The sequence below is a fragment of the Mercenaria mercenaria genome, chromosome 18 (assembly GCF_021730395.1).
Source record: "Mercenaria mercenaria strain notata chromosome 18, MADL_Memer_1, whole genome shotgun sequence".
NCBI classification, from domain to species: Eukaryota; Metazoa; Mollusca; class Bivalvia; order Venerida; family Veneridae; genus Mercenaria; species Mercenaria mercenaria.
The window spans coordinates 47,274,160-47,346,248 of NC_069378.1; the positions used below are offsets into that span (position 1 = coordinate 47,274,160).

The 72,089-nt window shown below is 33.6% G+C and overlaps 2 long non-coding RNA genes across 2 annotated transcripts; one reads left to right on the forward strand and one right to left on the reverse strand.

Moving 5' to 3' along the window:
- Window positions 1–23,028: 23,028 nt before the first annotated feature.
- On the forward strand, window positions 23,029–27,704 carry LOC128550434 (uncharacterized). The gene is made up of 3 exons (XR_008368283.1): window positions 23,029–25,399; window positions 25,950–25,999; window positions 27,261–27,704. It is a non-coding gene; the product is annotated as an uncharacterized LOC128550434 (long non-coding RNA).
- A 20,980-nt stretch (window positions 27,705–48,684) lies between these two features.
- On the reverse strand, window positions 48,685–54,406 carry LOC123524679 (uncharacterized). Its single transcript, XR_008368282.1, has 2 exons — window positions 54,217–54,406; window positions 48,685–51,979 (listed from the first exon to the last, which is right to left on the reverse strand). It is a non-coding gene; the product is annotated as an uncharacterized LOC123524679 (long non-coding RNA).
- Window positions 54,407–72,089: the final 17,683 nt, after the last annotated feature.

Consider the following 72,089-nt stretch of genomic DNA (forward strand, 5'->3'; position numbering starts at 1 on the left):
ACACACTTGATCTGGTGGCCGTTATAATCATAATAGCGGTTTAAAAGCTAAGCCTAATATTTATAAATGGAATATCCGTATCATTTTTATATAGAAATCATTTCTCTGGAATACACTATTTTGTTATTCATACCAAGTAATATTTAAAAGGTATTTGCAAGGCAGAGTTATGGAAAAACCTATTGACCTTTGATCCCCAAGTGTAACTTTGACCTAAGAGCTTGTGTCCTTGGTGTTGCGCATTACACGTCGTCACATTTAGGAATATTTGTACCAAGTATTATTACCTTCCCTTGATGAATAACAGAGTTATGGACCGGACACGGAATTGCGGATTGGTGAAAAGCGCAACCCTATTATCCCGAAACTGGTTTTAAGGGACTAATAAAATGGATATGAGTTCAATCGAAAAGCATAAGAAAAGTTCTTTTCTAAAACTATACTATAATGTTATTTCTTTCATTGTCTTATATTATTAAATGGAAAAATTAGGACACAATATTGTGAAAACATACAAATATAATACGAACTGTAACAGTATATAATTTAAAAGTATAATAACATAGGTCTTATCTTGTCTGTTCTAATGAATTAATTCAATAAAAAGAAATACACTTCTAAAGAGTACCGTTCAGATAAAAGTTCTGAAATCACATGACCGATATATCGATAACACATTTAGCAGTCAAATAAAATAAACGTCTTTTGAGCTACTGATCGCATTTTGCTTTGGCCGTGTCTGGTACAGCTCGAGAGAATGCAATTTCTGTTCAGGCAAAACGCTTGCGAATGACAGGTCAGTTATTTCCTAAGTATTGTATTGGACATTCAGAGGTCATGTATTTGTAGGTGAGCGGATATGTTCCAGGCCGATTTGGCAGAAGTTGGCTTTATATAATTATTTACGTATATTTATAAGAACTGTGTACCTTGTTAATATTTTATTTTGTCAGTTTTTTTTTCTTTTGTTTTCTTTTTACAAAAGTAAAGAGTATGTCTGAGCGACAAGCTTATTTTAAAGTTTATTAGATTGCTTGTTAATAAGACATATCGGGTATGCGTACAAAACCACAGATATACCAGGAAGATAAAAAAATACTGGAATTAATACATTATGTAAATGATTGCAAATTTAATTTTAGATTTCATTTTGATTTTTATACCCCCACAAAACGAAGTTTTTTTGTTTTTTTTGGGGGGTGGGGGGGGGGGGGGGGGGGGGGGGGGGGGGTAGGTATGTAGGAGTGAGCTTTGCGGTCGGTCGGTGACCCTGAACAGTTTGACTTTGAGGTATGTAGGTCAAAGGGCAAGGTCACAGTGACTCGGAACAGTTAAACGGTTTCCAGATGATAACTTGAGAACGCTTGTGTCTAGGATCTTAAATTTTTGTACACTGGTGTAACATGATTAAATACAAGTCATGTTCGACTTTGAGGTTAGTAGGTCAAAGGTCAAGGTCACAATAACACGAAAAACGAAAAACCGTTTCCGGCTGATAACTTGAAAACGTTTGGGCCTAGGATCATGAAAATTGATAGCGAGGTTGGTTATGACCAGCAGATGACTCCTAATGATTTAAGGTCAGCAGGTCACAGTTCAAGGTCACAGTGACCCGGAACACTTAAACGGTTTTCGGACAATAACTTCACAACGGTTTGGACTAGGGTCACGAAATTTAATAGGGAGGCTGGTCATGACCAGCAGATGACCCGTAATTATTTTGGGTTCCAAAAGTCAAATATCATTTAAACCTTTTCCGGACAATAACCTGAGAACGCTTGGGCCGAGGATCATGAACCTTCATAGGGAGGTTGATCATGACCAGCAGATGACCTCTATTGATATTAGGTCAAAGGTCAAGCAAGTTCAGCTTTGACATTGGCTTAGTTCTGTGACAAGAAGCCATATTGTGGGGGTATAATTCGTCACTCCTGTGACAACTCTGTTTTTTTTTCAAAAAAGTCAGTATTTCAGTAGCACTTAGTTCACGGCAATGGTGATAAAACCTGATAAATATGGATTTGAATATGGCAAAAATTTAGCAAGAATTGAACGTACGTATTTTACAATTATTTTAATTTAAGTTATGCAGTGTTAAAACTAGAAAAATGCTCTCTAAAAGGATAGCGGATTGCATTTAAAATAATTTTTTTTTATCGCCCTCCTTAGATTGAATGCAGTTTACACAGCTAAAAAATATATATGGTTTACATGTTTGTTTCCAGTTTTAGTCTGATTGCAGATTAAGAAAACAGAAAAAAAAACCGGTTAAACAATTCATATTCTAATATGGCTTACAATGCTTTAATAATCACAACGATGTTATGTTGACGTCACGTCAACGTGAAATATAGCGCCATGTACGAATCAAGAAATAATGCTTTCAAATGTCATGAAATATTTTACTTAATAACATGTTTTAAACGAAATGTCATATTGCACAAATGTGTTGATTAATTTACATACATTCTGAGTTAGTTGTTCGTTTTGCTGAATATTTAGGAATAATTTTCACCCGAACTGAACTCTGCCGCAAGACGTATTCCGGCCCTGGCTGTATAAACAAAGACCTACCTACTATTGACGCCATGCTTGTTCCATCATATCTTATTAAAAAATTTACAATAAAAAGCATATTAGAATCGAAATAATTTATAGCAAAACAATTATACACTCGGGCGGTTATACGTCCGAAATAATTTCACTCGGACTTCGCAGGTAAACAGGTAAAAATAATTCAAATGAAATTTCCTCCTGGATAGTTTTGCTGACTCGGAATCATACGAAGTGTAAAAGTAACCATGGTTTAACGGTAGCATACATTTCCAATACTGTTCATGGACAGGCTCAATTGAATCGGATCTGCAACATTTTCATGTTAAAGTGTCGGGCGACCTATGTGTTTCCGCGTTTCCTATCCTATCCTTTCATTTTTCTTCTTTGAATTGGACGTCAATAATTTCTAAAAAATGGCTCAAAGAAATATTCCTTCAGTCATAAAATATAGTATCGGTACTCAGAATTTGTTGATACTCGGAATTTTTCTTTTCCTACCTGTGATTTGGTCTATTTGAGCTGATCTATGCAGCCATCGACAAAATAACGGGTGTTTTGAAATGCAATGTCAAGCGTTTAATCTGTATTAACGTCTTAACTAAATAATGATGATGTTCAAACTCGAGATTTCATTTTTTTTCGAGCAACATGTAAAAACAACTGACTTATATTCAAATTCTTTGTCACATTAAAGAGGATTTAGTGTTTTGTAATTTCGCATAACACTGCATGCTGTAACACCACGTCTTCATTTTGCCGTCTTCTTAATAAATATTTATCCGATCTAATTGAGAATGCCAAGACATCAGTATATCAATGACAAAATTATCTCTGGAAATATGAGTTTTAAGAAAATTAAGTTGATTACCTTTCCATTTTGTCTTTTAATACTTACAACTACAAAACCGCGAAAGATGTTTTATAGAAAATCACCATAGTGATCCTTTAGACTGTGACCGAGAAAAGGGTCCGTAGCAGCTGAGATGGGCATGCACATGTTTGAAGAATGTTTACTATTACTGTGTTTAACTGTGTTTTGACACTTTTTAGAATCATTCAATTCAAGCGTAAATTTAGTAAACGGTGTATCTATACTTACTCGGGTTGATTTGGACTAATTTTACTAGAGATGGTACCTACCAAAAACAATCTAGGGGGAACAACTCTGAATTGACCAATAAACTCAAGCCAACATAAAACATTGGTCAAAAAAAAAGAAAGAAAAATCAGATAGGTCTTTTTTCCAAAGTTGATCAGGCAGACAAACTATGACCTACATTTGTTTAAATCTCTTTGTATTCAATATACATTCACACTTTTCTCATGGCTTACACAGACAGTTATTTTATAAGCTGTAGCGAGGCCCTGATAGAAAGTGCAGTGCATGATGTAAAATAATGCATAAATTCCTTTAAAGAAATTTTACGACATTAAGAAACGTTATTAAGTTTTGATCTTTTCGCCAAAGTCGTTTATTGTTCTCAATGATGATACATTGTTTTTCACAAAATTTAAATATTAAAATGTAAAATATATATATACCCAACAATGAAAAATAACAAAAAAGTGAAATTGGTTTTACGTTTGTGTAACAAAGTAGCTAGACGGCGTATATTAATCACTTCAATGAATCATTTTGAAAGTGCGTCTTATGCTTTAGTCATTTTGAAGCTTTTCTCTAACTATTCAAGAGTACTTTGCTGCAAAAAAGTCATTGTTTGAAAAAAATACGTTTAAAAGTAATGGTTGTAAGTACAATATTTTAAGGTAGCTGATAGGTAATGCCTCTCTGCAATGTATTTTGAGCAATTCAACATTCTCTGGATGGAACTATTACGATCATTGCTTTCCATGAAAAACGAATAAATGCTGAAAAAGCATATGGCGATTACTTTATTTGATGATTTCCGTTACAGTTGAACTACCTTAAACAAACTAAAAGGTGTTTTGTTTATTGTTGTAAACAAAGTAAGAGGGTATCTACAGATATCAACATAAACTTACAACTTTAACTGTTTACACAACTTGAAAAAAAAAATTATTTGGGCCCAGCATTTGCAATGATATCAACAATTATCACCTGAATTGAGTGCATTCAAAAGTGGAAAATACTGATGGTAAAAAAGTGTAGGGGTTTGTTTACATTATAAAAAACTTTAACAAATTCTTTCAGGTAAATTTTTTGTATGGTTTTGGTAAGCTTATAACAAAGAGCATGTCATTCTCTTTCACTCAGATTTTTTTCAAGAATTTTAGACTCTTGTCTAGTCTTAGAATTTGATTTTATTAAATGACAAAGGAAGTTCAGTATAGGCTCTTTCAAAGTGTTGAAAATAGACTAACTTACACTATACTCTATTGAATTTATTTAGCTGTGGAAACTTTTGATATAGACTATAATAAGGGAAATCCAATAATCAATGAAAAACGGTCAATAAAAGAGCTGTCCATTTTGCTTCAGATATTTTGAGAAAGTCAATTTTTAAATATCAAATATTTCAGAATCTATTTTTACACGGAGAAGGGGAAAACCATAAATATATTTAGAAAATTAGTGCACTAAGCAGTCATTTCACACTGAAAAAAGTCTGTAAAGAAGAATTTGATTTTTTAAGTACATCTCTACTTATACTATTACTCATTTTCTGATGCGCTAATTAAATATCTAAACATTCTTCTGGCATTGTTTACCTCTTTTAAAATCTACCATGTAACATCTAGTGTTTTCATGGCATGTTTACTTTACTTCTAATGCTATACTTAAAAAATTAAAGCCGAGTATGTTCTATTATCAATGAAATGTTACGGTTTAGTTCCGGCTTGCTTTTGCAACCCCCACAGTATTTTTATATCTTACTTGTCTTGTACGTATGTGTCTGCGCTGCAGTGGTTTACGTTGTAGGGTAACTATGATTAAGGAACGTGCCATCCCCTTTTAAATATTCGCCCTTGTTTTACTTTTCACTTTCACACCCACCCTTTATTTTTGTCTACCCATATCCCTTCCTTTCCCATGCCTTTTGTTATATTCTACATACAATTAAAATGTACTTGGATTTTTGAAGCAACCCGTCTGTAATATTTTTCGTTACGGCTGTGTTTTTGTTTGGGACATACTTTCCGTGGCTCTTTAGCTCTTTACGGTGCTCTGTGCTTCCGTGAAATCTACCCTTACCTTTTATCATTTTGACGGGGTCATGATAGTTCGTTTTTGTTTTAAAACAACAGAAAGATTTTTTTGCGAATGTTATTGAGATTTTTTTACTTTACAGTTGCAAATATATTGGGAAGCTGTGAACAAGATATAGCATAGTATTAACTAAATGAGACTCTCTCTATATGAAAGTTGTGTATCAGTACATGTACTTCACAGGTTATTTTGAATATCAGCATAAAACAGCTGCTGACTAGCCTTTAAATAAAGCTACATGTAACTATGTATTGATTTAAGCTTGGAATACTCGATTTTCTTTCCTGTTATGTTTCGTCTTAATGATGATGTCTTTTGTTTTCCATTTCAGTACGGGTGGAAGGTGAGTCGTCTTATAGATTACACATTCTGATAGGAAAGATATTATTTAGTGATCAGTTGCATACGTTAAATATGTGTGTTCGGATTACTGCTTACTAAAAGAATCGTACAATCATGTTTCTTGCAATGCTCTGCTAAGCATACACGGAAGTAAAGGTCAGTTATATAAAGTATTTCATGAAAAAAATCTTTGAAACTGATCGCATATAATATGTTTTGTTTGTCGTACAATATACATAATGTAATGTACACTCAATAGCCACAAATAATGTGTAGGTAGTAAGACACTTTTTCTTCAGGGGTAAGTTTCCTTATTGCAAATAAAGTTTTGTATTATTTGCATGATAAGCTAAGATACGTTTTCTGGTAGTAAATTTTATACAGTTGATCTGCTAGTTTGTTTGGAAATCTTCCCAGGGTATACATTTTTCTACATTAGTATTGGACCGATTTCAAACGCAACACGCTCATAGCTCAAAATAACTCATATCGTAGTATTGGGGTTTGATACAAATGTTGTAAGAACGTTGCATTTTATGTACCTCATACTTGACAAAAATAATTATGAAGAAAGGCATATTCTCATAAAAGTATGCTTTATAACACACACTTGTTCCACTCCGTAAAACCTGTAGATTAAGATCACAATTGTATGATATGTAGAAACCGCCAGGAAGTTAATTTGCAAGAAATAATGTGTTTTTTTTACTTCACGACAGCTGGTGTTAAGTGATGAGTGGCTGCCGTAAAAAGTCGCCACGACTTTATCTCAGTATTGTTATATTTTCTGTTGATTCGGAATCATTGATTTCAACCCATTCACATAAGAAGACTGAATACTGCCTAAGCCAGTGCTAGGGGGCGTGGGCAGTGTTGTATTGTTCATTACTGCTCTGTCATAAACAGACTAAATCAAACCGAGTCTGCAATTTTCGTTGTTTGCCTTGTTCTCTGTGCTTCCGAGGGATCTACTTTTCAGATTACATTTATGTGTATAATTCAGCTTAGCGCAATGTGCTCATTTTTATAGTTATAGGCAAGCTAGCTGCACTGCTATCGCACATGAACAATTATATATAAATTTGAAGGTTTAAACCTAACAGAGGTGACAGGAAAGTTATTTCAAAGTCAACGTCCTTTAACCACCCAGTCATGCACTGCTCTAAATTTTCCCCCAATAATATAAGTTAACACCATAAAATGCACAATATTGTTTTCAGTAATTATAATAAAGTGGAATTGTATGCATTTTTCAAGCACAAATCAAGCTTAAATCGATGTGTATGTAAAAAAGATGGAGGAAATTATAGCTTTTAACCCAACATACCACACTCTTCCTTTTACCAGTACGAAATAATATGTTTCCTAATATGACTTTTCTTATTTTGACTGGGGCAGTCTTTTTAAAAATCGTCAAACTGCAAGGCGATGGCGTTTATCAAATCGTCCCCGCCTGGGGATCAAACTCCGTAGATATGCGCTTTCCCTAAGCGGGCGGGAATGTATAATGTCTGGGATCAGAATAAATAAAGTTATCGTTTATATGTATATTTTGTTTTGTTTTTGAAGCACACAAACTATTTATATCTCCAAAATATATGATTTTATTATTAAATGTACAGAAAAACCATTGTTTAATTGAATATGAATTTGATCATATTATTATATGGTACAAACGAAAAATCGTCAATTGAATGTGATGGATTATTGAAATGCGCTGCAACGTAACTTGTGAATGGTGAAGCATCAGATGAAGTTCGAGTAACGTCCGGAGTCCCATAGGGCTCTGTTCTAGCCCCCCTTCTATACTTACTCTACATAAATGACCTGCCTGAAAATCTGATTTCACAGGTCCGTGTATTCGCCGATGACACTGCTGTCTATTTAACTGTAAATAGTCCTTCCCAAGAAAACATCTTCAAGCAAGACTTGAATAGGTTACAATCATGGAAAGTAAGTGGGACATGGAGTTTAAAGTGGAATTATTTGCATTTTTCAAGTAAAGATCAAGCTTAAATAGATATGTATGTAAAAAGAGTGAAGGAAACTATAGCTTTTAACCCAACATACCAAACTCTTCCTGTTACCAGTACGAAATAATAAATTTCCAAATATGACTTTTCTTATTTTGACTGGGGCAGTCTTTTTAAAAAGAACATCAAACTGCAAGCATGAGTTGCTTCCCTTCTACTTCAGAAATTTCTATTTTCAGGTAAGGGAAAGCATTGCGCAGAAGATTGAAAAAAAATATCTATTACTTTATCCGTCCGATTTCTTTATTTTTAAAGCATCAACTTCAAATACTAATGCGGCATTATCGTTAATTTAACACATCTAATTGCACAGCAAACGAAAAATGCTTTTAAGAAATACTCACCCAAAACACACTATGTGCAGTTTAAGATGCGCATAATGCCACTATAATAATTATGTATCTTGTAAGTATTTCCCTGTTTCTTTTAAAGTAAAGTTTCAGAGCAAGATATTGTGTATACCACAACTGCAGTTGATTTATTTAGCTCATGTTCATTCTACATTTCTTGATATATCTACAACCTTTTGTAGTTTTCTCCTGTTTTCTCAAACCAAAATGAATAATACTTGTAATAACACACACATTTGTCCTTGTTGTAAAATGCAATCAATTAACTTATAACTTAATTATTTTTTAGAAAATATGGTGTAAAGAAGCAAATACATATTTTAGGTTTTTACCTCCCTTTATTCTGTCTATGTCTCCTTGTATGGTAATTATTACCCTACAGACAGTATGGCAGATTTAAACATATTTTATTCAGAAATATTTAATTTGTTCATGTCTTACCAGTGTTTTGAAGAAGTTGCAAATTTTACTTAATTTATAAAGTTACAATCATTTTATCTCCTTTCAGCACAATAAAAAATAACTCCATCTAAAATACAAAACATAGAAATTAATGTTTCATTTGAACGTGTTTAACACACTCTAAAAGGGAGGTCCTAGTTAGGTGTCTGCGCAAAATGTTTTTTTATTTTATTTATACTTTGTGGTAATATACCTACATGTATTAAGTTTCAGTAACAAGTGTTACTGTTACCAGATTTGACTTACTTAAATATTTATAGATATTCACATTTAAAGTGGGTGGGGTAATCTGACATGTGACCAGCCAGGAACACAATTTCTGTTATTTTTTTTTTTTTTTAAATGGTTCAAACTTTTTACCTGAAACATTCATGATAAAATGACTATGCAATGGACATTCACACAACATGTTGCATTTTAAATTGTATTGAATACTTTTTTCAGCACAGAGCCACAAAGTGGTATAATCAAATTAACTGATTTTCAATGGACGAAATTCACCAAAAAGCTAAAACATTTTTTATTAGTTGAGATATTAAGGTGTTATATTCAGCAGATATTGTAAACTAAATAAACATAAAAATGACAGTGTATCAGTATACTGTGATTAATATTGGAAGAGTAAAAGTGGGTGGGGTAAATAAATATTCGAAGCAACACTACAAAAATTGTGCAGTTGTTACGAATTAGGCCTCCGAGTGCCTACTAATATCTTAATTGTGCCCCCATGAGTGGTGGGGGCATATAGATTTGCTCTTGTCTGTGCGTTCGTCCGTCAATCCGTCCGTCCGTCCGTGCGCCCGTCCGAAGTTCGTGACGCGCCTAGCTCAAAAAGTATTTAATATAAATTGATGAATCCTTGCAAGAGTCTTTATCATGATATGAACTTGTGCACCTTCTATTTTTCGTCTGGCTCCGCCGCCGAATTTTAGAGTTACTGTCCCTGAAATAGTAAAAAATGCACATTTTCACCTTGTGACACACCTAGCTCAAAAAGTATTTGATACAAATTGAGGAAATCTTGCATGAGTCTTTATAATGATATGAACTTGCGTATCTCTTACGTTTTGTCTGGCTCCGCCCCCTATTTCTGTTATGGCCCCTGAAATAGTAAAAAATGCACATTTTCACCTTGTGACACGCCTAGCTCAAAAAGTATTTGATGTAGATTCATGAAACATTGTATTAGTCTTAATCATGATATGAACTTGCGCATCTCCTATAATTAATCTGGGTCCGCGCCCTATTTCTAGCGTTATGGCCCCTGAAATAGTCAAAAATGCACATTTTCACCTTGTGGCACACCTAGCTCAAAAAGTGTTTGATGAGTGTTTATCATGATATGAACTTGCGCACCTACTATTTTTTATCTTGGTTTGCCACCTATTTCCAGAGTTATTGCCCCTGAAATAGTAACAAAATGCACATTTTTACCTAATTATATGCTTTACTCAGAAGTATTCTCGATGCCTTACTCAGAAGTATTTAAATGTAAATTCAGGAAACATTGCTTGAGTCTTTATCATAATGTGATCTTTGTACACATGGCATTCTTCTTGAGAATTTTAGCATTTATTACAGTGTTATGGCCCTTGAAATAGCCAAAATAATGGATTTTTTGTTTGTGATGCTCATAGCTCAAAATGTATATTGTATTAAATAAAGAATCCTTTTCATATTTTCATATTAAGACTGCAAACATTTGAATTATTTCCTCTTATTTGTGACAAATGTACCATGCGTGGGGGTGGGGGGGGGGGGGGGGGGGAGTGCGGAGTGCGGGGCACACCCTACAGACACATTCTAGTTTTATTAAATACAGACTTGGTCGATAAGTTTTAACAAAACAAATCACTTTAATAAAACTTTATACATATGTGCCATGGAAAAATCAATGCAGAAAATTTAATGTTAATTTGAACAATAGCTTTCCTCAAAATATACTCCCTCAGGTTAAATACTTTGACATTTCAAGGTTAATTTAGTTTGACTACATGTCATGTTCCAGGTCCATGCTTTTTCCATGACACACATGTATAAAGTGGGAATTTCTTTGTTAAAATTTATCAATCAATGCTGTATTTAATAAAATTAAGATAGTAATAGACAATCTGAGGCCATTTCGTAACAATTGCACTAATTTTGTAGTGTTGCTTCGAATATTTATTTACCCCTCCCAGTTTTTCCCAGTTTGAGAGTGTACCACTCTTCCAATATTAATCAGAGTGTACTGATATACTGTCATTTTAATGTTTATTTAGTTTACAATATCTGCTGAAAATAACACCTTAATATCTCAACTAATGAAAAAGGTTTTAGCTTTTTGGTAAAGATCGTCCATTGAAAATTAGTAAATTTGAAAGTCGGTAAATTTGATTAGACCACTTTGTGGCTCTGTGCTGAAAAAAGTATTCAGTACAATTTAAAATGCAACATGTTGTGTGAATGTCCATTGCTTAGTTATTTTATCATGAAATTTTCAGGTAAAACGTTTGAACCATTTTTAAAAAATAACAGAAATTGTGTTCCTGGCTGGTCACATGTCAGATTACCCCACTCACTTTAAATGTAAATATCTATAAAAGTAATTCAAAATTGGGAACAGTAACACTTGTTAATGAAACTTAATACATGTAGGTATATTACCACAAAGTATAAATAAAATCAAAAATCAGACACCTAACTGGGACCCCCACCCCCTTTATTTAAACTACAAAATGCATGTAGAACATATTACTGCAGCTAATCAGAAAAACAAAACATGGTGGCTATTATGAAATAAACATTTAAATACTGAAAGCCAAGAAACATAAATTCGATTCTTTAGATTTATGCCCTCATGACTGTCATCAAAGTATTTGATAGATGGTTGATGTATTCTCCATATTAGCATAAAAATGATTATATACATTATACTAAGTTAAAGAGATGAAGTAACACTATTGCCAAAGGGTATAGACGCTGAGAAAGAATAAGCAGTAGAAATACTTTTGAATGTCATGGGCATGTTCAGCTCCATTAAAGTTCAAAGGTGGATTCTAGTTGTTTATAGATCAGTAAATATACAGATTTGTCTACAAAAGCATATTTGGCGCAAGTACCAGATCCTGATTCATTTTCAACACCAGGGCACATGAGCTTCAGGTCGGTTTATGCAGCTTGCCGACTGGCAGCCGTGTTGGAAATAAGCATTCTATTCCAGAACCGTTAAAAACATCTATATTTTTTGGATAAATTGCCCACAAGTGCTAGCTAGAATGCTTCGATATAAATATTGACTATTACCCGTAAACACAAAGTGTGTTAAATGTTCCATACCTATTTAACAATTATTCGACACTTAAGGTGAAATGCGCCTATTTTGAAATTATCGGGTTTCGTTTCGAAATTTTGATTAATATAAAATTCAGCATATTCCTCATAGACTGGGGATTTTACTTTTTTGATATTTCTGTAACTTTTTTCTCTGCAAACCTTCAAAAACAACCATTGACGTCCATTTTTGACTAACCGCGATTACACGTCCGTCAAACGATTTTTGTAAATCGTTCTGTTCATTCTACAAAAATCGATTTGCTTGCTACTCATAATATTTTCATTTAAAAATGTCTTTAAAATGGTGTGATAGGTATTTCAACAACAACATGTATTATGTATAGTTTTTTTTATCTCATCAACGTTTCGGCTAACGCCTTCATCAGGATAATACACATACAAATATAAACAACGGACGTGACGTGAAACTGATAACGTAACGTCAAATGGCGGAAAAACGTTAATCAAAATATCAAAATGCAAATACATATAATTATATACATATAATTAGTACAAGGTACTATCCCGGATATGAAAATACCAAAAATTTCCTATAGTAAGATTATATAAAAAAGCGGCGATAGGAAAAAACGGAATAGTACCCAGAGTATATGTGTAAATGCACAACTGCACATGCATAATATTCATGAATTTAATCTATTGTAAATAGCAGTTTTGAATTTAATCCTTCCGGACTTTTTGTTTTTAGTTTATGGATCCAGAAAGTTTCTTTACAGAGACGGTCAATATTATTTTTCACAATATCAATCGGCATAAATGAGAAGTCATTCATACAATGATTATTTGCATTAAAGTGTGTAGCAACATTGGAAGAGAATGCAGAGTCAATGAAATTACATATATCAAATTTGTGGCTGTTCATACGTTTGGAAACAGGTTGCATAGTTTGTCCAACATACTGCATGTTGCACTTTTTGCATGTTATTAAGTACACTACGTTTTTAGTTTGACAGTTCATGTTGTGACGTAAATTGAATGTCTCCTTTGTAACGTGACTCGTAAATGATGTCCCAGTATTAATACGCGGGCAATGTGAACAACGGTTTCTTTTACAACTTTCAGATGCGCAAATGTTCGTACTGTTAGTCGTAAACTCTGAGCTTATCAAAAAGTCTTGCAAATTCTTAGGCCGATTATACGCTACAGTAGGTTTGTACGTATTATGCACAAAATTAACACCTTTGTTATTTGATATCTTTAAAAGATCCCAGTATTTATTAATTGAACGGCCAATATTTGGTAACGACGGATTATATACCACTGTGAATGGGAGTACAGTTTTCTTGTCTCTGGTTGAGGAATTTAGTGCGTCACTTTGTGTCATATGTGATACTTTTTCAAAAGCTGCATCTATCACAGATTTAGGATAATTTCTGTCTAAAAAGAAGTCACGTAATTCATGAAGTGACGAATTAAATGAATCGTCGTCCGATATAATTCTCCTATAACGTTTGGCCTGGCTGTATGGAATTCCGTCCTTGCACATTTTCGGATGACATGAAGTGTAGTCGAGATACTGATGGTTGCTTGTTTCTTTCACATAAATATCTGTTTCAATTTGAAGCGAATCGCTTTTCGATACTTGAACATCCAAGAAGGAAACGGATTTATTCGATATGGTGTGAGTAAACTTAATATTCGGGTGGAAACTATTTATTTCATTGATGAATGAATGCAGCTCGTCAAGCGAATGATCCCATATCATAAACACATCATCAAGAAACCTTAACCACAGTGTTGGTTTGATGTCCCGAGTTTGGAAGAAGTCATGTTCAAACTTGTCCATGAACAGGGAAGCATAGGTTGGTGCCATAGAACTACCCATGGCCGTGCCCATCCTTTGGAGGTAATAATTGTCGCCAAATTAAAAGTAGTTATTTTCGAGTACAAGTTTCAGCAAATGTGAAATTTCTTCTGTCGATAATTTGCTGTTATGTTGTCCTGTTGTAGAAAATACTTGCAGGCGTCAATACCGTCATCATGTGGAATGTTAGTATAAAGAGATGATACATCTAGTGTTACAAAATATGTGTTTTTACTTTTACTTTTCATATTTTTCACTTTATTAATAATTATTTATTTAAAATGGTGTATAATTTATGGAGATCATTTTAACGTAAACGTCGATATTTACGTTAAAGTGACGTCAGAGCGACAAATATGACGTTGTGTTTCGAATAAAAATTTTGCTTCAATCTTGTCTCATGTAAAATTCAAACGATAGAATTTGAGAAAAAAACTAACATGATGATGAAAATTTTATTTTCTATCGATTGAAGAACAAAATAATAGGGTCACCGAATTCATTTTCGCGTAAAATTACATTACTCTACCTCTACCCCCAAATCACAAGATAGCGCAATTGAGTATTTTTTCCAGTATATTCTCTTTTCTTCCATAAATCTACTATTTTATTTTTTTAAGTACAATTAAATCATAATACTCTTTAAAACTCTGCTGTCTCAGATTTTAATGTTTAGATTATATTCAATCATTCAGAAAATGCGACAAAATCGACACCGCATTACCGTGCCCTGAGTTACATTACCCTATACCTATCCCAGATTTAAAAAATAATGCGTAATTCAATGGATTTTCTTGTGTCTTGGGATAAAGACAAACACATTTTGAGTTCTTTACAACTGTGCAATAATTTCATTTGACATTAAGATTGAAATGATTTATTTCGCAAGTTAATGGTAATACATGAACAGTCCTGTATCGATGCACATTTACAAAAATAAATAAGAAAACGATAGAATATAAATAAATCTTTTATCTGAATTATCTCAACCTTTTAATTTTAACAATTACATGTACAGAATTCCATCACAAGCCACTATTTCCGTTACGTATTACCTGAGCGTAAAACTGGATACATAAAGAAATGAAATTTTATACATGTAATAGCATAGAGACAAACAAATAGAATACAACTTTAGAAAATTTAAGGTAATTTATATCATCATGTTTGAATAAACTTTATTAATTTATTTAACTTTACTACAAATTTTACGTTTGGGAAATATTTCGATTGTTTGGAGAGTAGTCGGACACACCGATTTCGGAGAGTGGTCGGACATCCCGATTTCAAATGAAGTGCATCCTCTGTGAATACCTCAGGGGAAACAGTATATTTGTTATACGGAGGGGCTGTTGCTCTGAAAAGGTTGATTTATTTAGTAACTTGGCCAGAACAGAAACACCATCCTTTGCTAAGAGGTTTTAGCTCTCCAGATAAGTGTGAAAGAAGGTTATCGTTGTATTCATAGACACGTAATAGAAACATATTCCGTATGTAATTCTTTTTTCTAACAGTAGAAACCTATCAAACACCACAAATATGGGTAAACATTCTACTAAAACTGATAAATATTCCACGAAAAAAATGTTTGTTTTGGGTTTAGCGCTGTTTTCTATGTTACGGCGAGAAATAACCTAGCCAGTGTTTCTGGATTCTGTATTCTCAACAAGTTACTTCCGACTTCACCACATAAATCAGAGTTGGAGGACGAATGATTTCTGACACGTGCCTCCTATCAAGTCGTCATGCCCTACCTGAGGATCGAACTCACGATTCATAGATCTGCGCTCCTTCTATTCAGCTCAGCGGATGAGGTAAAAGAAAGAAAGAAAGTAGCGGTTGTGACTGAGACTCTCTGTAATACAACAGCGATTGATTGTTAAACATGTGTAATTCTACGTTGCCATTATCTATATGTGCGACTCAAGAATCGTAACTTTGTACGGAGGACTGGAGGCTCAAACTTGCAAACCCTGCTTTCGTATTTACGAGATATTAGGATTTGTACGGGCACGTGTATATGTGTAAGGTTTCACTTTTTATTAGCCCACCATCATCAGATGGTGGGCTATTCAAATCACTCTGCGTCCATGGTCCGTCGTCCTTCCGCCCGTCCGTCCGTCCGTCATTCCGTCCTTCCGTTAACAATTTCTCTTTATCGCATCTCCTCAGAAACTACCAGGGGGATTTTGACCAAACTATGTCAGAATGATGTATTTGTACCCTAGTTGCGTCCCTCTGAAAATCAGGTTCAACAAATTTTTCGTAAGTTATGGCCCTTTGTTTATTTCTATAATTTACATAGATTTATATAGGGAAAAACTTTGAAAATGTTCTTGCCCAAAACAACAGAGCCTAGGGCTTTGATATTTGGTATGAAGCATCATCTAGTGGTCCTCTACCAAGATAATTCAAATTATTTCCTTGGGGTCTAATATGGTCCCGCCTCGGGGGCCACATGGTTTATATAGACTTATATAGGGAAAAACTTTGAAAAACCTCTTGTCAAAAACCACAGGGCATATGGCTTTGATATTTTGTATGTGACATCATCTAGTGGTCTTCTACTAAGACTTTTCAAAAAATCCCCCTAGGGTCAAATATGGCCCCGCCCCGGGGGTCACATGGTTTACATAGACTTATATAGGGAACAACTTTGAAAATCTTCTTGTCCAAACCACAAAGCCTAGGGATTTGATATTTGTAATGTAGCATCGTCTAGTGGTTCTCTACCAAATTTGTTAAAATTATCCCCCTAGGGTCAAATATGGCCCCGCCCTGGGGGTCAAAAGGTTCATATAGACTTATATAGGGAAAAGTTTTTAAAAACTTCTTTTCAATAACCTACAACATTCAAATTTGGACCACATGTATGGTTTTGAGTGGCAAGATGAACCTTGACATGAGTTGACCTTGATTTTGACGTAGTGACCTACTTTCACATTTCTGTAGCTACAACCTTCAAATTTGGACCACATGCATAGTTTTGTGCACTGAAATAAACTTTGACCTTGACATTGACCTAGTGACCTACTTTCACATTTTTGAAGGTACAGGCTTCAAATTTGGACCACATGCATAATTTCGTGTTCCGAAATTAAATTTGACCTTGCTTTTGACCCAGCGAACTACTTTCACATTTCTCAAGCTACGGCCTTCAAATTTGGACCACATGCACGGTTTTATATACCGAAACAAACTTTGACCTTTACATCGACCTATTGACCTACTTTCACATTTTTGAAGGTACAGGCTTAAAATTTGGACCACATGCATAGTTCTGTATTCCGAAATAAAATTTGACCTTGATTTTGACCTAGTGATCTACTTTCACATTTCTCAAGCTACAGCCTTCAAATTTGGACCACATGCAAGGTTTTGTGTACCGAAACAAACTTTGACCTTTACATTGACCTAGTGACCTAGTTTCACATTTCTCAAGCTACAGCCTTTATATTTGGACCACATGCAAGGTTTTGTGTACCGAAACAAACTTTGACCTTTACATTGACCTAGTGACCTACTTTCACATTTTTGAAGGTACAGGCTTCAAATTTGAACCACATGCATTGTTTGTGTTCCAAAATAAAATTTGACCTTGATTTTGACCTAGTGACCTGCTTTTACATTTCTCAAGCTACAGCCTTCAAATTTGGACCACTTGCATAGTTTTGTGTACCGAAATGAACTTTGACCTAAAAATTGACCTAGTGACCTACTTTCACATTTCTGTAGCTACAGGCTTCAAATTTAAACCACATGAATAGGATTGTGTACCGAAACAAACTTTGACCTTGACATTAACCTAGTGACCTACTTTCACATTTTTGAAGGAACAGGCTTCAAATTTGGACCACATGCATAGATTTGTGTTCTGAAGTAAGAGATTGACCTAGTGACCATCTTTCAAATTTCTCAAACTACAGTCTTCAAACTTGATGCACATGCATAGTTTTGTGTACAAAGAACTTTGTCCTTGAAATTGATCTAGTGACCTACTTTCACATTTCTTAAGCTATAGCTTTCGAATTTAGACCACATGCACAGTGTTGTGTACGGAAATGAAAATTGACCTTGAGCTAGTCAATAAGTCTTGAAATTTGGAACACACAAAAATGGCACATTGGTGGGCGCCAAGATCATTCTGTGATCTCTTGTTTTAATAAGCGTCTTAGATGTCCAAATTCAGAATGTAACGATATTCAACATTCATTGGAAGTTTATAAGAATACACTTACGCGTATATGTAACTTAGGGATAGTATCTCTTATATCATGATTACGGAAATTATAGAAGTTATGATTTATTTGAAATAGCGCCTGTGGTATAATATATCAAAAGAATAAAAAATAAACTCTGACCTTTAAAACCGAATTCTGCTGTCGCAGGCCCTATATATGAACATTTGCGTAGAGCAGGTAATTTAGCAGGCAAGCCCGTGGCAACTAAACTTATGGTCATCTTTTGGGATTTGCGTGCGTGCGTGCGTGCATGCGTGCGTGCTTTCGTGCGTGCTTAGGGAGTGTTGGTGATAATAAAAGGAAAAACAAGATTTAAACAACGTTTACTACCGTGACGGGGCGGCTAAGTCAATAGTCATACGCCTGAAATAACAAACTTTAAAATATTTGAACTTGTATAATATTGATCTATGATATCTTACAATAATTATGTTTCAAGTATGAAACTCCGAACTATATATATAACTGCATATGCATATTTTCTTTTCATTTTAGCAGTGTATTACAACGGAAAACTTATTTATTGGTATTTTGAATAAGAAAAAAATGAAAAAATAATCATTATAATAAAGAAATATATTTAAAGCGATTTTTAAAAATAACATGATCAGTATTTTACGCAAAGTTGTCGCATTGGCATATGTAAAAAATTCTGCATTGAAACCATTTCGCACCGGTCGCCAGTTTTACAGTTATAAAGACCTCTTTTGTAAAAGAAAAACCCCATTCTCACGTACCAAGATTCTTTTCACATCTGTAGTGAGCCTCTTATGAATGAGAGTGTAAAATATTTAGATTTTAATAGAGATATATCAGAAAAACACGTAAACTAAGCTATGTGGTGATTTGGGGGTAGGGGTAGCGTAATGTAATTTTACGCGAAAATGAATTCGGTGACCCCATAATTTTATTCCATAAATCGACAGAAAATAAGTTTTTCATCATCATGTTAGTTTTTTGTCAAGTTCTATCGTTTGGATTTTACATGAGACAAGATTGAAACAAAAAATTTATTCAAAACTCAACGTCATATATGTCGCCCTAACGTCACTTAAACGTAAATGTCGAGTTTTACGTTAAATTGATATCCATAAATTATACACCATTTTCAAGACATTTTTGAATTAAAATATGATGATTAGCAAGCAAATCGATTTTTGTAGAATGAACAGAACGATATACGAAAATCGTCTGATGGACGTGAAATTGCGGTTCATCAAAAATGGACGTCAATGGTCGTTTTTGAAGGTTTGCAGAGAAAAAAGTTACAGAAATATCAAAAAAGTAAAATCCGCAGTCTACGAGGAATATGCTGAATTTTATATTAATCAAAATTTCGAAACGAAACCCGATAACTTCAAATTAGGCGCATTCCACCTTAACTAAAAAAATGTTGTAAAAGGAACCCTGCAAAACCTTCTTTGAAGAGTAAAGGAGATCATATACGAGAAACAGTAGTTGTGCCATGAAAAGTGTTATGCATATATATATTTCTAGTACTTACTGTCATTTAGAATTCTTAAGAAAACCTTTTGCGATAAATATGTTAGCATATTTAATTTACTACTGTACATGCTGTTTAAAGTACCAAAAACATATGAAACTAAAATAACAGTTTTAAATTGAGTGTGTATATTTGTTCTCAAAAAATGATAAGGTGAGTACAATAAGCCTCTGAAATTTTGTCAGGCGCGATAATCATATTTAAAAAAAATTATTGTATTTTAAGTTGATACTAGTAATCTTAATTCTCGATTACGAAACTAGTTCTTACAACTTTGATTAATTGCTCTCAACACCCATTCCTGACGGAATAAATCTCCAGTTTAGACTTTTTAGTTATGTTGTAAAATTAAAAATGCAATAGGTAGTTTAAAATAAACGCAAACGCATCACAAACTGCTGTACCTCATAGAAAAATGATAGAATTTTGTGATTTTACAAGTTATTCTATTTTTCTGAGACTCGGGGCAAACCTAAATTATAATTATGGTCCAGTATACCTGAGTGCACCTCACTAAATGATTATATTTTCACTCTGCACTTGTCGATTTTTATAATTTATATTTTATTGTGTTCCCAATAAATTGCTCTATAATGTGCCGAAAATCACATCTAAAAATAACCAGCGGTTACGGAACTACATACGGAGTAACATTAATATTGAACGCCACTCCTACAACAATATCAATGTAAAACAAATCCAGATAGTCTGCCGTAACAAAATTTATTTATATACAATTTTATCAACGTTTCTTAGACACAGTTCACAGTGGTCCATTGAATAGCGTACATGCTTCACATACAAGAGGTCGGGAGTTCGAACACCGCTGGAGGCTTTTGTTTTTCCATTTCCATTTCATTTTTGTTTCTGTTTGTCTTATTTTACTTTTTTTATATATATTTATCACAAATCTTGCAAATATTTGAGCAGAAATCATTATTGTGCTTAGTTAAGCAATGTTCTGCCTGTAAGTTTTGAACAAAAGTTTTGGGGGTTCAAATTCAAAGGCATGGAAAATCATATGTTGCTTTTCTCCCTTCCCTTCCCTAGTCTTTCTCGTGCATAGCGACTACTTTCTCAAAAAATCAATTAATTTATAGAACTAAAGTTACACTTGGAAAAAAATGTTGGCTATTAACTTGAGAGGCCCAAGCTTAGATCCATATAGAGCTAAGAAATTACCTTTAATCACATTCAAAATGTTTCTAGACTGTTAGGAGTTTGCTAACTAAATTGGATTTCCTAAATTTCGACAAACAGTGTTTGTGCTCCGGATACAATTCTGGTCAAGAACTTATTAGATTGAATTTGAAATAAGATATTTACATGTAAATGGTTGTCATTCTCCTAACCATAGCTAATTAGTGGGACAAAAGTTGTTCTTAAAGAGTGTCATTTGACAATAACGACATTTAAAAAGAATTGCAATAGTCTGTGATTAGGATAACATGATTATGCAAGTCCCGGTATCTATACTACAAAAGTTTAGAACAAAACAGAACAGAACAGATATTTTATTATAGACTTGTACGAAGTATAGCTGAAATATTCTAATAATGATTAATTCTCCTAATCTCTGAGCTGTAGTAAACGTTCTTCTTTTTATTTAGAATATAAATTTTGACAAACTGAGAAATAACTTTAATGTATTCTAAGAATCATGAAATAACTGATATTACATTCAGGAATTATGGATTATCATTAAACTTAATAGAGCATTAAACTTCATAAAAAAAATCTATCTGTAATATCAGGTATTTTCATTAATTTAAAGAGAATTCCTATAGTTTTTTTCCTTTCATAGAATTTTTTTAAATTCACATATATGATAGGAAAATTTGTGCTGAAAACAATGAACAGATAAAAACAATAGGTTACCAGGCTTGTTTTTGTGAAAAATTGTTTTGAACACACCCGCTGTTGCTGAAATTGCCAGCGATTTTTCAACATTTTCATAATTTTCTGCTTTTTTATAAATACCAACCAAAATATTCATCAAGACAGCACAATACGGTTTTTTTCTTTTTACAGATTTTATTATATACTTATTTGATATCATAGTCATATTTGTACTACTCTATCCTTACAATAATGTGTACAAATGAAAAAAACATATTGTTCCATATTTACTTTTGTGCACTTTTTTCAATGAAAAATACACATAGTGAAGAATATGTTTTTAAATTTTGAAAAAACTCTTTCATAGAATTTTTTCCTGTTTTTCTTGTGTATAGGTAATTGTATTGTGAGCATAAAAATGGCTAAAAATGTATAGGTCACCAGGCTAAATTTTATGTTAAGACCGCTAAAATACAACACCTGTTCGGACGGAAATGGCGCGAACCTGGCCAAATTAATTACATGTATGTTTGCTAAAAGTTAAAAAAATGTTTTAAAAATTCTTAATTCTTTCTATAATTGAATACTAAATAATCTGAAAGGTGATATTGTCTTATCAGTACTAAGTCAATTATGTTACATTATATGAACAACACTGTCTTTGTTCTAAAATGCAATGTGAAAACAAAACCACAAAATTAGCAAGATACCTGTCAGGCATGATACTTGTCAGTACAACATAAACCAGTATCAACATTTGATTACTGATAAAACTTATCAAAAATGTTATTTTATTCAAGATTCCTCATATTTAAGATTATCTGTAACATGTTTCAACAAATACTGACTTCAGTTCAGTTTTCCATAGAAAGTGTCGGCTGCGCAGAAATATGCGCATAAAAAACTATAGGAATTCCCTTTAAATAACACAAATTCTTAATTTTTCATAGGGCACTGATTTTGATTTATCAAGAGAACTCTGTCATTCAGACAACGCCTACAAGGTTAAATTCATATTGGTTTCTTATTAACTGCCATGTCCATTTTCTCTTCAAAAAGATAAGTTTTGAAAGAAAATTCTAAATTTGCTATAAAGCATGAATAGTGTCACGTCTGACTTGATGTTGCACCAACATTATTCCAATGCGCTGATGCCATGAGGTTGATCATGATGTTACGCAGGGTTATTGTGTTTAAAAAAAAAAAAAACTATATGCAACACATGAACTGAAAAGAAACTTTGCATTCCTGGATTCAAACATTTGTATTATAAGAGTAGCAATTTACAGCAATGCATAATCGTTGAGGTTAATAACGCTGAATGTAGGTATGTACAAAAGTGGGTATACTGGACAGGTTTAAATATGCGAATTTCAGTATAATCTTTAACTCAAGAACACTATTTTCCATTGTCAGTCTCTTGACACATTTGAAAAATTATTAGCTCTCGTTCATTTAAACCAAACATTTTTAGACATTTGCCTTTGTTCATATTTTTCATAACAAGTCTTAGAGCAAAATCGTCATGCTTATTACTGTCAAAACTGAAAGCCTAATTTCATATTATTTTATATAGCCGAATACTTAAAATTCAAACAATTGCTACAGATTTTAGAAAGTGGCGACAGGAATAGTATTAATTTTCAAAAATGTGGCTACAACTTTATTAGGCCCAAGGGAAGTCCTGAACCGTAATAATTTAGGTGAAACACTATTTTCAAGCCTCGATCATTTGATAATTCAAGCTATAATATCTTGTACGCACCCAGAATGATATGCTTGATAATGGTTTTCGCGATATGACATATTGTGTGCTCAAGAGAGTAAGTCAAGCACTCATGATTTTATTTCAAGTTCACAAGATAAATTGTTGTGCCCGCAATACAATAATATACTTATTATTATATATCTATTTTATCTATCCAATCGCGAACGTTCATTTACATTACGTGATCGCTCAATAAATTACGGTATTTGGACGCACGTGCGTACAAAAATTCCTGTATTTTCTGTATTTGGACGCACGTGCGTACAAAAAATCCTGTATTTTCTGTATTTGGACGGTTCAGCAGTCCCATGCTAAGCATACGATAAAGCCCGAAACGCGTGAAAATGTTCAGAACGTAAATCGTAGGCGCTCTATGTACAGAGTTTGATTATTCGTCATGAAAGCAGGATTTAATTGTCGTTTGTTTGTTTACAAAACAACACACACGATGGCGGTGCTATCTGATTAAGATATTAACACGTTTGTTAATAATAAAAAACCTAGAAATACAGTACAAAATAAACATCCTCAGATGTTGGAATATTTAAAAAGTGGATAAAAGATTGAAGCAGTTCCGCACGAAACTAAGAAACTGGAAGATATCAGCCCTGACTGTCTGTATAGCTACCTCAGAAGATTTTATTTAACAGTCAAGAAACAAAATGGTGAAGATTATTAACCAGACAGCCTTATTGGAATCAATAACAGTATAGACAGATATTTGTCTGATAAAAAATACCCTACAAGTATATGCAAGGGAGAGGAAATCAAGTCGTGTAGGAGTGTTTTACTGGCTAAGGGAAAACAGTTGAAAAACAGATGGAATGGACAGAAAACCTAACAGAGCAGAACAAGTTTCGGAAGAAGAAAAAGAAGAGGTATTCCTAAATAGAAATTATATAGATCTAGATATATACAGATATAATTGAAAGAAATTTCTCGTACTTTTCTCAATGTTTTAAACATATTGGGGTCATCATGGTAAGTCACAAGAAACAGAAGTAGATCTAATTCTTTAATCCTGGGAAAAGTACGATCGATAAATAGTTAATCGGAAATTGTTGATTGTTTTTCTCGGCACTGGTGACTAAAAAATAAACTTGATATTTTCTTCTTTAGTTTCCTGTCACTTATCATGTAGATCTTATATAAAACAATAAGAAAAAGATGAAAATAAATTTTTGAAATCATCTCCCATTTTCAAACATAATTTGTAGTCTCCTAACGCTTCGTTTTTAGATAACGTTCTCAGTGTTCTTATTGATTACCGCACCTCTAGTCCGGGTTGTCTAGAGGTCCGGTTACCGTACCACTTTTGAATACAGGTTGGGGACCACTTTAAGAGAAGCGGTGGTGTACAGGATAAGGTGTTGGTCGCTCATCTGTGAAGTGTCGGTTCCAGCCCTACTGGGTTGTGTCGTACACCTGTACTGGTTTTTACAGAAAGCGGACTAGAATGACCCAATCAGTTAATAGCGTACTTCGCAACCAAGCTAAAATAAATTAGTTTAATAAACAAAACTAAAACTTGTGACACTTATTACGATAGCTGTACCGACTGAGGTAAAAAGATATATAAACGGGCTGAACAAACAAAGTCAGAAGTTAATAGTCTATAAATGCAAAGTGGAAATATAATATATTTATAATTATGATATTTTTTGATTGAACATTATTTTAGTACACTGTATATGTATATTGTTTTTAGTGCAGTAGTAAATAACATAGTACATGTGTAACTAAAAAGATATTTACTGTGTTTCAGTTTGCGTCTTCTTCAGGACAAATGAAATAGAATCATTCATATATTTTTCAGACACTGTGGTAACGTGGTATAATGGGCTCATCCTCCCCTATGGCTTTGCTGCTTGCAATCTGGTAGAGAAATAACATTTTGGGGTTAAGAGGGCGTGACGAACACCATAAATTGAGATGGGGCGATGTGACAATACTTAAGGAAGTTGATGGTGCCAGGTAAATCATTGACCTGAGTTAAAATAAAATTAAAAATTATTTATTTTAATTGGAAAACAAAAATAATGCTTGAATCTTGTGATTTAAAATAATAACCTATCCCAAGTTTAACCGTACAGAACCTGTTAATATGCATTGTTGGGTATTTCATTTCAGAGTTACGGCAGTGTTATAACCATATACCTGCGATCAGTTAATCCAACTACTTTATTTGTAATTTGACCAGTATTAGCATCGGTCTCTGCAGGTTGCTGACAACTTCCTCACCAGAAGCAATGTTTGGAGATAGCAGTTATAGACATACTGTCTTACATCTGATTATCAAAGAGTCAGACAAGAGGTTGAGGACTGAACCTCTGTTCTCAATATTGAGGAGCGAGAATTTTAATTGAAATTGGGTCCGGCTAAATATATGTGTGAAATTATAAAAAGCAGTTTAAGTAAACTTTAAAATGAAGTTTGCAAAATATATCAAAATTTTTCTTGTAGAAAAATATAAGAAAATACATAATATAGTTGTGTATTGAACAAACATGTGTATTTGTCATAGATTCATGCAGAGACCTGTCCTGTGAATTTGCTGATAGAGTACACACACAGGTAAATATAAAATTAAAATGCAGTTATTTATTCTCTTGAAATGTTTTGTTTACAAAGAAATACAATTCAAGATTTTCTTTCATTTGGTTACGAACAACCTTTGGGCGGTAAAAATATTTTGTTTAAGAAATTATTGGTTCCAAAGTGTGGTTTATTGTAGATTCTAACACGACCAGCTAATTACTCATATACACATAGAAGAACATCAGTCAACGGTTATTTTGCAAAAACCCATGCGCATGCAGCGACGTCATCTAATCCAGGCGCGTATCATGGTCGTAACAATAGTTACCATTTTTTTCTAACACTGTTGATACTATCATGTCATGCTAGAATCGAAACAACGAAGTTCCAAGGTGTGATTTATCATAGAATAACCTTAAGTTTTTCTACAGCCTGAGTAATATATTGTTTCGCATTAGAACGAAAAACATCGGTTATTCTAAGATAAACCACGATTGGGAACTTAAACATGTTAAATAACCTGTGTTTTTAGTTCTTATGCATAATAATATATCACACAGGCCGTAGGAACGAAAACTTGAGAACTTGTTTTTTCAATGATTCTAACATTAATACCGGTATCAGCAGTTTAAGAAAAAATGATAACTACATTTTTACGACATGTACTACACTTCATGTTATGCATCTGCGTTATTCTGTATATTGAGGATGACTTCACAACATTGCATTCACATGCGTTATCGCAAAATAACCTTTGATAGATTTTCGCCTATGTGAATATATAGGTTATTTGATGGTCGTGATAAAATTTTATTTGACTGCTGGCATAAACAATAATTTCTTGTACAAATAAAACAGAAAAGAGCGAATAAAAAAATGCTTTTTTTTCATATATTTTTGCATGTGGCTCGATTAAAACATTGTTTTTTAAGAAAATATTAAAATTAACAGGACAAAGTAATAAATGTCAGTTATGACGAACAATAGTAGACTACATAAGTCTGCAAAATGAAGACATAAATGATAAATCATTATTTTGAGTAATTTTACTTTTGCGACACTCTCATCTACGACATTTAGAAAGAGAATACTTCTTTTCTCCTGCCACCTCGAATTTTCCTCCAAAAAAGTCTGAATACCAATAAATGAATATGGTGTGGCCTAAATACTAAATAGTAAAAATGATGATGTTGAAGTACAAGGAACAATTATTTAGATCCAAAAGTTAATGTACTATGCCAATTAGCTGTGTCATGTCTACAGGTACTTTGCTACATATATTTTGTTTTTATTACAGGCGACCGTTGACAATGTGCATGCCAGATAGCCCATTTTATCTGCAGATACACTAGCATTGAGAAAAACCTGGACCATCAGGCTCAGTTGCACAAGGCTGGTTCAAGAACCAGCTTATGGGAGTTCAAAGCCTTGGAAGACTAACCACTCGGGGAGGAAGACAACACTTAAACGCCTAAAAGAAGCAAACTTTGACAATGTAGACATAATACAGTCAACTGGTCGCAAAAATGTACAGTCACTAACTCTTAACATCAGCATGAACAGTTGCGTCTAGTACAGCCACGTCCAGTGCAGTTGCGTTTTGCATAGAGTCTGAGAGTATAGAATTTTCAGAAATTCTTCCTCAAGGAATGGAAGAGATACTCAACACTTGAGCAGTTTGAAAAGTTTCAAACTCTTTAAACTAATTCCAAGGAAATTGTGACAAATCAGGAAATTCACTTATCATCCAACCAGGGGAGGGGGGGGGGGGGGGGGGGGGGGGGGGTTAAGAAGTCCAATGTTTTCTGGAGCAAATATAAGTGGTGGACAATTCACTATCAATAATAACTTTAATTCTATATAGGTTTGATAGACTTACTTGATGTAGGTCCTTGTATATAGTATTTCACAATTGTTCAAGGACAGTTAATAAATCAATGTTCAGCATTTTATATTGAACCATCTTTGTTAATTTGTAGTTATTTTCACTATGAACAAACAGTTTGAGACTGGAAGATAATTCCTGTGTTGCTGATTAACCCTTATCATGGTCGACACAATTAGTTCTGCCTTTGAGACTCGAGTAGATCTTTATTAGCCTGCACATCCGTGCAGTCTGATCATGATCTGCAATGTTCGCTATCAGTTAGTATCTATTTGGTGAGCACCCATTTTAACAGTTAATGGTGCCGTCGTACCGTCAAGCAAATATTAATTTTGTGAAAAGCGTGCTCAAGATTGCGATTACTTCATTTTCAAATTAAAATGGAAGCAATTTGTCATTATTCAGTCTTAAAATAAAAAATACCCAGACAATGTTCAGACAATGTAGAATACTTCACGAGGTTATAAAATAATGTCATTTTGATAGAAAATACTTTTATAGCCTTTTAAAACCTGACATAACCGATCTTATCAAAATTTCTATATAGAAATACATAGAAACCATAGTCATCAACTTCAAACAAAAATGGAAGCAATAAGTTTTTGTATCACATCAACAAAAAATATATTGAAATAAAGGGCAAAAAAATAAGATTACTTCACGAGGTTATAAAATTTTGTTAAATAACGATACAAATACGTTTTTAATGTTTTAAATATATTTTCCTATACAAATCTATAGTAAAACTGTTTATCGATAAACGTTATCCGGTCCGCGATCCGTGTATATTCAAGGGAGACTACTTTTGCCGAAACTACTGGTCAATGTATTGGAATGTTGGCCATGAACTGAAAGATGGACAAATTCATTATAGAAATTTAGCATGATAAGGGTTAATTTCTGTTCTTTTCAAATGTACTTGAATGTGCAGTTGATGTATCTGTGCTTCTTTAAATATATTTATCACATGTTTGACGCCGCGGAGTGAAATAAAGCCATTAAATAAAAAGTCATTTAAAGTATAGAAAACCTTGGTCAAATTGACTTGTTTATAATAGTTAGAGAAAGTAGAACTGCTGTTGTTTCGACAGGAAGAGCTACAATGTGGTAAAAATAATATTACGTTTGTGATTTTCTATATTGAATTTATTATACGAGTTGAATAAAATTGATGAAATGCTCGGCACAGCCTCGCATTTTACTATTTTATTCAACTTGTTTAATAAATTCAATATGGAAAGACACTCATGTAATATTCTCTATTTATCACATGTTTGCGTCGCGGGAGTGTAACAAAGCCATTACATAAAGACGATAAGACACTTGTGAAATAATGCTTTGATGTCAATATCATTTATATTATGAGATGTTTGTCAAATGTACTTTTTACATAGTGAAAGAAAGTAGAATTTTTTATTTTTCTGCAGGAAAAGCTATTATGTAATAAAAAGAAAATTACATTTGTGATTTTCCATATTGAATTTATTAACCTTGTTGAATGAAATTTATAAAATGCTCGACAGAGCCTCGCATTTTATTATTTTATTCAACTCGTTTAATAAATTCGATATGAAACAACACACAAGTAATATCTTCTATTTGTGATATCAAAGATATCTGTGAAACATGTATTAAAGATATCTGTAATAAATGTATTAAAGATGTCACTGATATTTAAGATATAGGGATCGGTGTTTTTAAAATACCTGTGATACTTGTTTTGATATCAAATATATCTATGATATTAAAGATACCTGTGATATCAATAATATTATATTAAAGGCATCTGTGATATTAAAGATATCTGACATCATGTTGTTTTTACCTTTTACGTATAGGATATAAGACGAAAACGATCCAATATGTAAAATACTGGACTGTCTGAAGCGCGTTAGTGCTGAGGACCGTCCAGTATTTTACATATTGGATCCTTTGAGGCTTATATCTTACTTAAAACATTGTATTTATGACATAACCAATAAAACAAATTACGTATAAACCATTGACGTAAAATATTCTTAAATTAATTCGGTTTTTATTCACATTACCGCATTTAATAACAGTTGCTATATGATTTTGAAATACCCTATAGATCCTCATGACTATTTTACGCACGTTTTTCTCATAATGCACGACTGCGTTTTTCTCGGGTTCCTCGCCTTCGTGATATTGGACTTTCGTTAGCCCGGGATTCTCGTGATGCTATTAATTGTGTTTACACGGAATAAGCAGTAGTATTCTCTTGAGTGGCGGCGGGGGGAAATGAATTTGTGACATTTTAGAAACAAAAAACTAGATTTATTTTAATTCATGGAAACTTTCTTTGTGTTAAAATTTACAAGGGTATGGCGGATTAGGATAATGTTTCACTGAAAGCGTAGTTGGAATCGGACAGCTGGAGAAAATGACTGCTGCATGTGCACTAAGTGAGAAAATGGGTTATTTGTTTACACGCCTGGCAATATAATGTTGTGGTTTATTCACACTGGAAAACCGGCTGTCTTGACGCCCGCTGGAAATGTAACCCAGCTGGAAATGTAACCCAGCTGTAAATCGGTTGGTAAAGTTTTCATTTATTTCTATTAAAACGAAGCCAATTCTTGCAAATCAACTTGACAGTTTTGTCAAGGAATGACCATGGCTTAAATTTACAATATCTGGGCCAAAAACGATCGCTATGTTTTGAGATATTCGCTAACAATTTCTTCAGTTTGAAAAATCGAGCAAAAATCCAAAGTTTGGCGCAAATTGTTTTGATTATGAACAACTTGTGAAAACTTTTATCATCTGGTTTAACAGATGTGTCCTTTCGGAACACCTGTGTAAAGATTCCGGGTTCTACGTTATTCCTGAAAAAGTATATTAGCTGTTAAATAGGCATGGTCGAGAAAAAAGACTGTCGAAAACGGCCGCTAGTGCTGTCGTTGAACTCGGATGTTAACATTTATAGACTATCCATTAATTCCGATGATTTTGAATACTTTTGTATGTAAAAAGTATTACTGGCAGTGATTTGACGGAAACGTAATTACTTTTAAAATGGCACTTTCATTTCAAGAGGCTTTAGGACAATATTCCTTCACACGCGGACTGACTTTTAACCTAGTTCACGCGTTCTTGCAATTTTTTTCCGCCATGCGAATGCCAACCATATATTTTTTGCAGTTATACCGAAGCATTATAGTACATATTGCCATTTTGCCAGCTTTTGATGGTGGAAGAAAACCACTACATGTGCCTCCGGGCTACTAAAGAAAGTAATTTCACGTCGGGTTTTGCAAGTGCAAATGATTGCTTCTGGTCGTCAGTCCTTTGATTTTCGTTTGAAGAATTCAGTATATTTAATGAATCTCAAATGCCCGTTCTTGTTTTGAACAGTGTTCTCAGTGCAGTGCTTGATAGATGTGTAATCATTTTTGCTCATACATAATTATTTAATTGCTCCTAATGTAAATCTGCAATTTTGTTTTATTCATAAATACCTTTACAACAAATACTAGTTTATTCATGGTCTAAAACTGCAAGTTGTTGATGTATAGGCAAACGATTGAAAACGATTGTTTCAAATCTAAATAAGCAGACCTATGCAAAATGTCACATGACTGTTAATCAGTTATTTCTTAACATGGCAGCCACATGTAGCTTTAATTAACATATAACAAGGTCGGAACTCTTCTTTGCTTGTTTACGATCTTACACAGTCAGCTGTCAAATAAAACCGCATGAAAATAAAAGGTCTACTATACGACACAATATATTTGAAGTTTTGTCTATGCATGTAGGAATTGCCAGCCTAACACAAAATACTTATTTATAGCTCTGTGTTAAAGAATTTTTTGTTATACTGACATTGGAGGCGGTCATTAATGAATGGGCCTCACTAATACTTGTATCACCGGTAACACATGTTTGAAGTTTAAAAATAAATACTTAAAAATAAGTCCATGCATGTAGAATCAAAGCCCGGACGGACGGACGGACGGACGAAAGCAACTTCTAGACTCTAAACCAAAAGGACAATAATGAATCAACCAGAATTACTCGAGATGGCAATAAGGAACATACATATGTATATACAAACTGTTTACTGACTGCAGGTACATGTATACGCATTTTACACGAATGAAAGATGAAAGAAATCCCCAAAACACAGACAGACTAAACAGATACAAAATATACATAAAGAAGAGACACAATGGGGCGTATAACATGTCTACAAGACAGCTTTTATACAACTGTATTCTCGATAGCCGACAGCTGACTTCAACGACTGCCTATTTCAAATACAGCGGCCGTTTTCGATAGCGAATATCTCAAAACATAACGATCATTTTTGGCCCAGAAATTGTAAATGTAAGCCATGGTCGTTCCTTGACAAAACTGTCAAGTTGATTTGCAAGAATGGACTTCGTTTTAATAGAAATAAATGAAAAACTTTACCTACCGATTTACAGCTGGGTTACATTTCCAGCGGGCGTCAAGCCGGTTATCCAGTGTGTTTATTAGTTCAATGACAGTTTTTGTTGGGTTGTACATGAAGTGCCAAAAAATTTTCAAATTTAGTGCAAGAAGACTAACAGAACCGACATTTTAATATATTATCGGATACAGCTACTGGTAAGTCCAAATCATGTTAAACTTGTGATATTATTTTCGTTCGTTTTTAACTGGTTAAGGTTCATGTAAAGTGTTTGAGACTGCCCCATCGAGTGAATATTTGTTTCATGTTTTGAGACCTCATAGGCCTTTGTTTTTCATACATTGTATAACAAACTGTTCAGAAATAGTAGACGTGTCATTCAAGAGAGGTTGTTTTGTTCGGTACAATAATATTTCTCTTATATGACATGTACTTTGCTTGTCCACATTCTGTTTTGTAAAAAATATCAAACTTCTTTTTCAAAAATATTTTGACATTAGGTCTATACTTATTGTGGGCCTAACATATTTTTCCAGGTACTCCCAGTGTTAAAATTGCTACAATACATCTACATTTCAAAAAGTTGCCAAAATTGCAAAACGAAAGTGAAAGTAGAGCTGTCAAAATGACAAAATACTCCTATATTTCAGAAAATATGTAAGTTAACTGCATTTCAGTACTAGGAGTACCTAGATAAATATGTTACAGACACAAACAAAACGTATTTAAAGAAAAAATACTTTTGAGAAAAACGTTTGATATTTTCTACAAAATAGAACCGTGACGGTCGAAGTACTAGTAATTTTAGACAAAATACTTATTCTCAAAGAAGCTTACATTTGTATAATATATTCCATACTTTCTCTAAACAATTCAGTGTATTTATAATAAATAGAAACGGTCTTTGAAGAATAAATTTCCAAAATCAAAATTCACCTGAGGGGTGGTCTCCAAACACTTTACATGAACCTTAATACACGACGCATAGTGGCGATTCGGAAGCTGAAAACTAAGGAAAACTTGCTTTCAATATGAATTTTATCTATGCACTCGAAGCTACTCTTATTTAAGTTATTATCACAATGGATGTTTAATGTGGCCCTAACTGGAATACTGAAAAATATATTTGATATCATTCACTTTGAATTATTAGATTTATTTTCACTAAAATTTCGGTATTTCATATAAAATAGTATAAAATGAAATAGAATATACGAGTACAAAATTAAAAGGTATTTCGACAAAACTAAGGTTCATGTAAGAACACGTGTCCCATAATTGCAGTTGTTTTTCTTTTCCAATAGGCAGTCTCACAGACTGAACAAATGTGAGCAAATGCTTAGCACTGGCTTCAAACACAAGAAATGAAGGCAATTTGTTCTACGTAGGGTGCTATAAACGTTTATATTTTGAAAGGAAGATCCTGTTTTTCTACAGTTTTTTTTTTATACGGATGTAATACTCAAATATACATAAACTGTAACTGTCAATACCCACAACAAAAATATGAGCTGCACCATTAGAAAACCAACATATTGGTTTTGCGACCAGCATGGATCCAGACCAGCCTGCGCAGTCTGGTCAGGATCCCATGCTGTTCTCTTTCAAAGCCTACTGCAATTAGACAAACTGTTATCAAACAGTATGAATCCTGACCAGACTACGCAGATGCACAGGCTGGTTTGATCCATGCTGGTCGCAAACGCACTATGTTGGTTTCGCTCACGGCGCGGCTAATATCATTTTCAGGGGTTTACATGAACATTCAGAAACGTGTAAGCATTTGTTTTTTTTTTCTATGTACAGATGTACGGATACATTCTGAAAATGTGGATTGTGACATAACAAAAAGTTGGTTATGTATACGAGGATGCAATGCTTCACTTAACTTTCGTAAATCGTAAATTATTATTACTATTGTTTTTATGCTTCCCGAAGGGCGAGCATATAGTTGACACTTTGTCCGTCCTTCCGTCCGTGCGTAGTATAACTTGAGAAGTATTAACGGCATTTTATTAAAATTTCACATAATCATAGAGGCCATCGAGACAGAGCACTGTCAAAGAACCATAACTCTACCTTATCTAGCTTTTGAATTATCTCCTTTTATTATACAAAATAAGGCTTGTCCGGAGCATTACTTGAAAAGTATTTATCCGTTTATGACATTTCATTTAAACTTCTCAAAATCATAAAGGCCATTAACAGTACGGCCTCAAAGAACTATCATGATTGGTGTTATCAAACTGCTTTTTAAACAGAGAGCAATAAATTCTTGCATATTTTTTTAGAACTGGAAACGTGAACAATATTGAGGAAATTGTTGCTCTCGGAAGTTGTCGGTAAGCGAGTAAGACTACGTTGACGCATGCAAAATATGTATAATGCTATTTTTAAAATTTTGCGATTTTGTCCATAATTATTATGCATCTAGATCTATACATAAAACTTAGTTCTGATATTAATTTTCCTTTTTATTATCAGTACTGTGTTATTGGACTGCTTTCATTTGATTACAATATTTCTATATGGAATTACACTTATCTCTACATGTATTGATAAATATTGGACTACACGAGGATACTGATTCTGTATATAAATCGTTTTTCTCGTGCAGTCCAATATTTAAATACACAGTCCAGTATTAAAATAATATTGGACTCCACGTGGAAAATACTGTACTAAGTCCAAAATGAAAGCAGTCCAATATTAAAAATACAGTACAGGAAGAACAAAGGAGTGACGTCATGACATTGTTTTAAAGTAATGTTAATACACAATTATTGCTTTTTGGTGAGGTCGATATGTGGATTTATCAGGTCGATAAATCCACAAATGGACCGAACTTAAAAGGCAACAACTGTTTTATTATTAAACCCAGCCAACTCATAAGTATAAACATTAAATACAAATATCTGCAGCCTTTGGTCAATTTTTGTGGTAATTTGTGTGTCTAACAACGTCACATTAGTTTGACGTCAAACCGAGATGACGTCACAACTGACGGTCAATACGTGTTTTTGGCTCCGCCTTCGAGTCAATACAACTTTATATCATTGATCATGCAACTACATGGAATATAAATATAGATTTAATAATAACATGTTATAACAAATGTTCAGAATAAAATTGTGTGTGTAAATGTTTTGTTCAGTTTTATGCACAGTTTCAACATTTTTATACGTCCGTCTCTGAAGGAGCGGGAAGTATTATGTGAAATCTAGTGGTGGTGGTCGGCATCCAAAGCATGTCCGCTCTCTTATTCAAAAAGTTTTCATGGGATCTTCACCAAACTTGCTGACAATGTTGTGGGCTTAATATCTCGGTACGATAACCAGCCAAATCATCTCAGGCACTCTTTGATTATGACCCTTGAATTAATCGAAAAACAGGGAGTTTAGCCTTGTTTACTATCTAAGTCGAACATATTTCATCTGATCTTCATACAACTTGCTGACAATGATTGCAGGCATAATATCTCGACAATCAGCCAAATCGCTGGCACACTCGCTGTACCTAGGCACACTTGGATTATGGCACTTTAATTACTAAAAAAACTGTAAATTTAGCCTTGTTCGCTCTCTAAATCCTACAGTTTTCATCAGATCTTCACCAAACTTGCTGACAATGTTTGTGGACATAATATCTTGGCGTACTATGTGAACATCTATGGCAGCGGCTGGGCCGTCAGCATCTAAAGTCCGCCCTCTAATTCAGTTTTCATCGGATCTTCACCAAACTTGCTGACAATGTTTGTGGGTATAACATCTCGGTCAATTTCGATATCCAGCCAAATTGTACCAGACATTCTGGGATAATTGTGGTCCCTGAATTACTAAAAAACAGGGAATTTAGCCTTGTCCACCCTCTTAAGTCGAACAGTTTTCATCCGATCTTCACCAAACTGGTCGACAATGTTTCTGGGCATAATATCTCAGCCAAGTATTAAGACCACCCAAATCGCCAAATGGCTGTTTTAGGGAGGTTGCAGCATATAATTTATTTAATACTGATACTCAGATAAACAACATTCAGAATATTACGTATGAAGTGAGATAAACATAGAATAAAAAGGACAAAGGGCCTAACATTGTTCTTGTATAATATATATTTACACTCATACCAAGCTGGGAAAAAAATACAGAAAAGGCAGGAATACAATTTTCTGTGAAAGATTTTAACTACGATAAAAAAAGATGTAGAATAAAAAGGTTATTTAACATTGTACTGTAAAATACGAGCGGCTCGTCTAGTATGGTTTTCTCAGCTGGGTACTCGTTCAAACGTATCTCCGTATTGTACAGAACAGTGTGAAATAACCTAATAATACTAATACTCAAGATATTTTCTGATGTTCTTGAGTTTACAAGTTGGGTGTTCAAAATAAGATATCACATTTTCCAAATACATGTATTAAGTTGATCTCTTTACAGAATGACTTTAATAAGTCAAGCGCTATTGAAAGATACTAATGTTATAATATTATGTTGAGTGCTCGATATAATATGGAAGAGGGGAATTTCATGCTTTTTTCATAGATCATGTTTACACCTATCAAAAATATAGGGCCAATCCGTTTTATCCAACTCCTGATCACTTAAATGGCAATGGATTATTTTATGTCAACAAACAAATACTGAGAGGCCTGTCGATTTTTTTATCAGAGAAATGCCCCCGCAGAGCATCTGCCGGTCATGTGACCTTCAAGAAAATTTCATTTTTTGCGTGCAGCTTGCTAAAGATAAGAAACCTGTATTAAAGTGTATTTTTACCAAAAACATCCGTAGGTAATCCAAATTCATCTTGCGAAATAATATGATTTGCCGCTTTGCAACAGAATGGATAGACTCAGTGAGTGCCAGAAATATAAACAGATATGTAACCAGTTGCTGCCGCCGAAACAGCATGTGCTGCAAAGCTGAAACGAAGTGGCCAACATTACATTACAAGTGTGTTCGATAGGGACCGTTTCATATTGACTTTCTGTTGTTTTATAGTAAGAAGTAAAAATAAAAATAAACATACTTGGATAGTGCAAACATATGCAAGTCATGATAGAATAATCCTTCATCTGTTCCTGTAATCTAAAGTCTACTTTCTGTTTAAATCTGAAAAGTTTGATCAGACAAAAAAGTCAAATTGCCAAGCAAGAGCAATAAAAACTTTGGCTATGTTAAAATATAAGCGTTACGTTACAAAAACTATTTTGGTGAAACTCTATTGCCCTTTATAATTGAATAATGTGACAAAGTTAGGTTTTCACCTCTTCGTAAAGGATACTCATGATATTAATATTAATTCATGTTGAGTTTACGATCCAATCTTTTTCGTGCAACATATTCAAAACAAACTGTACGCGTGCGTATTTTGGTTTGGTAATTTACACAACAAAAATCTAACAGTGTGTTTTTCTTGTTTTAGTAATTTTCGAATTTGAGTATTTTTCTTGACGTGGGATATACCTGTTTGTTTACATGATGAAACGTACTAATACGTTTATCAAATGTTTGCTATTTAATAATAGTATTGAAATTTCAAAGTCAAATGCAATACCTTCAAAAGATATTATGTTTCACCAATTATATTCTTCTTTGAAGTAACTTTAATATATATGGTCGAAATTCAACTGCTTATATATATATATAATTTCGACCATTCGGTTAATTCAATGCTTCTTTACTAGTATGTATTTATGTAAAAAGGGAATAAAATTTTACACTCACATTATAAATTGATTAATGTTGCATGTTTACACATTAAGAAATATGCATTGAAATTGACTTTGGAAGCATGCATTTGAAACTTACTGGGTTTTGGATGAGAAGATGGTAGGTTTCTTTCCCGATGCATTCTTATTTAACTGTGTTGCATAAAGATAGCGTTCAACTTCTTTTAAAATAAGATATTATGCGATTACGTTAATAAGGTAATAATCATGACAACAGTAGAGGTTGTTTGTTGTATCTTACTAATAGATCTTAAAACAATTAACTTTTATCTCATGTTTTCCAGCATAATGTTTGTTTTGTATCGCCTCATTCAAAATGTTCGAAATACGTGTCATAACGGCCTGACACGTTGTACTTTATTTAACCAAAACTTCTTTCTCATGTTTGTTTCAAACACGCGTCTGTGCAAACTTTTAGGAAGAGCTGGACATATCTCAAAACGAGGATGATATTTTTTATGATCGTAACTAATCTGGCTGAAATATCTACTTTTCCACCAGTTCGATTTTATTTATCTATTTGAAACTATTGCTAAACGGTAACAGTGACGATATTTAGCACTGGCTTCATAAATTAAAGACGTTAAAATGTATAATGTTTCTAAGTACCATTGCAACATGTTTTGACAATATGTATGACATGTTTAATGAAATAAGATACAAATAAAGCATAAATGATTGAGTCATCTTTCTAGAGCGACGCAGCGGGGCGCCTCGCCCTGTCCCTTTTTACTGCCGCCACGCTGCCCTTAAAATGTGCCCTCTTGCCATTGATCTTCTGCTAAATCCCGCCAATTTCCCTGTTGCCATGCCTCGACGATTTTTTGATCAGCATATTACGTCACGGCGAGTGCACACAGGTAATGAGAATCAATGAAGTGTTAAAACTAATTGATAAAGAGTATGGATCCTGTGTAATGTCAAACAGGCGTTCGTAAGCGGCCAGCTGATTACTGAGCACGTGTAAAGTGCCCTAGATTTCTTTGGTCAAATTTTAAATTAGACCGTTGTTTAGTATAATAACAAGTATATATCAATGCAGTTTGATTCTACTATAATTCCAACTAGAAAATGCACAAATTTTCATGAATATCGAAAGTAAATGTAAGATTAGGATGTCCGTTCACGAGTCTTTTTACTCCCGATATCGTATGCAATTTTTCCATATTTCCTTCAAAAATGCTGACTGTCGGTGTGTTTTTTATGATGAGAAACATCAAAATTTGAGAAACTATCTCTGGTTTACCCTAGTTTCAGCCAACATTCCGAAAGTGTACCAGTATCCGGATAGTATATTTTGGATATGCGTTTTAGTAAACTTTAACTTTTGACTGTAATAGCACTTTTCTGTTAATGAAATATTGATGAAAGACCTGATCAATACAACATGACTTTTCATAATTATTAGTTTACAATGTGACCTGAAAGAGGCCTTTTACTATGTTGTTTACATCATGATCTTGGTTTCAAGATTAAGCTTATATTAAGGCCCTCCACTATTTCATATTCATATGAATAAATTGACATTTTTGGTGACATTTTTTAAGAGAAAGGCTTGAATGGTTTAACCTAAACTATAAAGTAAGTATAAAGCCTTTGTAAACATGTAACTGGTTTTGGGAAATTTACCACTTTATTCTGTGACATTATTTTTAAGTGTGCAATACAGATAAACGGAATACGTGTATATTAACTATAGACATCTAGAAATGCAACTACTGTTTTGGTTACTTTCCGTCTAAAAGAGCACCCTGCCCCTTTCGGACAGCCCCCTGTCCCTTTTAGGCAGCACCCTGCCCTTTTTGAGCTCTAGAAATAACACTATAAAAATGTTATAAAATAAAGAAGTGAAAGACAGATCAATATAAGCGATGTGACATCAGAGTTCTGAAGATCTCAAACCATTTTGTATTTTAAAATTTGTTTGTTAGGCAAGTGGCGCATTGACACAGTTGCGTCCTGTGCAATGCTCTTATTAATTTTGAAGGGCCAGATTGGCAGGAGGTTGAATTTGAACATAACTGAAATCTAGAAAAGAAATACTTTATGCTTTATTTGCCGTATGTTGTCATGGTAATTCAGTCCTTCTAGTTACCATGCTCCAAGAATTGTAAATTACATTCTAACTGATTTCAGATCGTATGTTATTTTATCATTTTTGATTTGTTGATGACAGATATTTGCTTCGGCTTAAATACAAATGTCTAAAAGAAGTCGAGTTGATAATGTTGCGATTGCGTACAGAAGATGAAAATATATCAAAAGAAATGACAAGGACGAATACGCAGAGTTCGGACATAAACTTGAATAATACTTCCTTTTTGGCGGTTAGCGGGTGTAAAGTGTAACATGCGCGCTCAGATGTACTGTTAGCGGTTTTCCGTATACTGTTTGGTATTTCGTTTGGATGATTTGTTTGAATTTATTATCTCAATTTATAATTTCTGACATTACGAACTTATGTTATCGATGATATTTATCAAAACAATATATTATATTAAGTTTAAAATGTGTACTTACGGGCTTTTAAAAGGGGAATTTGCAGAAGATTTGAAAATTTATTACCCACCGTCATATATAGAATAGAATACAACAATAGCATTGCAATTATAACCATCGTGAGTTGTTTAACAATCATCTCCTTGCCGAGTCAATCTCGAGTGTTTCTTTAAATGTTTCTTTTTTCTCTTAACGGAGCACACATTTAGATTACAAGTTATTTACCTTTGAAAAAAAAGTTTGTTTATTTAATCTGCTTCTATGTTATACATTATTTTGATAAAAACACATATGTTTTTTAATAATTGCGATACTCTTACATATCTGTATTAGAAATATCTAAATTTGGCGGCCATTTTGTTTTTAGCCATTTTGACCTATAAAAAGTCATTTGCCAGATGGCCAACATATAGTCTTGTATTCAGCATACCAAAATTATACCAAAAATGTATGTGTGACCGAATACTAACAAAATGCCTGTACCTCTCACATTTATTGAAATCTGGACTAGACTATTAGGCATAATATCTATATGAATATATTGCGTATTGTATTTCTTTCACAGTTGGATTAATTTGCTTTTTTAAAATTTCAGAATGGCTAATATATCATTACTGGTTTGTTAGATCATCAAAAGTAATTTGTTAATGTCTTTATAATACGTTGTAGTAACATTAAATATGTTACATAAAACAGCAAAATTGTTCTATGATAGTGTTGTAGCTGCAGGTGGGAATACAATATCACGGTACCGACTTGTATTTTTTAACAAATACGAAATATGCGAGTACACTGTAATATTTTGAATGCTAATCCGTTTCAAATAGCACTTGTTCTTTTAGAAATAAGTATTAACTTATTTGAAAATTTAAGTCATCATAAACGTAATGTTCGTTATACTGTTTTTCTCTTTGACGAAAAATGACTCCGCGACTTTTTCCGACATTTGTTTTACCTTGAGCATTCCATATCATTCAAAAAGCCTCTTTAATGACCCAACATTTGCTAAAATATCAAACTCATATAGGATATTTGCATCGTTGTAGACAACGGTGTTAATATTTAAGAAACTAATTTGCATGTTTAATTATGGCTAAAATTTATTTTTTTGTACTATTTCAGATACCTCTAAAGAATTGGAAGTAGGTAGGTAGAATTTATATATACATTCATACATTTATACAATTACAAAAGTAAGGAGCATACGTTCCCGGTTAATGGCTATTTTTCACATTTAGAACAAATATTGCTATGCAATATAAAATTAATTAATTTCTTTTTAAAACCATCATTGTGTCCGTGAGCATTCAGCCATAAAAAAGACATGGTCGGGTGCCTGATTTTAATTTTAGACCAATTTAAAAATATTGGCCCTCAGTTGAAAGTTACGCTATTGATTAAAATATACACACACACACATACACACACACGCACGCACGCACGCACGCACGCACACATACGTGTAATTTGTAGCTAGCCACTACACTTCAAATTTTTCAGGCAACTCGCTACCACACGACAAAGCAGTGCTAGAGCTTTGGTATTTAGAAATTTAAAGTAGAATTGTTTGTTTTTATGAAATGGGTGTTTATTTCTCCGATTACTCAAGTCAAAAGAAGTTCATATATCACCATGCGATCCGCTACATACACAGCTATGAATGAATATGAACACACACATTATTTAAAGGAAACTCACTACACCTATACACACACACACACGTCTTATGTACAGGTAAATGTATTTGCTAATGCGGAAATCTGACCATTAGTTAAAGTCCTAGTGCTTAATCAAAGTCAAACAAACAAGAGCAAATCTAAGTGCCCCTCCCCACTTTGTGGTTTAATCCACGAAATGTGAGGAAGGTGGCAGAGAGAATCTGGTTCTGGTTTCCAACTTTGAACGATGGTACGGTAAATTGTCCGTCTGTACGTAACTGAAATATTGTTCATAAGGGTCACCACATATCCCCGAAAATATTTTGAATATTTGACAACATTACCTATCTCACGGGCTGTCAGTCTTGAAAATATTTTGAACATTTGACAAACATCGCGGCCTCCGCCCACCACACATCCCAGGGGCTGTAAATCTCGGAAATAATTTGAACATTGGACAAAATTCGCGGGCCTTTTTATTTTCAAATGTATAGAAGCTTACCTTTTACATAACATATAACATAACATATCATATCATTTATTTGGCATTAAACACATATACATTTATAGCCAAACTATTTCAACGGTGCATGGAGTAGAACATGTGACATTTTCAGAGAAAGTCCTAACATGAAGTATGTTTACAAAGTAAGACAAATATAATAGGAATACTTGTAGATAAAAAAGCATTTCTATAACAATGCAAACTATTTAAAGTAAAGCACAAAATAGAATCTATTACACATTATTTCGTTCCTTGTTAGCAAAATAAAGGTATTTGGATAGATTATTAAGTGTCACCGATTTTTTTGAAGACATTAATGTTTCAAACTTATGAACAGTTGGCCAGTGGCAAAACTATGGTTTCAAAAATTTCTTACGTAAAATATAATATTTTGGACAGACTAATAGAAAATGATATTCGTTTTCTACTACTTTCATGTTGCAGTTTAAACACAGTCTGTCTTCTCCCTGATTCTACCGCTAGGTTATGAGAAGATAGCCTAAATTTTGCCAGTGATATTCTATATTTGCTAATATTTACACGATTAAGGTATTCTTCAAGTTGAAATGAGTGTTTGTAAAGGCAAACGATGCCAATCTGCTAGAATTATTAATGTTTGAGTACCACACTTGTTTATATATATCAATTATTCTTTTTTTAATAACTTGAAAGTTGATCTGGATATTTTCTTGGTTAATCCATAAGTATGTCATTCCGATTTCATTTAAAATGGATTTGATTTGATGGGCCCTGTTTTTTCCACTATAAGAGTTATCATTATCAGCATCAGTTTTTAGTTTTCTATACATACGTTTCAACAAGCAGTCATATTCTAGTGATATTAATTTTAACTGTTTTACACTGACCAGCCTTAATTACGTCAATAACGTTTGTGGCTACAAAGATCAAAGGGTGTTAATTGATTGTGATTAAAATTGATGTGATGGTAACTGAGGCAACCACTGGGGGTTTGTACGAGGTTTATTTGTTCACAAATAAAAGGCATTTACATAGAAAAGGTCTCTAATCGGGCAAGTGGGGGCGCCTCTGGTAAATCCAGTCCTGGCAATAATTGTAGACATCATTGCCCAACGAAAGAATAGGCACCTTGCACTACTCAGTCTCTTCAAGACAATTGAATTGAACAGCACATGCAAAAAACAAGTACGCTATACCGTACACCGTGTACCGCGTGACAAAGTCAGCTTTGTCTGTACGTTTGGGCACTACAGAAGATCTTCTAAGAGAAGCTTGGAAGAAGATAAACCAGATATACTTGCCGGGTGTAATATTTTGTAAGAAATCTTTTAAAAAGAAGCCTATGCCCGTGTGATAGGCTATGCTTTAACAATAAATAACTCAACACAGTTTAGATTAAAAAAAATTGCCAGCGATTCAATACATGTTAAGTCAAGGAACTGTTTCATAGTTCAAGTCACAGTGACCAAGACCAGGTCTGGTCATAACATACATTAACCAGTTTGAGGACTAAATACCCTATCTAGCGGCAAGGGAGATCACTGTGCTGTTTAAACGTTGGAGTTTGCTATACCGTACACCGTGTACCGCGTGACAAAATCAACTTTGTCTGTACGTTTGAGCCCTACAGAAGATCTTCTAAGAACATCTTTAGCACAAAAACAAAAAACACAAATGGAGCAAAGCGGAGAAAGTGTTTCAACGCCCAAGTCGTATGTATTCTCCTTTTCTTCCTTCCACGGAACATTTGCATTTTATCGTTGGTCTACATGCAAAGTGGCAGCGCAATGTTTTATGTCAGTTGGCTAAAATAGTGAAAATAAATTGCTAGACCCAATGAAAATCGGTCTTCGGACTTCTTAAAATTTACTTTTTCTCTTTTTATAGAAGTTTTATAATGCTTTGAACGGCATACATACGTAATTTATGTTATAGTTGTCGTTTGGGGATCACTGGTAGTCTTTATAAAGCGAACATATTTTATAATTGACAAAAATGAAATTCACTACAGTCAACGCATCATGCGAACATGACAAATAACATGGCACCGTATACTTAAAATTAATATTGGCACCATTCTATGCGAACACTTATTTGTCTATGTTGTTTTCAGAGAAGTAAACCATTTTCAACGAAAACGAAAATCAAATGTATGGCTTCAAAAACCTAAAATTAAACCAATCCCGTCCAAAATTAATTCAGAACTCATATAAACACCATCGTGAATGAAGCTGTGCCATGATTTCACAGGATGTGGTGCTTTGGAGATTTAGAGAATTTACCTTAGTTTTCATCATAACAGTCATATACCAAAGTACAACGGGCAAATCTAGACTGTGATACGTTGTACAACATTAGTTTCAATTACATTCCACAAATATAAGCGTCTGTAAGTAGACAAAGGATAGAAAATCGGTATTTTGGAGAACACCAACAACTGAAGAAGCCCGGTTCGTGTAACTTTTATCACTATTTTGGCGGAATAACGGAAAAGAATGCCCGAGACTCCTGGCATATTCTTTAAATAATCACTAAAGTTCCGTAAGCTAGGTAATGTCAAAATATTAACGCATAAACAATAAATTTCTGGATATTTGTGAATACGGTCGACCCTTGTTTTCCTTGTTTTTTTTTTTGTTTTTTTTTTTTTTGCTAAAGATGCGGTGCTGCGCGTCGCATGATAAAATCACGGTGGTGCCTGTGCGCATGATGCGAAACCTTTAAACACCGTGATATAGTAGGTTCCAGAATAGTCACAATATGTTCTATATATCGAACCAAGTATCATCAACCAACAAACAGATCATGTGACCACTGTTCTATGCAGATTGCACTGTAATTGGCGCATCGCTGTCGCCTTAAGTTTAAATTGGTCTTCGAGATGTTCATGGAGGTCTGACGAATCAGGTTCTTGTATCTGAACACCCCACCCCCGGCTTAACAAATTAGATTGCAGTATTTTTACACACCCTCCGACTTGGTTTTCTGTTTTTGCGTGAACCTGATGCTAAGAAACGTGTTGACGGGAACCACTCCTTTTGGGAAGAAAAGGTGGCCAACCAAATTGTCGTAAAAAAATATGATTTTGTCATTTTATATTTCCTTCTAGTTTGCGTAACACGTTAGAAATATTCTACTATTGATATAGATTAATTGTATTTATGTTTAAACATAAATCTATATGAAAACTGAAAAATATCAACAGCAAAAATGTTGCTGAAATACTAGTATGAGTGACAACCTTTAACCGCATTGCGTCATGTCTAGAAATAGGCACGCCTTTTATGGTAGAAATACACGCTTAAATCGGTTAAAAGAACGTACGTTCGTTTTCAGTCTTCTAGTTCTAACAAAGTTGTCGTTCCTTATATTTGATGACTGGATTGTAATGATGGTCGATGGTTCGTTTATCTTGGGCTGTGATGCGTGTCAAAGGTCATAAACATATGATGACTTATTTCTAAAAAGAACCTCCATGAAAATTGGAATTTTGCGGCGTTGACATAGATTGAAATCATAGCACTCCCTTCCCATTTTCTTGTGTAGACCCTGATGCATACCTTACATTTGAATGACCAAAGTGACCAATGCATGTCGTTGTATTTAGGGTAACTGGCCCCTTAAAATACGCTTTTGGGGTCATTACTTTAGTTCCCCCCGCCTAAACCTGCAGGAGGGGCCACCCCTCCCCGACCGTGCGTAACATCCATTTAAGCCTGGCTACACCCAGGTCTGACTACTTTTCACATTTTATGTTTAGTTTGAAATTTGGTCTTCTTTGTTTAAGGTATTGCGATATTAATGTCAGAGCTTGACCCGGAAGGGAATTATTCTTTAGTTCGGCCATTTTGCTCTTAGACTGATTTCAGGAAAAGTGTGTCAGTGTCAGGCATGATACTTGTCAATACAACATAAACCAGTATCAACATTTGATTACTGATAAAACTTATGAAAAATGTTATTTCATTCAAGATTCCTCATATTTAAGATTGTCTGTCACATGTTTCAACAAATGTTGACTTCAGTTCAGTTTTCCATAGAAAGTGTCGGCTGCGCAGAAAGATGCGCATAAAAGACTATAGGAATTCCCTTTCCCCATGTCTAAAACTTCTGAATACAAATATTTTTCAAGACCGACAGTGAATAGAAAATAGGCCTGTATCATTGTTGATCTCATATATCTAACCAATCTTGTAAACCGGATATATCGGGATATAACTACTTAGTTATTTTCTTTGTTTCATTCATAAATGATTTCAATTGGTACGAAATGTAAGTGTTCTTTTTCTAAATATTTCCTGTAGAAATAAATCCTTCTAGTTACTATACATCAATAAATGTAAATTTCGTTATAACTGATATCAGATCATAAGCAGCATTGATACTAGCTTTTTTTGGAGAGGAGGCAGGTTAATGGATATGATGTGTACATTTATGCTCGTGTATACTGCTAGCCGATTTGTAGTAAATTGTTTGGTATTTTGAAGGCGTGATTTTTTTATATATATCTTGATATATAATATCTTATTTTGCGAATTGGTATTCCAAAGATACCTATTGTGAAGCTGGCTGATCTGCACTTAATTAGTATCCTTTAAACATAATATTTATACAAGTTAAAGCAAAGCAAAAGTTCCTTCTAGGGCATACCTATATAAATATAAAATGATCATCTTGTAAAATTTTGGTTGCAATGTCTCTTTCATACTGCCAAAATATTTCAAGTAAGTGTTATCGCTAGTTATTTAACATAAGTTGTTAAATCCAACAACAAATTAAATCTGTTACCACTTTCAGTAGAGTAAATACGGCAGTAAAACGTTGACCCGGTTAATCATTTACGATTCGACTTGTAAATTTGTTGCGCATAATTAGAGGGTCGCAATGGGATTTATTTTCATATATTATCTATGCATTTCAAGGTAACTATAATATTTAGTTGTTTACATTTAAATTTGCTGATATATGTCTATCTGGCCGACTGAATGTATGTTATGTTCCTCAAGAATTGGGGAAATAACATCCTCGGGTTTAGTAATATGTAATCCACGGAACGCTTTCAGTTAGAGATTCGCCTCAATTAGGAAAGGATAGTCTAACGTCAGAGGTTATTTCTAAGGTCACGGAGTTTTATTGGCCAGCTTGTAATGATAACAGCTTTCAGTATCAGTAGCTCAGTCAAGTGTGACTTATTAAACTATAATATTCCTTCTCAAGAGAAGGAATAACGAATGCATGGCATCTAGTTAACTTTGACAGTTGGAACTTTGACAGTTGGAATACATCTTTCAGTAAGATAGACTAATATAGCACTGCTTATTTGTGAAATTCTAGAAAGAAATTCATTCGTGTCTATGTTATACGTTATATTTACATTAATTATAGTTACATAAAGCATTAGTAGGTACGAATTCCGAGGACTCTGCAAATAATTTTGTCATTGGGTTCGGATTTCTTAAGTGCTACGTTTTATAAAAAAAATATTTTTAATACATACATTCAAAGTATACCCCCTTTAACGAAACACATTTTTGTAACCTTTTTACCAATTTCTTTGTAAAGATTTAGTAACAATTAAATTAATTATGGCTATGTAGTTAATATACTGTTGTATGCGATTGCAGCACGTCGGGGATTGAAGGAAGGTTGATTCTATATACTTGTAGACTTTTATAAAGATAAGACACAGTATGTTTTTCAGTTCAAGATAATTCTCCGCGTATATTTGTCTTTATTTGTAGGTGGTCTTTATGAAAAGGTTTGAATACATAGGAAATGTCTGAATTGGGAATAAATAAATGCTATCTGGAAGGAAATGGTCTCTGTTCAGATGTGGTATTTAGTACAATATTTAAGGTATCCGATCCATAAATGGCTTAAATTATATGCCTGGTAACGTTATCCTTTTTGGCTGTTTTATGAAAGTTTACCATTTGGCAGTTTGAAAAACGCAAATATTAAGGAGCATAACTCAACTGGGGAGATAACTCTTACAGTTGTTTCCTTTACCTGAAAATGTGACATAAATAAACTAAAAATAGACAAAGTTTATATTTCAAAATTTTATTTTGCTAATATTGCAAGTGATTTCCATTCCAAATAGTTATATGACCTACAAAACACTATATTATTGAAAAATAATACAAACATTTGAATTTTAATCGAAGTTATCTGCAGATAAATAACAAAAATCTAAATCTTGTCTCGTAAAATTTATACATAAATCACTGAAACCATTATGAATCCAGATTATTTGAAGAAGAGTTACAGACCTTTCTATATTCTTTACTTTCCTGAAACTTTTCAAAAATTAAGACAGCTGTATATATAGATGAAATAAAAATTAAAAAGTATAGGTCACCATGCATTTTGAAATTTTACGAGACGGACAATATCAAGGTAATCAATATCAAAAATGTCTAACGAAGCTGAAGTTAGCACCAAAATTAATCTAATATGTTGCATATTTTTGGCTGTTTTTCTATTTAAACATTTAAGTAATACAACTGCTTACTTCAACAGACAAAACAACATCTTATCAGCTGTTTGATGCAATACATAGTATTAATATACCTTTTTTAAATATAAAATGCAATAACTTTAGCTGTCAGCTTCGCATTACGAATAACCAAATATTTGCAGGTAGATAAAACAACATAACATATTATTAAGTTGAAAACAGTATGTTCCATCAGTTACATGTTTCAAGATTATAAATATGATAGTATAAAATATTTGCAAGTAAAAGCCATTAGAAAAACAACATGCAATTCTGCATTTTAGAAAAAAAAACACTATATAAATAGACTTACCCCACCCACCAGCAAAAATAATGCAAAATCAAAAGGAATTGAATATAAATTTGTTACTTCAAAATTTTGTGATTCATTACAAATTATGACTTGAAAGTAGTGTAGTTTACAATGATTGTTACAAATGAAATGATCTTAGTTCTGTTACAGCTGTTCTCAAATCTCAATGAAAACTTATCAATCCAAACTGGAGAAAATTGGCCCAAAATAAGTATATTTCTCCTTTTTGTTTTTCAGACCTCAGTAAAAAGATTAAAGCATTTACATTACTGACATGTTCTTTTTTTACCCATAATGCTTTCAAATGTCAGAATCTAAACTTAACAAAAACCATGCTATCATAATACTTAAGCAACCTCTTGTAGTCAAAATTACCCCAGCCATTCATTAAAATATGTCAAAATTGGTATGAACCACAGAAACGCCTGCGGGTGCCTACCCTTGCCTGTAATTGATTGACGTTTAACAATATGCAATAGAAAGTGTTATAAATGGTTCTTGACATTCTTACTCACTTACTGATAGTAAAGAAATGGAGAAAGTTTTAAAGCAAATAGATCTTATAGTATTCACAAACAAGAGCTGTCTATTGACAGCGCGCTTGACTATTCGAAGAACTGATGGAAGTATGGGGTCAAAATATTGCCAGAGATTTGCAGACAAAAGATGAAAAATAGATTAGACCAACAATGTACCTGTTTTTGTGGATTTGGATAAGTCTTGCCATGTATGGCAATATGTGACCATGATGGTAAGCAAGACTGTTCAAAGATTCAAAGCCATATATCAAACTGTTTAGACAAAATATGGAATCGCATGCGAAACTTAACAAATTTCTTACTCACAAAAGGGCCATTACCTTGTCCTAATTACCGTATGTAGTCTTGCCTACATATGTATATTATGATGGTAAACAAGTGGTAAATGTTTCAAAGCCATATGACAAACAGGTTAGGCAAATATAGACTGGTATGAAAAATTTAACTGATTTTCAAGTCCACAAAGGGTCATAATTCAGGCAGAATAGTTGACAGAGTTATGTACTCTTGCCTGCAAATGGAGATCATGATGATAAGCAAGTGCTCAAAGTTTCAAAGCCACATGTCAAAACAATTTTGACACAACGTTGACTTGTACGAAAACTTCACCATTTCCAAGTCCAAAAAAGGCCATAATTCAGCCAAAATAGTTGACAAAGTTATGTTCTCTTGCCTACAGATGGAAATTATGATGATAAGCAAGTGTTCAAAGTTTCAAAGCCACATGTCATAAGTTTCGACAAAACATGGACTTGTACAAAAACTGAACCAATTTTCAAGTCCAAAAAGACCATAAATCAGCCAAAATACTTGACAGAGTTATGTACTCTTGCCAGGCCTACAGATAAAATAAACAAGTGGTATAAACGTTCCAAAGCCATATATCAAACAGTCTGCACAAAATATGAACTGGTATGAAAAACTTAACCAAGATTTGTAAGTCAAAAGGGACCATAATTCAGCCAAAATGCTTGATGGAGTTAAGTATTCTTCAAGTTGCCTAAAACTTGACATGGTGATGGTACACAAGTGTTGAAAGTTTTAAAGCATTACCTCAAAAAGTTTTGTCAATATGTGAAATGGTACGAAAAAATTAACCAAGGTGTGACGCCGACACTGACGCCAACGCCGTGATGAGTAGGATAGCTCTACTTATTCTTCAAATAGTCGAGCTAAACAAAAAATGGACCAAGAAATTCAAATTTAAAAAGCCCTTATTCTGACAGAATACAAGCAATAGTTATGGTTCATGACCTATTTAGTCAACTAATGATGATAAACAAGTATATAAAGTTTCAAGCTATAGCTCTTAAAGTATGAAACATTTAATTTAACCAATTATTTAATCAAGAAATTCCAATTTTCTAGGTACACAAGGGGTCATAATTCTGCCAAAAAGTGACAGAAGTGGGAATTATGACTCTTGGTGATCTAATGATGATAAGCAGGTGAACCAAGTTTCAAAGCTATATTTCTTATAGTTTCGAAGAAAAGAGGAACATAAGCAAAAATGTTAACCAAGACCAAAGCTGACAAAGATCAACAAATGATGACAATACCTTGTAGATTTAAAAATGAATTAGATTTGCTAAAAAGAATTCAGAACTATCTTTTTAATTATACTATTAAACTAGGTACAATGTAAATTCTAAATCTCCTGGTCTTTCAACTGAATTCTCCTGTATAGGTACCCTGGAAGTTTGGCATGTAAGCATTGTTATGATACATTTGTATCCGAGTCTTTTTGCCCTATGTTTGCAGTAAATCATCGAAAGTCTACCAATAGTTAGTCTGAAGCATTCAGAACTTGCTATTTGCTTCATATGTCTTTTCATTTTACAAATTTTATGTCTCAATCTCCACTTGCATATATTTCCTAAGGTCTTCTTTCACGTCATGGTTCCAGCTCAAGTATTATTTCAACAGAACAGAAATGCCTGAATGTCATGGTTCCTACTACATATCTGAGGTACTTTGGTAATGGCAGCTCACTGAAATGAGACAAATTATCAACATTAAGATCAAGTAGGAATATCACAAAAATGACTTAATTTTATATACTAAAAGCAGGAATGGTGTCATATTGTATGACTTATGCCCCTTGAGAATACTTATAGAATGAGTTCAAAAAGGGCATAACTCTGAATTTAATGAGAACTGAAGGTTATGAACTGATATAGCTGTAATAATGTTAAGTCCCAAAAAGGGACTTAACTAAAAATAGGATCAGACAATAAGCACATATCCACTTCATACTGATGATGTATTCCAAGTTTCATTTGAATTACATGAAATATGTAGTAGAAGCAGAGGACACAATGTACAGATGTGATATAATAAAAAGTGGCATAACTAAACAAGAGCTGTCTCCATAGGATGACACATGCCCCCGATGGCACTTTGAATGAATATATGGTTATGGCCGATGTTAGAGTTAAGGACCTTTGACCTATGGAACTGGGTCTTGCGCGCGACACGTTGTCTTACTGTATCACACATTCATGCGTAGTTGTTTTAAAATCCATGCATGAATGACAAAGATATGGACCGGACACACCCATCAATGCACTATCATGAAAAATGACCTTTAACGTCTAAGTGTGACCTTGACCTTTGAGCTACGGACCTGGGTCTTGCGTGCGACATGTCGTCTTACTGTGGTACACATTCATGCCAAGTTATTTGAAAATCCATCCATCCATGACAAAGATATGGACCAGACACGCCCATCAATGCACTATCTTTTAACGTCTAAGTGTGACCTTGACCTTTGAGCTACGGACCTGGGTCTTGCGCGCGACACGTCATCTTACTGTGGTACTCATTCATGCCAAGTTATTTGAAAATCCATCCATCGATGACAAAGATATGGACCGGACACGCCCATCAATGCACTATCCTTTAACGTCTAAGTGTGACCTTGACCTTTGAGCTACGGACCTGGGTCTTGCGCGCGACACGTCTTCTTACTGTGGTACACATTCATGCCAAGTTATTTGAAAATCCATCCATCGATGACAAAGATATGGACCGGACACGCCCATCAATGCACCATCCTTTAATGTCTCAGTGTGACCTTGACCTTTGAGCTACGGACCTGGGTCTTGCGCTCGACACGTCGTCTTACTGTGGTACATATTCATGCCAAGTTATTTGAAAATCCATCCATCGATGACAAAGATATGGACCGGACACGAAAATTGCGGACAGACTGACAGACCGACAGACGGTTCAAAAACTATATGCCTCCCTTCGGGGGCATAAAAAAAATAATCTGACATTATGCTTATGTTTGCTTCATGATATATACCAAGTTTCATCTGAATATGGAAGCTGTTGTACAGATCTATGCAATATTGTCAAGTCAAATGGGGAATAATTAAAAAAATAATTATCTGTTCTGATAATATGCTAATGTTCATTTCATGTTGATGAAGTATACAAGATTCATTTTAATTGGATGGAAATGGTACATCAGAATGTACACCAGAATGTGGGACTGATGGGCAGACAGTTCAAACAGTGTTGACACTATATACCTCATTGATTAATGACAATGGGGTGTACATAAATAAAAGCGACCTCATCAAGATGTATGACATGCAATGAAGGATCATGCCAAGTCTGAACATGTTTTTTTTTAACAACAATACACTAAATTGTTGGGTGAGACAGAAGTTTGAATCACATTTTCAACAATACACAGCTTGAAGATATATGACTTACATGTATATATTAGCTGGACAGGCGCAAAATGATAACAGCACATTTCATGTGAAAGATAACTTCCTCATATACATGATCATAAAATGAAGACTGAAGTCATATATGTCTTTGGCATATCACACAACAAATGACAAAATGAGCCGCACCATGAGAAAACCAACATAGTGGGTTTGCGACCAGCATGGATCCAGACCAGCCTGTGCATCAGCGCAGTCTGGTCAGGATCCATGCTATTCGCCAACAGTTTCTCTATTTGCAATAGGCTTTGAAAGCGAACAGCATGGATCCTGACCAGAGTGCGCGGATGCGCAGGCTGGTCTGGATCCATGCTGGTCGCAAACCCACTATGTTGGTTTTCTCATGGCGCGGCTCAAATATAAATCACTATGAATTAAAGTCACAACCCCGGCTCTTCACAATTTATATCAAGTTAATTTTAAACTCATCAAATTTCTCTCTTCTGTATGAACCTAATAAAGGCAAAATGAGAAATAAAAGCTACCTTTTTACCCCTTTCTTCAAGTTTCTGGTACAGTAGCTGAATGGCTGCAGATTACTGACAATTTGCTTTCAAAGAATATAGCATCAACACAGACCATTGCTGCAAAAAAAAAATTAGTAATGTTTTAAAATATGTACATATATAATAAGACATAGTTCGTTATACATATGACAGGACAATGTCATCTTACATTCAGTTTTCCAGCACTGATGAAAACATCAGAGACTCGCGTAACACAATCCAAAGTTTTTTGTGTGAGTCAGTTGGTAGGGATTTTTTTTTTGCATATTATCATATAGGGAAAAACATTTTATCCGAATGTCCTGGAAAAAAAGTTGGGTAACAGCGATTTTCACAGGTAGGTCAATAAGGTCATGTTACCACAAACAAATGATTTTTAATGATAGCCTTATATACATTCTATTTAAGTCATAAATGTAGCAAGCCGTTCAATGGATTTACTAGGATATGTTTGCAGATGTTAAACACTAAATGTGTTTACTGTATACATTACTCTGTTCTAGGTCCAGTAAAGGGATGCCTTACCTATCATTTCTTTAAAATGTATAATAAGAATCATCAAGGTTGTAACAGTAGCACAAAAATATGAAAGTCAATGCAAATGTTATATATGTTATACAGTCATGTACTAGAGAATATACCAACAAGAGCGCCGCCATGCGGGGCAATATACGCCCGAAGGCTTACATCACAGGATTGGAGCAAAATTTTAAGAACTTGACTGTTGTAGCCCCAAAGGACTGGAACAACAAAAGGAAAACTTCAAAAAACAAATCTAAGTCCACAAAAAAAAAATCAAAGTCTACAAAAAAATCCTTATCAGGTATAGGTATGTAAAAATACACCTTAAAATTGGAAGTACCATCCATGTTGTACTACAGAAAAGTGGTCTCGGTTTTTCCCTACGGCCAATAATAAAAAAGTTTCAAAATAAGCTATTTATAGTAACATAAAAGGGAAGTAATTCAAAAAAAAAATTATTGTAAGTACAAAAAAGAGATCTGCCAAATAAAAACAAGACCACTGCAATGCAAAGCAATATACACAAAGCAAAGTCATATATGACCTTTGACCCTTAAGTGTGACCTTGACCTTGAAGCGAGTCACCCGGAACATGCGCTCTGCACATCGTTACAATGTGGTGAACATTTCTGCCAAGTTTCTTTGAAATCCTTTCAGCAGTTCAAGAGTTACAGAGCGGACACGAAACAAACTGATATGACTTTTGACCCCTAAGTGTGACCTTGACCTTGAAGCAAGTCATCCGGAACATGCGCTCTGCACGTCGTCTTGGTGTGGTGAACATTTGTGTCAAGTTTCTTTGAAATCCTTCAAGGGGTTCAAGAGTTACAGAGCGGACACGAAACAAACTGATATGACCTTTGACTCCTAAGTGTGACCTTGACCTTGAAGTGAGACATTCAAAACATGCGGTCTGCACATCGTCTCGGTGTGGTGAACATTTGTGTAAAGTTTCCTTGAAATCCTTCAAGGGGTTCAAGAGTTACAGAGCGGACACGAAATTGCTAACGGACAGACGGACGGACGGACAGACGGACACCAGCGTCATAACATAATACGTCCCTTCGGGCGTATAATAATTCACACTTCTGTGTCAAAACTGAAACGAACGTAACAAATCCTCGGTTCAAGAAAACTTGTTCAGATATAAATTATTATAAATTTATTGACATCATAAATTTTCATTGAGTAGCGAAAACATATTACAGAAGCATTCCATCTTTTCAAAACATAACAAACATTAATATAAAAGCAGACATATCATAGCATAGATAAGATGCTATAAAATTAAACCAATAACAAACCGTCTGAGGTCTACAATAACTCTTTTCGCAAGTACAACTTATTTATTTACCGGTAACATTGACGCTTACAAATGGCGCACAGATGCGAAAGGGCTATAACCAATGCAGTAACAGCTTTGTACATATAACATGTAGCTTGTATTAATTTTCAACATCAATACATAAACAGTACTTGTAACAGTCCCAGTAGTTTAAATTACATTCAAATTTGAAGAATTATCAATTACTATATATATTCAACACAATTCATATATTTTTAGAAGTACCTATTTTAAGATTTTTTTTCATCAAAATAACATGCTTACTACTTCGTGCTGCAGTGCATCTGAAATTTTTGGTTTGGCCTTTGGGGAAAGGAAGTGGCTAGGGATCCGGTAAACGGACCTCAAGACCCGGAGTCTAAAGGTCCAGTATTCAGTATATATGTACTATTTAATGCTGTATTATCAGTGTCAGGGCTTCCCGTATAAATCTACCTGCGTTAAAAGGAAGCAGTTCCAAAGCAAAAAAAGTATGTTTTTCCCCAATTTTGTCCCAATTAGTATGAATACTGAGAACTGTTTGTAAGGAGGAGAATATATTTTGATAAATGCCTCCGATTATGTACAGCGTACAAAGTCCTATTTATAATTTATCGAACTTGCGATCTATTTTTTCAAGGTCTAAAGAATAATAAATACTTTCGTTTCCTGTCACTTACAATGCATTTAGAATGACAAGTAAAATACGAGAGCAAACTTCTGAAATCCTTTCCCGCTTTTAAAGATAAAATACTGTCTCCTCTTTGTAAATACCATTCTCAGCATTCATATTGATTACCGGACCTCTATTCCAAATTTCCCCCAATAATATAAGTTAACACCACAAAATGCACAATATTGTTTTCAATAATTATAATAAGGTGGAATTGTATGCATTTCAAGTAAAAATCAAGCTTAAATCGATGTCTATGTAAAAAAGATGGAGGAAATTATAGCTTTTAACCGAACATACCAAACTCTTCCTTTTACCAGTACGACATAATAAGTTTCCTAATATGACTTTTCTTATTTTGACTGGGGCAGTCTTTTTAAAAATCGTCAAACTGCAAGGCAATGTCGTTTATCAAATCATCCCCGCCTGGGGATCGAACTCCGTAGATATACGCTTTCCCTAAGCGGGCGGGAATGTATAATGTCTGGGATCAGAATAAATAAAGTTATCGTTTATATAAAAAAATTATATATATATAATGTGTAGTACAATTCGGGCTCGTATATAAAGTAGCACCGAAACTAATCTTATTGGGTTAGTGGACTTGCTGTGGCATGTGCGTGTTCGTTGGTACTGCTAGGCGCTTTGCCGTAATTGGTCTGGTATATTGCGGTGGTGATTTAGTTTGACTGTATAAATTCTCTCTACTATATAATAATTTATAATGCGAACTTGTATCCTAGCGGATCTCACGTTTGGTAAAGTCAACTGTTCTGAATATATTTATATCCCTTAATGCGAACTATCTCTATATATTCAATGTATCCTCGAGATCCAGATAACTTTCAGAGACAGAAAATATAGCTTCTCTGGTCCCAATCAGTTAAAAAGACTAAAATGTCACTACTGATTTGTGAGACATGAAAACAGAGATTTGAATATATATGCAAATGTTAAACCAGTACGAATGTGTAGTACAATTCGGGCTCGTATATAAAGCAGCACCGAAACTAATCTAATTGGGTTAGTGGACTTGCTGAGGCATGTGCGTGTTCGTTTATACTGCTAGGCGCTTTGCCGTAATTGGTCTGGTATATTGTGGTGGTGATTTAGTTTGTATAAATTCTCTCTACTATATAATAATTTATAATGCGAACTTGTATCCTAGCGGATCTCACGTTTGGTAAAGTCAACTGTTCTGAATATATTTATATCCCTAAATGCAAACTACCTTTATATATTCAATGTATCCTCGAGATCCAGTTAACTTTCAGAGACAGAAAATATAGCTTCTCTGGTCCCAATCAGTTAAAAAGACTAAAATGTCACTACTGATTTGTGAGACATGAAAACAGAGATTTGAATATATATGCAAATGTTGAACCAGTACGAATGTGTAGTACAATTCGGGCTCGTATATAAAGCAGCACCGAAACTAATTTTATTGGGTTAGTGGACTTGCTGTGTCATGTGCGTGTTCGTTTGTACTGCTAGGCAGTTTGCCGTTATTGGTCTGGTATATTGTTTATTTATTTATTTGGGTTTTACGGCGCACCAACACAGTATAGGTTATATGGCGCCAAACAGGACTACAAATTTTGGTTCCACATCTCATTTACATCGAAATAAAAACATGAGGTATGGAATCAAAATTTGCATACCTGCTGCAATCACAGAGTTACTGCAAAACCAAGTGTTAAGACCCTATTAGTCGCCTCTTACGATCATGCAAGGGTAAGGCAGTGGTTCCAATTCTTTTCATACACAGATCGTCCCAGAACCACATGGGGCCTGGTATATTGTGGTGGTGATTTAGTTTGTATAAATTCTCTCTACTACATATATATATTTTTTTTTTCTTTTATTTTTTTTTTTATTTTTGGAGCACTCAAACAATTTATATCTCCAAAATATATGATTTTATTATCAAATGTACAGAAAACACATTGTTCAATTGAATATGAATTTGAGCATATTATTATATGGTACGAATGAAAAATCGTCAATTGAATGCGATGGATCATTGAAATGCGCTGCAACGTAACTTGTGAATGGTGAAGCATCAGATAAAGTTCAAGTAACGTCCGGAGTCCCACAGGGCTCCGTGCTAGCCCCACTTCTATACTTACTCTACTTAAATGACCTGCCTGAAAATCTGATTTCACAGGTTCATTTATTCGCCGATGACACTGCTGTCTATTTAACTGTAAATAGTCCTGCCCCAAAAAACATCTTCAAGCAAGACTTGAATAGGTTACGGTCATGGAAAAGTAAGTGGGTCATGGAGTTTAAAGTGGAATTATATGCATTTTTCAAGTAAAGATCAAGCTTAAATAGATATGTATGTAAAAAGAGTGAAGTAAATTATAGCTTTTAACCCAACATACCAAACTCTTCCTGTTACCAGTACGAAATAATACGTTTCCAAATATGACTTTTCTTATTTTGACTGGGGCAGTCTTTTTAGAAAGAACATCAAACTGCAAGCATGAGTTGCTTCCCTTCTACTTCAGAAATTTCTATTTTCAGGTAAGGGAAAGCATTGCGCAGAAGATTGAAAAAAAATATCTATTACTTTATCTGTCCGATTTCTTTAATTTTAAAGCATCAACTTCAAATACTAATGCGGCATTATCGTTAATTTAACACATCTTATTGCACAGCAAACGAAAAATGCTTTTATAAAATACTAACCCAAAACACATTATGTGCAGTTTTAGATGCGCATAATGCCACTATAATAATTATGTAACTTGTAAGTATTTCCCTGTATTCATTTTTCTAATTCTTTTAAAGTAAAGTTTCAAAGCAATATATTGTGTATACCACAACTGCAGTTGATTTATTTAGCTCATCACTTGGGAAAATGTACAATGGAAATGTTCATTTTACATTTCTTGATATATCTACAACCTTTTATAATTTTCTCCTGTTTTCTCAAACCAAAATGAATAATACTTGTAATAACACACAAATTTGTCCTTGTTGTAAACTGCAATCACTTTACTTAATATAACCTAATTATTTTGATAAAATATGGTGTAAAGAAGCATATACATATTTTAGGTTTTTACCTCCCTTTATTCTGTCTATGTCTCCTTGTATGGTAATTATTACCCTACAGACAGTATGGCAGATTTAAACATATTTTATTCAGAAGAATTTAATTTGTTCATGTCATATCAGTGTTTAGAAGAAGTTGCACATTTTACTTAATTTATAAAGTTACAATCATTTTATCTCATTTCAGCACAAGCAAAAATAACTCCATCTAAAATACAAAACATAGTAATTAATTTTTCATTTGAACTTGTTTAACACACTCTAAAAGTGGGGTCCCAGTTTGGTGTCTGCGCAAAATGTTTTTTTATTTTATTTATACTTTGTGGTAATATACCTACATGTATTAAGTTTCATTAACAAGTGTTACTGTTACCAGATTTGACTTACTTTTATAGATATTCACATTTAAAGTGGGTGGGGTAATCTGACATGTGACCAGCCAGGAACACAATTTCTGTTATTTTTTTTTAAAATGGTTCAAATTTTTTACCTGAAACATTCATGAAAAATAATTATGCAATAGACATTCACACAACATGTTGCATTTTAAATTGTACTGAATACTTTTTTCAGCACAGAGCCACAAAGTGGTCTAATCAAATTAACTGATTTTCAATGGACGAAATTTGCCAAAAAGCTAAAACATTTTTCATTAGTTGAGATATTAAGGTGTTATTTGCAGCAGATATTGTAAATAAACATTAAAATGACAGTATATCAGTACACTCTGATTAATATTGGTACACTCTCAAACTGGGAAAAAGTGGGTGGGGTAAATAAATAGTCGATTACGAAACTAGTTCTTACAACTTTGATTAATCGCTCTCAACACCCATTCCAGACGGAATCAACCTCGAGTTTAGACTTTTTAGTTATGTTGTAAAATAAAAAATGCAAAAGATAGTTTAAAATAAACGCAAACGCAACATAAACTGAAAACTGCTGTACCTCATAGTAAAATGATAGAATTTTGTTATTTTACAAGTTATTCTATCTTTCTGAGACTCGGGATGCCCAGGACAAACCTAAATTATAATTATGGTCCAGTATACCTGAGTGCACCTCACTAAAAGGATTATATATTTACTTTGAACTTGTCGATTTTTATAATTTATATTGCATTGTGTTCCAAATAAATTGCTCTACAATGTGCCGAAAATCGCATCTAAAAATAACCAGCGGTTACGGAACTACATACGGAGTAACATTACATATTGAACGCCACTCGTACAACAATATCAATGTAAAACAAATCCAGATAGGCTGCCGTAACAAAATTTATTTATATACAATTTTATCACCGTTCTTAGACACAGTTCACAGTGGTCCATTGAATAACGTACATGCTTCACATGCAAGAGGTCGGGAGTTCGAACACTGCTGGAGGCTTTGTTTGTTTTTCCGTTTCCATTTCATTTTTGTTTCTGTTTGTCTTATTTTACTTTTTTTATTTATATTTATCACAAATCTTGCATATGTTTGAGCAGAAATCATTAATGTACATAGTTAAGCAATGTTTTGCCTGTAAATTTTGAACATAAGTTTTGGGGTTCAAATTCAAAAGCATGGAAAAACATATGTTGCTTTTCTCCCTTCCCTTCCCTAGTCTTTCTCGTACATAGCAACTTCTTTCTCAGAAAAATCAATTAATTTATAGAACTAAAGTTACACTTGGAAAAGAATGTTGGCTATCAACTGGAGAGGCCCAAAATTAGATCCGTATAGAGCTAAGAAATTACCTTTAATCACATTCAAAATGTTTCTTGACTGTTAGGAGTTTGCTAACTAAATTGGATTTCTTAAATTTCGACCAACAGTGTTTGTGCTCCGGATACAATTCTGGTCAAGAACTTCTTAAATGAATTTGAAATAAGATTTTTACATGTAAATGGTTGTTTGTCATTCTCCTAACCATAGCTAATTAGTGGGACAAAAGTTGTTCTTAAAGAGTGTCATTTGACAATAATGACATTAAAAAAGAATTGCAATAGTCTGTGATTAGGATAACATGATTATGTAAGTCCCGGTATCTATACTACAAAAGTTTAGAACAAAACAGAACAGAACAGATATTTTATTATAGACTTGTACGAAGTACATCGTCTCAACACATAAATACAAGTATATAACATCACGTAAATGAAATACATACAATGAATTGATAATTAGACAAAAAGAGTTAAACAGCTTGGTACAACAGTTTACATATAGGAAGTTAGACAGTTAAACAACGTTATTAATTATGGAGTTTCTTACTGTAAGAGCTTCTTTTACAAACAATGATAGTTTCACTAGAATATTTTTATCAGTTGATCTTAACAATTGTAAATACTTATAAACAGACGGACGGATGAAGTATAAGTTACATATATATTTTCTTCTTATATCATTATATGCAGGACAAATACATACGAAGTGATATTCATCTTCTATATCAACACTATTGCAAATTAAACAATATCTGTCTTCACGTGGTATTCTATTTCTATCGAATCTTCCAGTTTGTATTCTAAGCGGATGTACAGATAATCTAAGCCTACAAAAGTAAAATCGCAGATGTCTAGGTAAAATGTCTAAATAAGGTTCATAACCAAATTGTGTTTTTAGATCTTTATAGAGGATTAAAAGTGTATTATTTTCAAGAGTCCCCCGACAATCACCTTTAACTGTGTCGAATAGTCGGAACTGAAACTTGGATAGAAATACTTTTACATCAATTGATTTAATATTGTCAAATACATATGAAAAACCAAAGTTATCTAATATGTTTTTTACATATGACACCCAGTTAATGCGACCTTGACTATAATCATTTACAGCATTCTCGTAAACATACTTTAATATAATATTGGCAGTGTTGTTAAAATTAATCCAGTATTTAATAATTCTGATATATCTGTTAACATACAAAGGGTATCTACCTAACTCGCTATTTATAGTAGCATTACAAGTATTTTTTTTTACCTTAAGAAGACGTTTACAAAATTTTAAATGTGGTCTTTCGATTTCCTTTGATTTTGAAAAGCCCCATATTTCCGACGCATAGTTTAATGAAGACCCAACAAAAGAATAAAAAAGCTGGCACAATGTTTTTGGTGAAAAATCAAACTCGTCACATTTACAAAACAGTACATTCAATGCTTTCAAAGCTTTGCCAACAAGATGTTCTTGGTTAAGAGTGAAACTACCCGTATAATTAAAAATAGTACCTAAATAATTAAAATCGTTAACAACACCAATATTTTGACCATTATACGTCCAATGTTCCGTAGGCAATAGTCCCCCACGTTTACGAAAAACCATAGTTTTAGTTTTGTTAGTATTTGCATGTCGTCCCCTGGTATTACAGTATGTATAAAGACGGTCTAAATGATTCTGGATTTCTGCTGGTGATTCACCTAAAATAGCCATGTCATCTGCAAAAAGTAATATTATTAGGATAATATCATCTAACTGTAAACCGGAGTTAACATCATTTTGTAGATACAACTCCAAGTCTTCAACAAACAATGAAAAAAGCAAGGGAGATAACACTTCACATTGCCTTAAACCGACAGCGTAATTAAAATACTCAGAGTAAGATGAACATGATTTTACACATGACTTTACCTTAAAATACATATCTCGTATAATTCGCAACAGCTTTCCACCAATACCAATTTTATATAGTTTAAGCCAAAGAGCGTTATGATATATAGTGTCAAAACACTTCATCAGGTCCAAAAATATCACATATAAACGTTTGTTTTCATTTAAATATGTTTGTACTAAGGACATTAGTGTAAATATTGCATCCGCAGTTGAACGACCTTTACGAAATCCAAATTGTGCATCCGAAATTATATCATGTTCTCGACAAAATTTATCAATACGAGAGTTTAACACGGTAGTAAAAAGCTTAGACATACAACTTAGTAAAGTAATTCCGCGATAATTATTCACGTCCTTTTCACAACCTTTTTTATGCAATGGTAAAATAACGCCTTCGGTCCACTTCTCCGGATAAAACCCAGAATCTAAAATACTATTGAATAAATCACATAAATGCATTGCTATTATATCTGCACTTTCAATAAAATATTTGTTCATCAAATTATCATTGCCCATAGCCTTTCCTCGTTTCAGTAATTTTACAGCTTTTAAAATTTCATTGACAGTTATAGGCAGGTCAAGTTCCGGAAATTGATTATTTTGCGCATTGAAATCATTATTATTACAAAAATATTCCGCCTCATCGTAATTGCATTCGGAAATTTCGGAACTCAACTTTGAAAAATATTCCCGGAAAGTGTTTATATCAATATCATTGCCTTTGATAGGTTTTTTGCTTTTTAAGTATTTCCAAAAATCTTTCGGTCGCTTTTTCTTTAAATTTTCAATTTCCTTCATTTTCATTCTGTAATACTGAGATTTCTTTTTACGCACCAAAGACTTATATCTAGTTTTCGCGTCGCATAAATAACGCCTTCTTTCCTCGGATTTAACAGAGTTAAACAAAAATAATGCATCCTTATAAATTTTACGTGCATGAATACATTCAGTATCGAACCAGTCAGCATTTTCGAAAACAGAATTAGCATCGAACGTTACTTTATTTTTATGCCGATAATTTTTACCAAGCAAAGGATCTGCAACATTGCGTATTACAGCAGTAAAATTATTCAGAGCGTCATTGATCGACTGCCTGGTATTGTTATCAATATTACTGGCAATGTTATTTAACTGCGGTAATCCAGCAATTAATCCTTGAAATATCTACATTTAAAGTTAAATCACTGTTTTCACTACATTCACCCGAAAAGAGAAAGTTTTCTATTTAACTGGTATCTATTATCATAATAATAAGTAATATGATTAACTGTATAGCGGAAATATTCTAGTAATCATTAATTCTCTTAATCTCTGAGCTGTAGTAAACGTTCTTCTTTTTATTTAGAATATAAATATTGCCAAACTGAGATTTAACTTTAATGTATTCTAAGAATCATAAAAAAAACTGATATTGCATTCAAGAATTATGGATTATCATTAATGTAAACAGCTGTATTAATAACTTAATAGAGCATTAAACTTCATAAATAACACACCTTCTTAATTTTTCATAGGGCACTGATTTTGATTTATCAAGAGAACTCTGTCATTCAGACAACGCCTACAAGGCTAAATTCATGTTGGTTTCTTATTAACTGTTATGTCCATTTTCTCTTTAAAAAGATAAGTTTTAAGTTAAGAAAAAAATCTAAATTTGCTATAAAGCATGAATAGTGTCACGTCTGACTTGATGTTGCATCAACATTTTTCTAATGCGCGGATGCCATGAGGTTGATCATGATGTTACGCAGGGTTATTGTGTATTTAAAAAAAAAAAAAAAAAAAAAAAAAAAAAAAAAAAACTAAATGTAACACATGAACTGAAAAGAAACTTTGCATTCCTGGATTCAAAAATTTGTATTATAAGAGAAACAATTTACAGCAATGCATGATCGTTGAGATGAATAACGCTGAGTGTAGGTATGTACAAAAGAGGGTATACTGGACAGTTTTAAATATTCGTATGTATGCATTTACCTCTGGTGCATTTTGGGCCTAGATTCTGAGCACCCGAATTTCAGTATAATCTTTAACTCATGAACACTATTTTCCATCGTCAGTCTCTTGACACATTTGAAGAATTATTAGCTGTCGTTCATTTAAACGAAACATTTTAAGACATTTGCCTTTGTTCATATTTTTCATAACAAGAGCAAAACCGTCATGCTTATTACTGTCAAATCTGAAAGCCTAATTTTATATTATTTTATATAGCCGAATACTTAAAATTCAAAGAATTGCTACAGACTTTAGAAAGTGGCGACAGGAATAGTATTAATTTTCAAAAATGTGGCTACAACTTTCTTAGGCCCAAGGGAAGTCCTGAACCGTAATAATTTAGGTAAAACTCTATTTTCAAGCCTCGATCATTTGCTAATTCAAGCTAAAATATCTTGTATGCACCCAGAATGATATGCTTGGCAATGGTTTTCGCGATATGATATATTGTGTGCTCAAGAGAGTAAGTCAAGCACTCATGATTTTATTTCAAGTTCTCAAGATAAGTTGTTGTGCCCGCAATACAATATAATACTAATTATTCTATATTTTTTATCTATCCAATCGCGAATGTTCATTTACATTACGTGCCCGCACAATAAATTACGGTATTTGGACGCACGTGCGTACAAAAATTCCTGTATTTCCTGTATTTGGACGGTTCAGCAGTCCCATGCTAAACATACGATAAAGCCCGAAACGCGTGAAAATGTTTAGAATGTAAATCGTAGGCGCTCTATGTACAGAGTTTGATTATTCGTCATGAAATCAGGATCTAATTGTCGTTTGTTTGTTTACAAAACAACACACAAGATGGCGGTGCTATCTGATTAGGTTATTTACACGTTCGTTAATAATCAAAAACCTAGAAATACAGTACAAAATAAACATCAACAGATGTTGGAATATTTGAAAAGTGGATAAAAGAAGCAGTTCCGCACGAAACTAAGAAACTGGTAGATATCAGCCCTGACTGTCTGAATAGCTACCTCAGAAGATTTTATTTAACAGTCAAGAAACAAAATGACAGCCTTATTGGAATCAATGACAGTATACTAGACTGATATTTGTCTGATAAAAAATACCCTACAAGTATATGCAAGGGCGAGGAAATCAAGTCGTGTAGGAGTGTTTTACTGGCTAAGGGAAAACAGTTGAAAAACAGATGGAAAGGGCAGAAAACCTAACAGAGCAGTACAAGTTTCAGAAGAAGAAGAAGAGGTATTCCCAAATAGAAATTATATAGATCTGGATATATACAGATATAATTGAAAGAAATTTCTCGTATTTTTCTCTATGTTTTAAACATATAGGGGTCACCATGGTAAGTCACAAGAAACAGAAGTAGATCTAATTCTTTAATCCTGGGAAAAGTACGATGATCGATAAATAGTTAATCAAAAATTGTTGATTGTTTTTCTCGGCACTGGTGACTGAAAAAATAAACTTGATATTTTCTTCTTTAGTTTCCTGTTACTTATCATGTAGATCTTATATAAAACAATAAGAAAAATATGAAAACAAATTTTTGAAATCATCTCCCATTATCAAACATAATTTATAGTCTCCTAACGCTTCGTTTTTAGATAACGTTCTCAGTGTTCTTATTGATTACCGCACCTCTAGTCCGGGTTGTCTAGAGGTCCGGTTACCGTACCACTTTTGAATACAGGTTGGGGACCACTTTAAGAGAAGCGGTGGTGTACAGGATAAGGTGTCGGCCGCTCATTTGTGAAGTGTCGGTTTCAGCCCTACTAGGTTGTGTCATACACCTATACTAGTTTTTACAAAAAGCGGACTAGAGTGACTCAATCAGTTAAAAGCGCACTTCGCAACCAAGCTAAAATGAATTTGTTTAAACAAGACTAAAACTTGTGACCTTTCACTTATTACGATAGCTGTACCGACTAAGATAAAAAGATATATAAACGGGTTGAACAAACAAACAAAGTCAGAAGTTGATAGTCTATGAATGCAAAGTGGAAATAATATATAATTTTTGGATTTAACATTATTTTAGTACACTGTATATGTATATCGTTCTTAGTGCAGTACTAAATAACATAGTACATGTATAACTAAAAATATATTTACTGTGTTTCAACTTGCGTCTTCTTCAGGACAAATGAAATAGAATCATTCATATATTTTTCAGGCACTGGGGTGACGTGGTATAATGGGCTCATCCTCCCCTATGGCTTTAATTGCTGCGTGCAATCTGGTAGAGAAATAACATTTTGGGGTAACGAACACCATAAATTGAGATATGCCGATGTGACAGTACTTAAGGAAGTTGATGGTGCCAGGTAAATCATTGACCTGAGTTAAAATAAAAGTAAAATTATTTATTTTAATTTGAAAACAAAAATACTGCTTGAATCTTGTGATTTAAAATAATAACCTATTCCAAGTTTAACCGTGCAGAACCTGTTAATATGCATTGTTGTTTTTGATATTTCATGTCAGAGTTACAGCAGTGTTATAACCATATACCTGCGATCAGTTAATCCAACTATTTTATTTGAAATTCGATCAGTATTAGCATCGGTCTCTGCAGGTTGCTGACAACTTCCTCACCAGAAGCAATGTTGGGAGATGAATGGCAGTTATAGACATACTGTCATACATCTGATTATCAAAGAGTCAGACAAAAGGTTGAGGACTGAATCTCTGTTCTCCATATTGAGGAGCGAGAATTTTAATTGAAATTGGGTCCGGCTAAATATATGTGTGAAATTATAAAAAGCAGTTTAAGTAAACTTTAAAATGAAGTTTGCAAAATATATCAAAATTTTTCTTGTAGAAAAATATAAGAAAATACATAATATAGTTGTGTATTGAACAAACATGAGTATTTGTCATAGATTCATGCAGAGACCTGTGAATCTGCTGATAGAGTACACACACAAGTAAATATAAAATTAAAATGCAGTTATTTATTCTCTTGAAATGTTTTGTTTACAAAGAAGTAAAATGCAAGTTTTTTTTTCTTTCATTTGGTTATGAACAACCTTTGGGCGGTACAAAAAATATTTTTGTTTAAGAAATTATTGGTTCCCAAGTGTGGTTTATCGAAGATACTAACACGACCAGCTAATTACTCATATACAAATAGAAGAACATAAGTCAACGGTTATTTTGCAAAAACCCATGCGCATGCAGTGACGTCATCTAATCCGGGCGCGTATCATGGTCGTAAAAAGTTGTTACCATTTTTTTCTTACACTGTTGATACTAGTATGTCATGTTAAAATCGAAACGAATCGAATCGAAGTTCCAAGGTGTGATTTATCATAGAATAGAGTTTTTCTACAGCCTGATATATTGTTTCGCATTAGAACGAAAAACATGGATTATTCTAAAATAAACCACGACTGGGAACTTAAACATGTTAAATAACCTGTGTTTTGAGTTCTTATGCATAATAATATATCACACAGGCCGTAGGAACGAAAACTTGAGAACTTGTTATTTCAGTTCTAACATTGATACTGGTATTAGCAGTGTAAGAAAAAATGGTAACTATTTTTTTACGACATGTACTACACTTCATGATATGCATCTGCATTATTCTGTATATTGAGGATGACGTCACAACATTGCATTCACATGCGTTATCGCAAAATAACTTTTGATAGATTTTCACCTATGTGAATATATAGGTTATTTGCTGGTCGTGTTAGATTTCTATTTGACTGCTGGCATAAACAATAATTTCTTGTACAAATAAAAAAGAAAAGAGCGAATAAAAAAAAAGATTTTTTGCTTTTTTTCATACATTTTTGCATTTGGTTCGATTAAAACATGTTTTTTAAGAACATATTAAAATTAAGAGGACAAAGTAATAAATGTCAGTTATGACGAACAATAGTAGACTACAAAAGTCTGAAGATAAAGAATAATCATTATTTTGAGTAATTTTACTTTTGCGCCACTCTCATCTATGACATTTAGAAAGAGAATACATTTTTTCTCCTGCCACCTCGAATTTTCCTCCAAAAAGGTCTGAATACCAATAAATGAATATGGTGTGGCCTAAATACCAAATAGTAAAAATGATGATGTTGAAGTACAAGGAACAATTATTTAGATCCAAAATTTAATGTACAATGCCAGTTAGCTGTGTCATGTCTACAGGTACTTTGCTACATATATTTTGTTTTCATTACAGGCGATCGTTGACAGTGTGCATGCCAGATAGCCCATTTTATCTGCAGATACACTAGCATTGAGAAAAACCTGGACCATCAGGCTCGGTTGCACAAGTCTGGTTCAAGTACCAGTCCATGGGAGTTCACAGCCTTGGAAGACTAACCACTCGGGGAGGAAGACAACACTTAAACGCCTAAAAGAAGCAAACTTTGACAATGTAGACATAATACAGTGAACTGGTCACAAAAATGTACAGTCACTAAACTCTTAACCGCCTCGATAGCCTAGTGGTAGAGCATCCGCTTCGAGTGCAGGAGGTCGTGGGTTCGATCCCCGGCCGCGTCATACCACAGACGTAAAAAAAGGTACCAGCGGCTCCCTTGCTTGGTGCTCAGCATTAAAAGGGCAGAAACGGGCCTCTTCTCTCATACCCTCGTGGCGATGGATTCCATCAGGAATGAGGTGTCGAGAGTGATTGATATAAGTTGTAGAACTTCCTTCACAATCGACCTAAAATAAATTATGTATAAACTAAACTCTATCTAAACAGTACTGTACCTACAAAAATCCCACCCCCCACCCACCACAAAAAAAATATCAGAAGTCTTAACATCAGCATGAACAGTTGCGTCTAGTACAGCCACGTCCAGTGCAGTTGCGTTTTGCACAGTGTCTGAGAGCATAGAATTTCCAGAAATTCTTCCTCAAGGAATGGAAGAGATACTCAACACTGTTGAGCAGTCTGAAAAGTTAAACTAATTCCAAGGAAATTGTGACAAATCAGGACATTCACTTATCATCCAACCAGGGGGGTTAAGAACTCAAATGTTTTCTGGGGCAAATATAAATGGTGGACAATTCACTATCAACAATAACTTTAATTCTATATAGGTTTGATAGACTTACTTGATGTAGGTCCTTGTATATAGTATTTCACAATTGTTCAAGGACAGTTAATAAATCAATGTTCAGCTTTTTATATTGAATCATCTTTGTAATTTGAAGTTATTGTCACTATGAATAAACAGTTTGAGACTGGAAGATAATTCCTGTGTTGCTGTTTAACCCTTATCATGCTCGACACAATTGGTTCTGCCTTTGTGACTAGAGTAGATAATTATTAGCCTGCACATCTGTGCAGTCTGATCATGATCTGCAATGTTCGCTATCAGTCAGTATCTATTTGGTGAGCACGCCTTTTAACAGTTAATGGTGCCGTTCCAACTCAAAGATGGACAAATTCATTATAGAAATTTAGCATGATAAGGGTTAATTATAATAGTTAGAGAAAGAAGAACTGCTGTTGTTTCGGCAGGAAAAGCTACAATGTGGTATAAAGAATATTACTTTTGTGAGTTGAATAGCACAGCCTCGCATTTTATTATTTTATTCAACTTGTTTAATAAATTCAATATTGAAAGACACTCATGTAATATTCTCTACTTATCACATGTTTGCCGTCGCGGGAGTGTAACAAAGCCATTACATAAAGACGATAAGACACTTGTGTATTAATGCTTTGATGTCAATATCATTTATATTATGAGTCGTTTGTCAAATTTACTTGTTTACATAGTGAAAGGAAGTAGTATTTTTGATGTTTCTGCAAGAAAAGCTATTATGTGATAAAAAGAAAATTACATTTGTGACTTTCCATATTAAATTTATTAAGCTTGTTGAATGAAATTTATAAAATTCTCGACAGAGCCTCGCATTTTATTATTTTATTCAACCTGTTTAATAAATTCGATATGAAACAACACACAAATAATATCCTTTATTTGTGATATCAAAGATATCTGTGATACATGTATTAAAGATATCTGTAATAAATGTATTAAAGATGTCACTGATATTTAAGATATATGGAATGGTGTTTTTAAAATACCTGTGGTACTTATTTTGATATCAAATATATCTATGATATTAAAGATACCTGTGATATCAAAGTACTTTTATATTAAAGACATCTGTGATATTAAAGATATCTGACATCAAGTTTTTTTAACCTTTTACTGTAATGTTAATATACAATTATTGCTTTTTGGTGAGGTCGATATGTGGATTTATCAGGTCATATCGACCGAACTTAAAAGGCAACAACTGTTTTATTATTAAACCCAGCCAACTCATAAGTATAAACATTAAATACAAATATCTGCAGCCTTTGGTCAATTTTTGTGGTAATTTGTGTGTCTAACAACGTCGCATTAGTTTGACGTCAAACCGAGTTGACGTCACAACTGACGATCAATACGTGTTTTTGGCTCCACCTTCTTGTCAATACAACTTTTTAACATTGATCATGCGACTACATGGACTACAAATATAAATATAATAATAACATGTTATAACAAATATATGTTCAGAATAAACTTGTGTGTGTAAATGTTTTGTTCAGTTATATGCACAGTTTCAACATTTTTATACGCCCTTCTCTGAAGGAGCGAGAAGTATTATGTGAAAACTAGTGGTGGCGGTCGGCATCATAAGCATGTCCGCTCTCTTACTCAAAAAGTTTTTTACGGA